Genomic DNA, 63,795 nt, shown 5'->3' with positions numbered 1-63,795 from the left:
TGCTTTTCTGAGTCATTGTACGCCGCAAAAATTAAAATACTGTTATAAATTTTATCCTTAAACCCTAAATGTTTTTCATCACTGCCATCCCGCACTACTCACTCACGATACTACAGATAAATACGTTTATTTTAAACAGTTCTGTAGTACGGCTCACAAAGTTTCTTGGACTTAAAATCAAGACGTACAGCAGTTGAATGATGATTGATGTGGAAAGCGCTCTGCACTCAGGGTTACCAGACACTGATATTAAAAAAGGAGGACATTCATCTCGCAAAAGGAGGACATTTCACTAAAAAGGAGGACAATATATTTTCTTAAAAAGCCATGAATTAATTACAATGGATTACGATAATTTACAATGTTTTGGCATTTAATTCAGTTTCAGTATAAATAATCAAACAAACTACGCGTATACAGCATATTAAAAACACGTGCTTCTGCATGTGCTGCTACCTGTCAAGCTGTCATTGAACTACTTATATAGTGGGGTGACTCTGCGGACAGCGCATTAGTGCGCACCGCGCGCTTTGCCCAGAGTGTAACTTCAGGAATTATCTCACTTTATAAAAAAGCCGGACATTTTGGAGCATTAAGGAAAATCCGGCCGGACGCAAAAAAATACATAAAAAGGAGGACATGTCCTCCTTTTGCCGGACGTCTGGTAACCCTATCTGCACTAAGGTCGTTACCTTTAGGTAGAAACGAGGCGGGGAGAATGCAAGGGTCTGAAGGTCAGGTAGACAAGGGTGGACAAAAACGGAGCGTAAGCTACTGCAACGAGCGGAAACATTTACCGGTATTATATCCCACAATATTATTTCCGCTATCAGCACTGTGAAACGTGAATATTTAGAAGAAAACAAGAACAGTTGCCGTATTTATTGTGCCTGTACACTTATCGAAAAGTCTTAATTTATTTAAAGAATAAAGTAAAGCACAGACAAGAAAATCCCACAACACCACTAAGCATTGCAATGAAGACAATGCCTCTTGTTCATCTGATGCAATGGCCGGGCAAAACCATCACTTTGCCCGGCCATGAAATGTTATGGCCGGGCAGTCGCCTGGGTCGTCCCCCGGGTTCCTACGCGCCTGGCCAGAACAGTTTCAGCCCGTGCCGTTGCATTTAATCAAGAGCATCATCTGATAATATTCAATTCTTACTTCCAAGGACTGAAAGATGCCATCTTAGTTTCAACCTGTTAATTACATCATCAAAATTTTTTATATAATTTTGCATTAAAATTTTTGAATTATGTATGACTTTTCTTTTATATCTAATTTCTTTTATATATAATATATAATAGGTGCTTATTCATGGAAGAGCAGCTGTTATATTTTATTATTTTAATTTTGTAATGCTTTTAATACTGTTCTTGTACCTGTTTATGTGTTTGTATTTATGTTTATTTGTAATTTTTCTTTGGCCATATTCTATACCATTGTATGGTCTATTGAATGAAATAAAAAATAAAATCAGCTCTGTTTGACCTTAGCATGTACGTAATTAGATTCCTTGTTATTAACAGAGAAGAACTGCGACAACTAGTTTTTCGTTTAAAATGATAATTGGTGTTTAGAACTGATAATTTTTCTGTTAGAATGTATACAACTGTAATAAAACTTCAAAATACAATATTGTAAGGTTTTAGAAAATCAACTAATAATAAAAGATTAAAAATATTGAAACTTAATATAGTTATTGATTGTAAACTAAATAAGAATACATATGTAGAGCTTGTTCTGTACTGCAATGTTAGCGTGAGGCAGACTATATCCTGCGGCGGTATCGCTTCCGAACCATCCAGCGCGGAAGTCGCTCACGTGGTTGTTTTAAAACTAGCTTTATCTGTTAATTTTCCTGTATTTAATATTTATAACTTTATAAATTGGCCAATTATGACAATGCACATATATTAAATTTAGATGTCCAACAAACACAGAAAGGTGGCGCAGCGGTATGTCACAGGCCCTGCAGTCCAATGGACCTGGGTTCGCAGCTCGGTGCAAGGCATCCTGAGTGGAATTTTCTATTGTTTCTTGTACTAACCCAGGCAAATGCGAGGACGGTGCCTTATTACAGACCATGACCAATCCTTGCCCCATAATTCTTAGTTTGTTTTGTCTCTAATGACTTAGCTGTTGACGAGACTGTTTGAAAAAAAAAATACATGTAATATCCTATTAACATTTATTTTCTTGGACAAGAGGGTTTTTTATGTTGGTTGGTGGAAATAATCGATTTATTTTTGTTTTTGGGGAGGGGGGAATGTTTCCCACAAAACTTTCACTTTTTTTTTCACAGGCGTGAACGGCTCTGCTATGAGTTCATCATTCATGCTGTGCACTTTGCATGGCATGGCCCCCACATACGATTACGGTCCCTGGACCCAGGATAGGAGACGGGCCCCCTCACCCTCCCCCACGTGCTACATTATAATTGCAAGGATATTTCTTACCTAAACTCTTTTTAGAACGTTATTTAACCTGAAAATACAGGGTAGGTTACTATTTTATAAGTCCAAACTAAGTTTTATTTATAAAATTATCTTACTTAAAAATAACCACACTGAATAAGTAAATTTATTTCACACACTGAGATGAAAATATAAATAGTTACAGAAAAATAAATTTAGTATCTATGTAAATCATAGACACTGGCTACAAAATATGACTACTTAGTTTAATAACAGCTTTTCGAGCTTTCTTCGGCCTAAAATCATCAGTTACATCGTAAAAGTCAAGATTCATGGCCAATTCATTCTCAATTACTAAATTGCTAACTTATAATAGTTAAACATTAAAAAGTAAACCCCCCCAGCCCCCTCCAGGCCCGGGCCCTGGACACAGGGGTCCACCCAGCCCCCCCCCCCCCCCCTTGTGCGGCCATGCTGTAGGGAGGGTTGTTTATTCAAGTGAGGCACGCGGCGAAAGGCTATGCACAACGCTCTAATATGGCGTATGTTCTTCTGTTTCTGTAAGAATTTTACTCAATATATTTAACTCTTTATATTTTAATGTACCCTATGATCTATGTTGCGTAAACTCGTCATACACGAGAACTCGACGTATACTGGATCGAACAAAAAACATGGCATATCAAAACTCTTCGGTGATCCACTGTGAGTTTTCAACTTAAGCATATATAAAGTCGCAAACGGGGAAAGAGATTAATAGAGTCCGAAAAATTTGAGAACGGTTTGAAAGTCCCTCCAATTGAATGCCTCCATGCCCTCGTTTTTCTTCAGCTTTTGAGCTAAACATAGAACTCAAAAATAGACTTTCTTGTCCCGTGCACGCCATGCCGATTGCATTGAGACTTCTTATCTGCGTGAGTACTAAGAAAATGTGAGTAATTTTATATTTCGGGTAGGTACGTACAAATTATGTCGCGATTTCGCAACCCATTTTGTTTAATATTTTTAACGGAGAGTTTTGTTGTGTCAGCGAAATGGATGAAAAGTTTTTTGTTAGAGGTTATATAACTTACAATGGAATATGTTTTAAAATTATCCCAAAGATTAAAGAAGATTGTAATTTCCTTTAACAAGAAATATTTTGAATAACATATAGATTTTTATTACAGAATTATATTATAAAATTCACATGTCGCATTCATGAGTTAGTTTAACGTATACCCGTTGGGCAGCAGTACTGCACGAGATAATAAAAACAAATAAAAAAAAAGGAATTCCGTGGCAACATTTGTGAAACTATATTCAACATAAAAATAATTATTTTAAGCAAATAGGTTTAATATTTTTGGTGAATAATTTTTAATTAAAGTTTTAAACAAAGTGTTTTAGTTTAATTGTTTCGAGGACTACAATGAAAGGTTATGGTGGTAACATTGAACTCTTTTTGTTTTGATTAGTATGATCGTTTCGTGGATTTGTTTATATTTATGTTTAATTAACCCATAAAAATAAGGTGTGTATTTAACGTTTTTATGGATAGTGGTTTACAGTGTTTAGTAATGCTATTTTTAAATTATGTCCTTTATACGTTATACATAAGGTGTGCACACAGAAAAATTGTTGAAGAAGTTTTAAATACTGGAAAAAGCCAAAAAACACCGGCGATGTTGTATTTTTATTACTTAAGTGCATTCAGTTGCTCGTTTCACTGTATTTTTCATTCAAAGATAAACCTCTCTTTTTTTTTACATTAAGATGTTACCTCTTCTAAAGCAGCAAAGGGTCTGTGACATATTTTACCGAATTAATGTTTTCTCAAGACAAGCTGCCAGATTCAAAACAACCATACAATTTTCAACGTACTTAATCTATTAATGAATACCAAGTGAGCAGAATGGACGTTTATTTTATGCCTGAATCATAAGATTCTAGCTTAAACTTAGTTTATTGATAAATCACATAATCAAAGTGTTCACTTGCTCTTTGACTTTAACTTTATGTAACAAAACCTAACCTTTAATCATCTTAACGTGTTCTTTGTTCGGAAAAAAAAATTGGAGGGGTTAGCTTTGTGATTCCATAACAATACTGTTGACGTAACCAAGATGGGGTCGCTTACGTCTTCACCACCTTACATTCTTATGAGACAAGTGTGGAAATATGGGGGTTTTGGGCGAGACACTATAAACATGCTATTTTTCATGCATTTTATTTTTCTATATTGTAAAGTATACTGTAATTCCCCGGTCTTAGTTATTTTGCAATACCAATATTTCATTTTCAATAAATTAATATCTGCAGATGTTACAGGTTATTGCGGTATTGTGAAATATAACAGCGAGCCCTATTTATTAGTATACTTCATGATACTGAAAAATAAAAGTTGCATGTAGAGTGGTAAAATATGGGAAATAAAATACCGGTATCGCAAAATAGACTAACCCGGGTGGGACTGTTTTCTACTTAAATAAACAAATTTAATATAAATAAACACTACCTTGCGGTTCTCTCGTAACTACTACACGTATATCCACATATTACAAATAAATTTCTTAATATCTACTTATTACATCTTGTGTTCTTATTTATTCACTTTATAAAAATATTTATTTCCTCATTAATGCACTCCTTCTTGTACCATGTTTTCTCCAAAACTCAAGGATCTTTAGTTTTTTTTCTTTCACTGTGCTATTTTGTCTTTCGCCATTTGCCAATTTTAAGTAAGTACTATATTTTTCTTTGTTTTGGAAATCAAGTTGTTATCATTGGTATTGCAACTTCTGTGACGTCTTACATTTCCCCTAATTTATTTCCTACCATTAGGAATCCGGTATCGTAAAATGGACTGATTCAAAAAGGTTGTCACCATAAACGTAGATTTCATTAAAGACTAGGTGTTCATCATAAATTTGTGATTCATAGTACACAGGATTAGTGTTCTAAACAATACACAACTATCATTAAGGTCCATTCTACAATGACATAGAAGTGGAGATGGATCATGTAATGAAGACTGATCTCACAGAACGGAATGTCGACAATGGCACGCATGCAGACACGGACCAATACGGACAATGCCCCGCTCTTCCGTTTATGTTACTCCATGCTATCAATAAAGCTGATTATTACCCTTAGCAAAAAAACATTCAATAAATCACCTTTGCTACTTACAACCGCTCATGTCTTGTTTCAAATATTTGGAATATTCAACATGGAGGAAATCATATTCTGTGATCATGCTACTGGAAAATAATTATGTCTCAGGAAATGATATACTTTTAGATATAGCTTACCATTTTAATGACTGATTAAGATAAATGTCAGGAATTTAAAAAAAAAAAATATGCATTTTTAGATTTTAAATTGAATGTTTTGTATTGCCAATATAATTTCTTAAAAAAATTCTATCTTTTTTTGCAAACTGTTCTAGATTGGTAGAGATTTTAGAGCTCTATGCAATACACCTTCTAATATCCGAGCAGTTGTCTCAATGAAAATGCAAATAGCTATGAAAATCTTGTCTCTTCTGACTGCACTAATTGTACTAATCGAAAGACTGAAAACTATGTACCTATTGCAATGCTCTGTGAATGAGTCTTGTAAAGGGGGAGATTGATTTAAGTTTTTTTTTTGGACCTACCACCTTTGCTGGTTGCACTGTGTGCCATGTGAAACCTCAATAATGAACACAAAATATGAATATGCAAACACAGAAAATAAGCCAAAATCAGCCAATGTCAAAAAATTAAAAAAAACGTAGACAGCACAGTAACTTCAGTCGGAGGAATTATAAAAAAAACGAACACAGTAGGCTGTCGACGAGCCAGCTGCGACAAGAACAGTGAACACAAACAACAACTCGGCCAACGCACCGGCAAACAATGACGTGGGCGCACGATGGTGTATGTGTACTAACAGGCAACACAGTGGTCTATTGTCAGAATATGCGATACAACCCTTGAGTCATGAGATGTATTGAAATTATTGGTGACAAGAAAAATGTTTCATCGCTAACTCTGGCGGGAAGCTTTTTTAAAAATGTTTTCACGTTAAAATGTTCATTTCACAGGCTGACATATGAGCCTACAGAAGTAGCTGTAGGCGATGCAGCTTCTGACTCGGTTGAAATTGTAGGTTTTGTAACAGCTCGTTTGCAACACTCTAATAACTTTCGGCCTTCACTTATATTTTGCAGATTTCTTTCCCAACTTGGGGGGGAAATTATATCCCCCCCTATCTTCCCCCTGCATCGGCCACTGACCCCAGCATTTTCTTACCTCTAGTAGGCCCCTACTGAATTTGGAAAACCAATGTTATAATGGTTGGATCAGGATTATAGTTCAGCGTTCTCTGAAATGTGTGTCCAGTGTCCTGAAATTATAGGAACTGAAATTGACTTAATGTTGCGTTGGTTCATGGACAGCCAGTGCTGTGAGGTCACTAGCGTCTCCTTAGCGTCTCCAGAGCCCGAATTTACTTTTTAGTTTGGAGGGTATATTAATGCATACTTGAATACTTTAATTCATGTTTTAAACTTTTCTTTCTATTAAAAGTTGTATGATACAATTTAAAGTCATAATTGAGACCATGATATGTGAATTATTGTAACGCCCATCTCTGACTTGTTTAACGTCATGTTTAGCATCTGCATCCTTTCTTTGCAGGACAACCTCTCCAGAAGAGTATTCCTGGTGGACAGATGAGGTGTACTGTATGTAACATGTCTGTGCACCTAACTACTTGTTTCAGAGAATAAGTCAGATAACACGTCATGGAAGCTCAAGGCCAGACTGAGGATACGCCAAGTACGGATAATGCTCCCGCGTCAGATCCATTGGTGAGCGTCCTGTTTGCTTCGGTCATTGAGCTGGCGGTCAAGCCATCCTGGGGTGGATTATTGGCCACATTTCTCGGGCTTGCTTATGATGTGCTGTATTTTACAATGTGGATCCGTTGTTTTAAGTGAAGGTTTTCACACAGTTCAGCTAATTATTATTAAATTTGCAGCTCTGATTTTTACTGCAGGCATCTCAACAAATTGTGAAGCAAAATACTGCAGTCTTTCCTAGAAATATGCGAGAAATGAGTGTGGGCTTTTATATAATCACTGTTTGTTCAGTTTTATTGTCAGTCGGTGGGGCAACACGAGGATGTCGCACTGGTCTCCAAGTTCAGCTTCTCCTGTAAGAGTTGTTGGTGATGGATTTTCGTTTGGAGAATCAAGTGATCAAACATACGAAGTTGTTCTTATAAATGAGTGTCAAGTTCATCCAGTTGTGAATAGTGACACTAGATATTTTCATATATAAAAATAAGGAAAAATGATGCTAGGAGGAGGGTAAATGCTCTACTGTTATTGAGAAGTGTGAATTATAATTATGTACATGTCATATAAATTAAAATATGCAAGGTTCTGTGTGAATAAAGAAAGAGGAGAGATATCTTTGCCAGCCATGGTGGATGCTGGGTTTTCCTTATTATCTTAAAAAAATACATAAATTAAAAAAAAAAAATAACCAAGGGAAATTTCAAATTTTGGTTAGGGAACAGTCAGGATAATTTTGTTACAGATTTGTATAGACACCTTTAACTCATTTCTTTTGCCCATTTTTTTTCTTCCAAAAAATAGTCTTTCTTGCATTATTGCAAAGTTTTATGCTTCGTATGGTTTTAAAAACCAATTATTTTGTGACGTCTTGGAATGTGTACAAAATAATCACACATTTACATAAAAACTCATATATTAAATGAAGTTAATATGTTTAATGATGTGTAGTAATCCTAGAATATTCAAGTAGATTTTTTTTTTGTCTTGCCCACAAGGTCATTAGAGATGGGAAAATACTGACTGTACCTCGTCAGGGAAGTTGGAGAAAGAATTGGCAGTGGCCTCTTGTGGGAGCCACCTCAGCATTTGCTCGGAGTGATTTCGAGACGTGGGAAACCAAAATCACGATGGCTTGACCGGGATTCCAACCCGATCCCTCCCGAGTACACGAGTCCAAGGTTTAACTGCCGAGCCGCCTTCCCGGGCACGCGAGGCTCGGTCTGGCACGCCAGGTTGATTTATTCTAGTTTTTGGTCATTACTTCGTTAAGGGCTTTTTATAAAGTTTTAGTTTATTACATCCCTTGCATTTGTGTTTCTGCCAAAAAATATTTTCAACAGATATTCACTGAGTGTAATATCATGGGTGTAAAGGGTTGTGCAAGTGATTGTAATTACAAAGACAATTTACAACCATGATTTACACTAAGTGAAGATCTGTTGAAAATATCTGTAGCTTACAATAGATTCTCTTTCTGAATGCAGTATCTATCTGGATTATGTATTTATTAAAAACTGTTACTGTTCAAAATTGAATTGTAAGTTCATTCTTGATAATACTGGTATTATAATTCCCCAATTTAACAGCCGTAAACATCTACCATATGTACATGTATGTAAAATCCCATAAAAAGACATATAATTTTTCAACTCATTTCTAATTTCAATAAAATTGATAATCTTAATCTGTAAAAGTGTAGCTATATAATGTAATTATTTTTTACATAAGCCTATAATATGTGTTATTTTCTTATCAAATTTATTACAATGTCGGCAATTAGTATTTCATTATAATTTCTATGTTTTGTATTTCTTTTATATTTTGATGTTTATCTTTTAAACTTTATTTGTTTATTTGTATTGTTTATATGTTGTCCTTGTATATGTGTCGTGCCCTCGGCTGTTGGTGGGCATGTTACAACATAAATAAATAAATGAAAGCAAATGCGAGGGAAGTGTGTGGTGCACAAGTAACGCTGGTGGGGTGCGGCCGGCAGACCGCCGGGAAGGCGCCGGCCAGGAGGGGCTCGCGGGAGGAGAAGGGCCGCAAGAAGGACGACAAGGGCGTGGAGTACGTCCTGCGAGCGCTCAGCACGCTCGGCTCGCCCGAGGAGAAGCTGGCGGCCATGTGCAAGAAGTATGCCGAGGCCGTGGACGACAACCGCAAGTTGCAGGTGTGGCTCGGCCGCGTGCCTCCCCGTGTCATAGCGTGCTCTTGGACTCCTTCCCTCCCTTTTCCGGTCGGACCGAGTTCACGACTGTGCGTGCGACCTTTGCAAAGTCAGCTCGCAATTTATGTCTCACTGTTAAATTTAGCCAATGAAAATTTGAAATGTATACAACATCTGTTGATAGTGTTAGTAAATAACTATATTAACTACCAAACGATTATCCAGTGACAACATTATCAACAGTTTGTGAACGCAGTTTTTCAACATTTAAAAATTATCAGGGTTATGTATGATTGTTATTCAACAGTTCTAATATGGAATTTTTTGTTTTGTTTTTTGTATTTAACAATTGTAACATATTCTAAGAAACTGAAAGCAGGTTGTTCCCGGAGAGTGACGGGCGTGTGTTGCAGCTGACAGCGAAGCAGGCGGAGAAGCGCATGGGCGTGCTGCAGCGCGAGAAGGAGCAGCTGCAGACGGAGCACAGCAAGGCCGTGCTGACGCGCAGCCGCCTGGAGAGTCTGTGTCGCGAGCTGCAGCGCCAGAACAAGGCCGTGAAGGTGCGTTCCTCAGGCTTGTTTAGTGTACCACCGTCAACTATGGTATTTTATTATTTTTCAAAAATTTTCTATTTGTTGATTTTTTTTTTAGTGACATAAAATAGTGTCTAGTGACAGTATTATCAGAGTTGTCATTCTGAGAAAAAAAATTCAATGCTAAACACCTATTATTATTTCACAGGAAAAACTATTTGTAGCAGTCGGTTAAATTATGTGCCCTGCTCAAACAAATCCAAATTTTTTAATATTAAATAAATAATAATAAATTCACAAAAACGGGTTAGTTACATCTCCTGTAGAAGTAAAAAAATTTAATGTTGTCAGATGATGCTCTTGATGAAATACAAGAAAATGTATTTCCAAAATTCTCATTCCATATTTCTTAACAAAATTTCAGTTAGAGCTGTACCGATTCACAAAATTTAGCTGATATGCCGATACGCCGATATGCCGATACAACTGTTACTGATTCCGAACCAATACAGGAGAAAACACATTTTGGTTAAAATATTTTTATAAATTTACTAAATTACCCAAAACAACTCATTCTAAGAAAAGCATGTAATGCACTTGCACATGTATGTTAGTTTATAAACGAACGATAACCTCTCTTTTTTTAACTTGTATTTTTAAATTGTTTTCATTTGTTTGTTGATGACCCGTTAGTTGCTTATTGAATTTTGAATTTACTAATGGAATCTGGAATATTTAATTTTTTAATACGTAATTATAGAAAATAATACTATTTAATAATAGGTAACTATGAAATATATTGATTACAAAAGTGAATTTAAAATGTGCAAAATTGAGAGATTTTGTACATGTTTATAATTCAAAGACGGGAATTCCAGAATCATCCTAATGCGTGAGGCGGCGAAAATTTACGGGAACTACATACCACGTAGTCGCTTTGCACAGGAAACGGTAATAGTATTTACGTTATGTGAAGTCGTATATTATTTGGTTATTATTTTTTTTATTTAATTCTAAAAACTGTTACATAAGATAATTAAAAAATCTCTGTCACAATGGTATGAACATTTCTTTGCAGTTGGTATTTTCCGTTGTTTGGAGTGGTAGCCGTGCTCTAAATAAAGCAAGTTTTGTTCTTATCTAACTTTACCATGCTGGTGATACATTTATTTACGATGTATTAGATTCAAGAACGTTATTAAAACATAGTATGTTTAAGTTTGATATGTACGACTGGCACACGTAGCTAAGAAATGATGTTCAAAGTATGTAGTGAAAAGGGTATTGGTGGATTTTTAGGTTTCGTAAAGCATTTTCATTTTTCAATAATATTGGCTGAAAATTAACAAGTGTATCATGAATATGCAGAAATGCCTATTCAATTAAATATCAGCAAAATCGGCTTTTGCAGATTTGTATCGGCACAGCTCTAGTCTCAGTTATAATCTTCAGTATTGTGTGAAGCGGGGTTTCCGATAGTCAAGTGATATTGCTGCTATTTCCCAACTGATGTTGTAGAAATGTTGACATAACACAATATTTAAATCTTTATAACTTTAGCATTAGATAGATTAAAAAAAAATTCCTTTTTATGGTATGCCTATAATACGTTATACTTCAGGTAGCTCATGTGTATAGTATAAGCTAATTTTTTTATTATTTTTTATTAAATATTTGTATTTATATGTTAATTCAGTTTTTATTTAAATGTATTTTTGACAATTATTGGTATGTGTGCCTAGTTAGTAAAGATGTATGTGGTTAAGTGTAAGACAAGGCTGTACGCCTTAACTTAGCCACTTAAACTAAGGCAATAAAAAAAAATATGTAATCTATAATAAAAATTTAATTATCATCAAAAAGTGTTAAATGATTTGACAATTTAACTGACCACATGACCAGGTCTGTAATAATCTCATAATCACAGTTACCATCTGTACTCGGCCCTGCAGCATGTTTGAAAGAGGTGTAGAGCGGTGTGAGTGAGCGAGAGCGTGTCTGCCGCCAGGACGAGAGCCTGCTGAAGATCCGCGAGGAGGAGGAGAAGCGCAAGGAGGTGTCCGGCAAGTTCCAGAGCACGCTCGCCGAGATCACCGCGCTCATGCAGCAGAACAACGAGAAGAACTCCAAGCTGCGCGAGGACAACCTGGAGATGACCAAGAAGTTCAAGAGCCTGTACGAGCAGTACGAGATGAGGGAGCAGGTGCGTCGCGATCCTGGCTATAGTCGGTTCACGTGATGACGTCACAACAAAACATTGATGAAAAATTGCATACTTTTTAATTTTCAAATATTATTTATGGTTTTTTGCAAAAATTTAATTTAAATAATTTAGTTTAAATATTATCACGAACAATTAGTTAAAAAGCCCACCTTAACCTGTTTGATATTATCGAAGATTTTATCGCACGATGGTAGGCCGGTTCTTGCACGCTCGGCTCAGGCGGAACGTGACAATTTTTCATTAGTGCAGCAGGCGCTCATCGATTTATAAGACGTCATCACGTCAAAAATATCTGTGCGTATAATGATACCGAAATTAACTGCTTGGTTTTTGCTAAAAATGGATAAATACATTTCAGTTCTTATTCTATTATAATGCATGATGTGCGTATATATTCCAAATTAAACCTCAATTGCAATAAATTTCGTGAATCTCTTAGACCAACCTTTTAATTTGTGCCTGAACATTTTGGGCCTGGGGCTATAGTGACCTTGTGACAATGCAGCAAAGTAAGGGGAGGTATGCGATCTCTCTCAACCACCACAACATAGTGAAACTAATAAGCTTAGAGGTCCCGCCAACTGCAGATCAATCTAGTGAAGGAATTAATTTCTGTGTGTGTTGGTTGTGTGCGTGCGGGGAGCAGCAAGTGGAGAAGATGTCGAGGCAGATGCAGCTGGAGTCCCAGCTGGCAGATGCGAAGCTGGCCAAGGCACAGCTGGAGATAGCTGCGGAGAAGGAGACCTTGCTACGGGAGAAGCAGCAACTCATGATGGTGAGTGTGGTCTTCCCAAGATATTTAGTAGGTTTCCGAATGAAGTATCACATCTCAAATCAGTTTTGAAATGACGGGTGACTAGGTAAATACAAAGTTTTAAAGCAAAGGTATATTTTGAAAGAAAACTTTTTGAATAAACTAGCATATTGTTGCTGCTTATTTTGCAATAATTGGGAGCAACGTTAAGCAGTATGTATTTTTTGCGTTAGTAATTGTCATTGAAATTGGCAGTGTAAAACTTCTGCTTAAGTTAGTACAGTGAAACCACATTAACAAAAATCATGAAGTACAAAGCTCTCATTGAACAAGAACCAAGGCCTGTACGAGGTGTGTCGTGTGGGCAGGAGCTGCAGAAGTACCAGGCGGAGTGCCAGGAGCTCCGGGCCACGGAGGCCAGTCTCCGCTCGCAGGTCGGCCTCTACACCGGCAAGTTCGACGAGTTCCAGGACGCCCTCACGCGCAGCAGCGAGGTGTTCGGGGGCTTCAAGGACGAGATGGACAAGGTGCCCGTTGTGTTCCCAGTGGCCTTGTTCGCGACACTTGCCTGTAGGGACTAATGCAAGTAGTGAACATGTGGTATTTACTTACCATTTTTTTTTATTACGATAAGGAAGACGGGTTTTTAATTTCTGGTACGTTGCAATGTATAATGTAGATCAAGCTAATACCTTCACTCACCCCGTCTTTCACAAATCCGGAGTTGGCGAGTTTTAAATCTTCTCGTCAATTCGTTCATCTTTTTTTTTTTTAACGTCTTGCGACTCTCGATTTTCCACTGGGTCCACGCTGTTGTTCAGCTTATGACGTGCTGTTTCATGTTTCACGGGGAGAAAAGTTTGCGTTAGAAGGAAAAAAAAATCTGTGATCCGTCAGACAACTTTTTGTTTTATGACGCCTTCCAAGTCAAAATAACGTTGGTTTACATTTTTGCAATTCATAATAATGTAAGATTGTGCTGTTTTTATTTCCCAGTCCCGATCAAATATGAAAACGTGGCATTGTACCCCGCCTTGCGCGGTGGCTCAGGGTGTGTCTGTGGTGAGATGTGCAGATGTTGTATTATCCAAGATTGTGTTGTTTTCTTTACGTCCCGGTCCTGATGAAACATGAAACTGTGGCCTTGTGCACGGTGGTGAGAGCGACGGGCACCTGCGGGGAGTGTGCAGATGTCGCGGAAGGTGGACAAGATGCAGAAGGAGGCGCTGATGTGGAAGGGCCGCTGCGAGAAGAGTCAGCTGGCGCTGCTGGAGATGGCCGCGGACAAGCAGCGGCAGGACGCGGAGCTGGCGCAGACGGCGCGCAAGCTGCTGCAGCTGCAGAAGCTGTGTCGCACGCTGCAGGCGGAGCGCACGGCGCTGCACTCCCAGCTCAGGGCCTTCGGTAGGAGCCAGTCGCAGTCTGTGTTCCAGGGGAAAACATTCAAGGGAAGATGTCGAGGAAATTATGCTCTAATAACTAGAGACAAGATTATGTGGTGAATTGCGATAAAACCAAAATTAACACAGAGAAGCACGTCAATTAACCATATAACACCACAATTTCAAGTTAATACACCACAAACCACCGAAATGTAATTAAAATCACGAAACTAAGGAGCATTTTCACTCGAAACTTACTTCTGATAACAAATAACAAGTATGTAATCTTTTTGAAATAATAAATTCCATGAAAGTTATTTATTTATCATAAAGATTTTACCACATTTTATGTATAAAAAAAATTGTAAAAATGTACTCTTTTTTTATTTTGCAACTTTTATTAGTTACTCATTGTTAGATTACGACATTAATAAATTTTTCAAACACAAACATACTCAACAGATCTATTTTATTTGTTATGAAAAGTTAGTCTTGCTTATTACAAATTATTATACTGTAAAAGTGCATCATGTATCAGTCAAAATAACATTGTTTTGGAGAAAATAGTATCATTCAACATTTAAGTGTCACATTTGTTTTAATAAACAGATTTAATAAAATATAAAACTAATAACACCAAATTCTCTTGTTTTAAAATCAATATTGGCCTGCAAATAAAACCATAAAATATTGTCTCTATAAAATTTTAAAGTGAGAAGTCCTTTAAAGTGAAATACTTTATACGTATGTTTACAGTGAGGTCCCACTATGTCAGTCAGAAATGGTCTAAACTTGATTCTTAGCTAACCCACACATTTATGTTCTTTCATTGGAAGCAAAGACACTTATTATTGGTTATTTAGCTGTCGCTGGCATACTCACTGACCTCTCATCTTGTTGCAGACTATTACCTGATTGATTTTGCCCGTTTATACTTCATTTTAGGTATGTTGCAAAGAAAAATTTTCAAGTTGAAAACAGAACTTAAGTAAAAACATATTTGAAAATAAAACCAAAGGGAGAATTATAAATTTGCTATAGACATAGACTATATGGAGACTATACTGTAATAATACAGTAAATAAAGTTTATTGACCCTTTTTTGTAAAGCATGGACTGTCGGAGGTGGGACTTTTTTTTATCCTGGGCGCATGCTGAAGTAGAGGTGGGAAAATCTTGTGTATCTTGCCTTGCATTTTAAAGTGTTGAGAACTTTTGTTTGTGTTCATTTAGTTGTCTGTATAATATAATAACTTATCTCTTTATCTTCCATGTGATTGAAAACACTGCTACATGTTCTTTTTGTGTTCATGCATAGATTACCTAATTCAAAGATTTGTATAAATGTACATACCAGATTGCGTTCACATCTTTAGTTTCAATTTGTAAAGTGTAATTAGTTAGAAGTATGTGTTGTTCCGTCACATTTATAATGTGGATGGTATTGCCGTGCATGCTGTAGCCTGTGGATGGTTGTGCTTGCAGAGCTGAAGGGGCAGCCAGCGGGCGAAGCCGGGAGCCTCACGTCGGAGCTGCAGAGTGTGTGCGACCGGCTGACGGAGTCCTTGGGCGGCCTGCAGCTGGCGCCGGGGAGCACCTTGGACCAGGCGGAGTGCCCGTCCAAGGCCCGGGCGAAGGCTCGCCAGGCGGCGGGGGAGGCCGACCCAGCGCCGCCGAGGGCCGGCTCTTGCGGCTGTGCGGCCGACAAGTCCAAGTCCTCCAGCAAGAGGGCGGCGCAAGAGAGGGTGGACTGCGTCGGCAACCCGACGGTGGGAGCGTCGGGCAAGGAAACGCACGACGAAACTGCAGAACCGGAAGTTCATACAGATGTACCCGAAACGACGGGAAGCGCGTCGGCGCCGTCGTTTGGGGTCCGTGGCACGGCTGCTTCGCCGGACGAGAATATCGTCGCGAGTTCTCCGACGGTGCCCCGCCTGGATCGTTCGTCGTCCGCGCTCGCCCCGGGGGAAGGAGAGGAACTGGCCGAGGGGGCTCTCCCAGCTGTCGGCCTGCAGCCCCTGCCTTGCGGACAAGAGACCGGCGGCCCGCCTGACTCGGCTGCGCTGAATCTGCCCCGGCTGCCCGTCGCGCCGGACGTGAGCTGCCGGGCCGCCGACGTCTCGGACGAGATCTTGTTCAAGCCCATAGCCAACGGCCACGCCATTCTCTTGCCCGAAGAGAACCTGCCGCTCGAGGTCAGCCCAGAAAATGAGGTCAAGAAAAAAAAGGTGAGAGAAGGTCAAAATGTGGATTATCAAAAAAATTCTTCAGTTTAGTATCAAATTCTCTTAAGTTTGCTCTATTATGAACAATATACGAATTTTATTATTTCTGCGTTCAGTTATTTTTTTAGTGTATAATTAGTTTGTAGATATTTGTCTTTTTTCTTCATTTTTTTAAAAAAAATTATTAATGTAGAAAAAAAATTAATTTTTTTTCTAATCAGTTACTATGGTTTTATGCATGTGTATTTGTAAAAAAATTTTGTGTGTAATAAATAAAATCTTTTTTGCTAAAATTTTGATAGTTCGTTAAGAATAAATTTTCTTTTACAGAAATTTTGCTTAAAGTCAGATGGTTAGTCAAAACTACGTAAAATAACAGAGTTGCCAATAGCAACCTGTCAACATTCACGGATCTTTGGCATACTTAGAATAAAACAGTTAAAAGTCTTGTGTTTACTTTCAGTGAAGTGTCATTTTTTTTTGTGTCTTATTTCTTGGTATACTCTCTGGTTTCATTTTCTATACTTGTTAACTCTGCTTGATAATTTTTCCTTTTTCTTTTTTTATATCTAAACTGTGTATTTAATATCTTTCCATTATGCACTTTTTTTAGTCTTTCAAAGATGACTACCATCATACTTAGTAAATTATGTTATTTTGCTTATGGTACTTTTATCCATCATCCAACATCCTTGGTTTTGTGTTATATGTTGTAGGTGCATAGCATTTGTATTTATCTTTTACACTGCTGTGTAATTTCCTCTTCCACACGGTATCCTTGTTACATTTGTTTCATTATTTTCTTGTTCTCCTCTTCCTACAATTTCCTTATTCCAATAATGGCAATAACTTCTAAATGCTGGAAATTTCGCATATAGTCACAAAATATGTTGTGCTGTTTACAGGATGCTGGTAAGAAAGGTAAAAAGTAAATGCCCACCATAGTTTGAGCTCTCGGCGCATGGATGTATAGTGTCGCTAAGCAGTGGACACATCTAGCAGTGATCTGATGAACAAGTGCAGTGTTTATCTAGATAGTTTTTAACTGGTGTTGCAACTGTTTTTGCTGCATTGCCTATGATAACTATATTTCCAAAAAAAAAAATCCATTGAAGTTTAACTTGGTTTTAGGGCCGTGCTTCAAAGAAGTTTATTTTGTGTTAAATTTAAAAGTGAATCTGATTATATGTTTAGTTTTCTTGTAATATTTTAAAAATTTTAATTTTATTACTAAGTAATTGTGTTACATTATAATAAGACTTACAGGGCTTTATTGTTTTATCAAATCCTTACTGAGATTAGAATTAAGAAATTCTGTTTTTGTTTTAGTATAGTAAAAGAAACTCATCAACGAAATGTTTATTTTAAAAGATTTACTAGTGAAATCTGTAGCCATGTTTTAGTAATATTTACTGGGGCAAAATAAATTGTAAAGCACCTCCTTAAGGCTTAAAATTGTGTGAAGGAGGAAATTTCTTCAATTTGCATGTTGATTAATTTTTTTTTGCATACAACATGCCTATGTAGATCTATAGTTGGTATGAATTAGAGAAAAATTTCGCCAATGTCTCCATGTAAACTGGTTTAACCAGCAATTTTTTTTCTTTTGGTGTAGGTTCATCACGAGTACCACTTTTCGAGTACTCTTGTTCTTGTCCATTTTTTAATGCAACAAAAAATCAATTTTTTTTCCTAACTAAAATTTTTTTTGCATATATTTATAGTCTTTGAATTTTAAATTTTGTCACTTCCAATCTTTTTCTAATTTTCGAACTCAATTTTTTTAAACTTTTTTTGGCATGGGATTCAATGGTCCTTAAAAACATTTGATGTTAACACCTGGCAAAAATATTGAGTTCTTCAGATTGAATAACATATATTCCAAAGCAGCATGGAATTACGGAAGCTAATTCAAAAAAGGTGAGTCCAGTGACACCCAGTACACATTATTTATTAGGTAAGACTTTTTTTCTGCCAACAACAAAGCTCTGTGAAGAAATTTTCTGCTGTTATTGGTGTCTTTCGCTGACAGCTCACAAATGTACCAAAATATGTCAAATGTGGACATGTTCGGTGTCTGTAAAATCTACCGTCCAACTTTTGACAGTGTTTGGTGTTTGCTATTGAAAAATAAACATTTTGCAACATTTTATTTTTGTAGTTTTTATTCATTGTAATTTTACCTACAAACATTGCTTTGTATTTTTGTCCCTTGTTTGATTATGTATTGACCCATTCAATGAGTTTGTTCCATCATTTAAAGTGATGCCAAGCAAAATTTAACATTTTTCAAGGTATCTACTATCTATATATAAAACCTTAAGAAAAATGCTGTGAAGTTAGTGATTCCATCATACACTCGTACTCAACTATTTTAATATTGAACTAATAGTATTATCGCACTGCAAACCTTGACCAGCTCATAATATTTGGCCTGTAGGGGACATTTATGTTTCATGAACATTTGCAGAAATTAATTGGACAATAACACATGTAGGTTCCAGAGGAAATGTTACTGTCAACGATTGGTTATCAGAATAACGTCTCTCGGACACTGATTTAAACTTTTTTTTTATTATTATTTCACGAAAACCCTCAAGTCATCATGGCAGCCATTTCCAGACACGATAACAAGATCAGGTAGTATTTACAAGATGCACATAACCTCTTCTATGAGTACAAAACAAACAATTTGAGACTTCTTTGCAGGTACCGAAGATGAATATTAAAAAAGTTTGTTCGCAGTCAAATCCCGTGGTTGCACATAAACTCACGGTACAAGCCGAACAACTCGGTCCTTTGGAACAAAGAAGTACACTCGATCCTTGTGGGCTAATACTGATGACTGTGGTCAAACATTCTAGTTTAAAGTTCAAAACAATTAAAAGGGTTGGTTATACAAGGAAGCGCCCAGAACTCTGCCGCAAAATTCTCTGTAACTTTCATTAATATATTATTGTGAACCACTGTCCGACACTTGACCTGCCGGTACCTCGTTCAGGTGCTGACTAAATAGGTTACATGCTTCTGCGTCCACCAGAAGGAAGTGACCAGTGCATGCATGACCTCTCCAGCCAGTTACAGCCCAACCCTCACAAAAACATAGCAGTATACAAATTTACCGAACCCTTCCAACGAGGCTTTTCGGGCAAAAATCACAAATATTTAGACATCATTTATAACCAATAAAAAAAATACCTGGAAAAAATAACCAGCCAATACTGGCGCATGGCAACAGCACAGAGTCCTTTCTCTTGGGTACTAAACTCTCTCTCTCTCTCTCTCTCATAAAGTTTCAGTTGGCACACCAATCTGCTCCCTTATGTTTATGAAAGTGACTATATACGTGTTTATGTTACTACATATGGGTATACCTTCTTAATGACACATTTCCGTTCATCAACTTCCGTTCAATTTTCACTAAATTACTCCGGTCAAATGCTGTAAACTGAGAGTTACTATGTTTACATATCAAAAATTGGTCTAAAACAACATTAAGTATTACTGTGATGTAACATGTCTCAAACCTTTAAGTTATCAATATTAGTTCTTATTGACGGTCTACCTATCCTTCCACCACTGTTGTTTTGTCAATAGTTTAAACATCTTCATGTGGTTGTTCAGTGATCATGGACAAACACACGTGAGAGCTTTTAAGTGACAGATTGGAAATGGGTACTACTCGCACAAGTTTCGTGAACTGTCAGATTCCAGACAAGTTACATGAAACCGGTCATGGGCGTAGATATCCCGGGGGAGGGGGGGGGGTCTGGTTCCCCCTGGAATTAATAAGCTCCTCACTGAGGAGTCCCTCTTGTGCTTTCACAATTGTGACTGTGAAACGGGGTTGATAACATAAATGTCAAAAAATATGTCTCGCGGAATACTTTCTTTACATTTCAAAGTTTTCTGCTTGTTGTATGCACATAGGCCAAACTATGGGCAGTATGCAACATACAAGCTGTGACTGTGACGTGTGCCAGTATAACCCACACACAAAATTCTCGGGTTGCGCTTTCCCCTCCCTCCCTGAGAATTTTAAAATTCAGCCGGGGGGGGGGGAAGTAGAGGGGGGAGGGGGTGCCTTGAGAATCCTACATATTTGTGCCCATGATACAGGGTTTACGGAAACCAAATAAACAGCGCCAAAGAAATTATTCCCATACGAAATGGCTGTTTGTTCTGCGACGACGGGGAAGTGGGTGTCAATGGCGGAGCGCGGAGGGATTAGAAACTCGCACTTGACCATAACCCCCCTGCAGGCGAGGACGAGACTTTCTCCGGCAGCCCCGCCGCTCAGCTGGCGTCCCAAGGTCGCCGCCCTCCCCCCCTCTAGCAGGCACCGTTAGCCCGCCCGGCGCTCCTCGGACTCCTGAGTGGGTCAGCCGCGCAGTCCGGCCCCCGTGCGCGCAGTGTGCTGTCGCTCCAGAGGACCCACACTCCCACAGCTGCGATGAGGCGCCACCTGTGGCTGCTCTGCCTGGCGGCCGCGCTCGGTGAGTTCGATGCCCCGCAGGAACCTAACCTCGGCGGCCCTGGAACCGCACCAGCGGCCAGGCCAGTCACGCTTGATACATCCGTGTCACTCACTTCCCGAGTACAAGTAATATATTATATAGCCATCGCGTCACGAGGGTTGACGTTCCTGAAGCGAACGTCCGGATTTTGTTTTCGAAAGATGGCCAAACTGTGGCGTTGGTAACGCTGTCATTCGTGGATTTTTTTTTTTAAAAGGGTTTGTTTACTAAATGTATTCGTGAAAAGTCGGAAATATGTGTACGCATGGTGATTTTTCTAATTAAGTGTTTAAAGTTCATTCTAAATTTGCGCTATTTCTTGGTTCCAGGCTAGACTGCACACACTTTTACGCCAACCAGTGAATGCATTTTGTTCATAGGCTGCTACTGCATTTTACATTCTGTCCGTATTGCATAGTTATGGTTGGATCATACGAATTTCGGTATTTTATTATTGGTTTACTGTGTCAAAACTACCCGTGGCGTCCATAACCCAATGCAAATGCCATTCAAACGTATACACGTATACATTATAACCTGTCTCCAAATATCTATTCACGACATTTTTCATCAATAGTTCTGTTGAGGACACAAAGTGTTTGGCAAGAACACATACATATTGCCCTCAAAAACATTTTCCTTCAAAACTTATTGTGTGGAAATCAGCCAATTAAAAAATGAATATAGTTTTAAATCCAGAGAATTTGAAGTTAACTTTATGTTGCACAGACGTACATTTTGAAATTCTTGTTATCGTTAACTAGGACCACTGTGTGTTATCTTTTTAAGTTTTACTTTGGTTTGAAAAAAGTATTACCTTATCAGCAGTAAATCTATTACACGATGTACTGAAACATATATTAGTTGTATTGTAGATAAGCACAAATGTTAGAAACAGCATTTATTAACGTTTTATTAATGTTTAGATTCTCGATCCTTGTAGATGAATGTTCTGACGTCCCTGTCTTCAGTCTGGACGGAACGCGCTTCCCGGGTTGACACCAGGCAGACTGCACGTACTGCAACTCCGCGATAAGGGGGAGGGGATAAAGAACCTATTTTACAGAATACATACACTTCGAAAGTTTTTATAGTATTTTAAAAGTGACTTCTAATCCAACCACCTTTTCATTTTAATTACAACCAACTAGACGTGCGAAAAAAAAACTTTTGTGACTATTTAAATACTTTTAAAAGTATTTTATTATGTATTATTCGTGTAACTGAACTAAAATAACTAACCTCTCAATTAAGTTGCATAATCTAGACGAGCGGAAACATAAAGGAATTTTTTGACGTGATAACGTGTTATAAATCGATGAACGCCGGCTGCACGCACGAAAAATTGAAACGTTCCGCCTGAGCCGAGCGTGCAAGAACCGCCCAACCATGCGTGCGAGAAAATCTTCTATAAAATCAAACAGGTTAAGGCCGGCTTTTTAACTAATTGTTCGTGATTATATTGAAACAAATTATTCAAATTAAATTTGCAAAAAAAAAAAACTGTAAATAATATTTGATAGTTAAAAAGTATGCAATTTTTCATCAATGTTTTCTTGTGACGTTATCACGTAAAATTATCGTCCGTAAACCGACATTAGAGACAATCACCCCCTTTTTTTACGAGAAATGTTTTGACGCAACAGACCTAACCTTCCACGACAGGAGAATAAACCCGAAGCTGCGCGAACGTGGACTATTGGGCGCTTGACTGGGGGTCAGTGGATGCCGGGCGCTCTGACCTCGTGACCTCGGGAACCCGGACGTGTGGACTCCAGCTGGGTGACGGCCAGAGACTCGTAGAGGCGCGCCCGTCACTTAGGCCTCGTGCGGGCTCAACCGTCACCCAACTGCGGGCCGCATTCGAGAACAGCCCAGTATAGCAACAGATCGGCAACCATTTTCATGAACGGTGCCCTGCGTCAGGCTAGACACCGGTTTCAACACATTATAGCGGACGGGAAGCCTAAGATGTACATCAAGTTCTGTCCCTGCCCGAACATGCCCGAATATTCACCTTCGGCCAACCTCGGGTTTATATATATATATATATATATATATATATATATCTGTTTATTCTAATGTAGCTATACTAACCTAACTAACCGTCCATAGTGTTTTAAAGTGTTTTAATGTAGCTAACCTAACCGACCACTTTTAATATTTGAATTTATTTTTCCTGCGCAAAAAAAAAAAAAAACAAATCCCGAAGTTGGCCGAAGGTGAATATTCGGGCGTGTTCGGGCAGGGACAGAACTTGATGGACATCTTAGACTTCTGTATGGCGGACGTTTTGCAATCATCGATACTATTGTTAAGTTAAAAATACCAGAGATAGCAGCACCAACGCACAAAAATATAAACGAATTTGTAATAGAACACATATTTCATCTGGCAGAGAGGGAGACAGTTGTTTTGTACCTTGTTACCTTGTTTCTTGCTGGAAAAAAATATTAATTGGATCATCTTATAATATCTTTGCAATGAAACATACTTTTTTTTTCAAGCAAAGTCGAGCAAGTTGAAGGGAACAGGTTACTTATGGTCGCATGCAGAACTCAACATGAACATTGGAGGTCAGGACACAGTTTTGCTGCATTCCATACAGCTACTACATACAACCCCAACACAGAAAGGACTATTTTAGATTTTAATTAGAATGTAGCCGAGGTCTTTCCAGTTTAGATTTAATTTTGGGAATCTATCCAGCCCAAAGTTTTTTTTGTATGAAAGGATGTATTTCCTTTTAAAAAAAAATTGGCTGTCTGTAAAGTCGGTTTACGGACGATAGTTTAACGTCACAACGTCATAACAAAACATTGATGAAATGATTGCATACTTTTATGAATAAAATTGAATCATTTTTATTGAATTATCACTATTTTGTATGGATACAAAGAAGGAGTGAAATGAAATCTACATATTCATTGATAAATTTACTTTTATTTGCACTCATTAATTCAAATATGTTTATTACTTTAACGAAGAGATTATTTTAACTATAACTTTTATACATGTTTGCTATTTAACTATAACTTTTATACATGTTTGCTATTTAACTTATTTCAATCTGTGTTATTCTATTAAGGATAGGACGATGATAGGAAAAGTAGGAAACGAATGGGAGTGTTTCAAGGATGATGTGAAGGAAAATGGCTTACCCAACACCAAGATGCAGTCAAAAATAATATATTTGCGCCACGGACTCTGCAGCAATGCTAGGAGGAACGGGTTAGCAAAGAGCAATGAAAATGTTACATTGAAATGCATGAAAACAGAATTACGCCACGGACTCGGTCGCAATGCTAGGAGGTTCAGGTTAGCAAAGAGCAATATAAAATGAGCGTAATGGGACAAAGCGAAACGGGACAATATGCGTAACGGGACACTTTTTCGTGCGTGCAGCCGGCGTTCATCGATTTATTAGACGTTGTCACGTCAATAATCTATTTACAACGCCAGTGTTGTTTCCTTCCCCACGAAAAAACTCGAGTCCCAAGAGTCGTGCTGTGTTGTGTAAACTTACCCAGGAAACACTCTACAAGTAAAGTGCTCTGTGAAAGTCCCGTTATGCGCAATTTGCCTCGTCTCTAGCATCATTGTTGTGCAACCAATGGACCTTTTTTGCGCCAAATCACAAGGGACGTGCGTGAGAGGCAAGTTTCACTTTCACTCACCGAGTTTTCCCCAAGACAAACAGGATGGAATGACATAATCCATTTGTTTGAACATAAATACCCAGAAGCAGCTATTTTCAAAATTATATTTGTTTTACGTAATATGAGTTCAGCACGATTGACTAGCATGGATATTTATGAGAGATAGAGAACTATAGAGAGATAAATAAATAAACAAATATATATATCGATGGATATTGATAGATAAAGATGTATATATATATAGATGGGTATATAGATATAGATATAGATATAGATGTATTATTATAGATGTACTAGCTGACCCGGCAAACGTTGTTTTGCCATATAAATTATTTCTAGGGAATTTATAGCTGCAGTACCCGGCGTTGCCCGGGCTGAATACATGATGAAGGGTACCTTTTTCGAAATCAGATGTAGTTAGTAATTGTCTTCTTAATTTGAATGTCAAGTGTGCAAAATAATTTATATCACTTTCAGATCCCGACAGACGTTGCTCTGCCAGTTTATAGTTATTTACCTGGTCTGTATGTAATCTAGACTCTATAAAGTAATATAGAAAAAAGCTTAAAAATAAGAGATTACAAATATAGAAAAAATTCAATTATCTAGCTAATGCTCGACATGCATTGCAATGCCTCATTCAGCTATGTTTTGTAATATGTTTGAAGTAGTTACACATATACAAATCATCTATCCATCTCTCTAAACATATATTTATCTCTATCTACATCTTTATATATCTATGCATCTCTCTATCGCTATTTATCTCATTATATCTACATATTTACATATATACCTCACACTATCTCTATCTCTTCTATATATAAATCTCTATATAGCTATATACATCTATATATCTCTTTATCTAACCCATTTCATTCTCTATACCTCGCTCTATCTCAACTTATCTCTCTGTCTCTCTCTATCTCACTCTATATATATCACTCTATCTCTGACTCTCTTTTATATTTAAATAAATTATGTCATTAGTGTGCACTTATACAACAAAAACAGACGAATACCGCTATATAATATGAAATAAACACATTTTTGAAACGATTTGTGCTCCAACTATTGCAAAATAGTTATACCGTCTCAGAAACCTTCACGGGCATGCGCATTACAACTCACCAAAATTGCATCGCAATTGGATGAATGGTATAGTAACGCATACGGCACAAACAAACGAAAATTAAAGACATGACAAACGCATCAAACGATGGTGTGTTTAAAATTCAAGGCAACTAACTCTATCTATTGACGAAGTTAAGAACAAAACGGTTATGAGCGCCTTTATTTTGCTAGCCGCTGCGAGCTCCACTAAGCGGGCTGGTCTCACCAAGGAGAAAAATATGAATTTGCCAGACCTTACTATGTGTATGATCGTGTGGCAGACATAAAGAAATGACACTCCCTCACTATTTGTATGTCTATGACCTATGATTTTTTTCTGTTATAAAATGAAATTATCACTTTTTCACTCCCTTAGGGATGGAATTTCATATTAATATGTGGTCTATGTGTTAATCCAGGTAATGAGCTCGCTGTAGGCGGGGAAGGTTGATCAAGTGTTAATTGATCAGCTATCGACCGGGGTTGAAAAATATAAAATTCTATTAAAAATTAGGGGTTGGGGGTAGAAGGGTGAAAATTTAGGGTTGTGTGTATTTTTTAATGCCACATTATAAAAAAAAATAAAATAAAAAATTTTCTCCAAAAATTAAAAAAAAAATTTAGGGGTGGACTACCCCTAACATTTAGGGGGATGAAAAATAGATGTTGGCCGATTCTCATAGATACCGGATAAGCACAAAAAATTTCATCAAAATCGGTCAAGCCGTTTCGGAGGAGTATGGCAACGAAAACTGTGACACGAGAATTTTATATATTAGATAGAGATGGATAGAGGTATGGATAAAGAGTGATGGAATATATAGAGATGGAAATAAAATCTATAGGGATGGATATTAAGAAAGAGATGGATGGATCGAGATATGGAGTCTAGATGGATATGTGGAGATATGGAGAAAGATGGATATACGGAGATATAGAGATAAATTGAAAGATGCTATCTTGGATTTAATATTTTTTGGTCGTAACTATTTTCTGTATTTTGATACCAAAAATTTGTCGTCGTTTAAGCATATTATATAATTTAATGCAATACGTGAAATTAATAGTCACCAGTTGCTACGAAAAACTCAACCTATAAAGTCAAGTGCGTTTAGTAGCCTATTTAATACTTTTTGTTTGTTTGGAATTACTATCTGACCGTGACGGCCCCAATACGAACCAACATGGGGTTCTTCCCAAGAAATGTAAAAAAAAAGTTTTAAAGCACAAATCAAAAATGACTAAATATAATTAGCATAGTTTAAAAAAATAGTGTTTGCTCAGCCAGTATTTGTTTATAAGCATGTTCTCTCAGTAACACGAGGTAGCGTGTCCACTCTCGCCCCCGCGCTGCTGGAGTGAGCTGGTCTGTGGCGAGAGGCTCAGAGCGTGCATGAGCCTCGCGCTACGGTGCCTGTCCGCGCGAACCATCTCGGTCCCAACCAACGAATTGCCACTGTATTGTATGACAACTCCGGAGGGCTAAGGGAGCATCCAACTTGCTGGTGAGCTGAGTGGGGTAGGGGGCTGGTGGTGGTGCATAAGCTGGGATGGGTAGCCTCAGCCTCTGTGTATAGCTAACGGCTCTAACGCCCTCCTGGTTGCGTATGCGGCGTATCCGCATCCATGCCCATGGGGGCCCCAGTCTGGACATCCTTATAGGATATGAAGGCTGGGTTATCAAAAAATGGTTGGAGGAGAGATCCTCACAACCTGTATTGTATTATAATTAACAAAATTATAGCTCAAAGAACTAAAAAAAAGAAGACGATTATAACCTATCAGTTACGCACTAAAACGTTCATAAAAAATGTTTTAAAATACACGCTTTTGTTGGTAACGGACTTCGTTTGAACAAACCAAATGAGCCCAAACTCGAGGGATCTACCAGTGTTCACCTCCTGGCTCCATCATCAGATCTGTTCGACGGTACCAAACTATTGTACTGTCATCCGGATAACATTTATACTTGCAAAGTTTCAAAGCGATACGACAATTAGAAATATGTTACAATCGACTTCCAAGATTTGTTTACACGGTTCTTCAGTTAGTTACAAGTTAAACTTATAAAAGCGTGTTAAAAACTGTGATAGCTATACAAACATTTAGACCACTATGGCATCCTTCGGTACTCATCTCACTTACCCAGTCACCTCTGTCTGTTCATCGGTCACGTGAACTGCAGCCAATCGGATGTCCAGAAAAATTAAAACCGTTCCTCCGTGAAAAGCTGGGCAAGCTCTAACTTCCGGCGGACGCGGATTGGTTCATCACGCCCGTGGTTGTGGCCGCGATAGTCAGTTGTTGCCAGAGCGCAGGCCTGTGTTTCTGTGCAGCAACATTGCGGTCCTTGAAACTCACGTTCGAACGATTTAATTAGAGCTCTGAATTTTTTTTCTGAGGAAATAACGACATAAATAGCAAACCTCTTTGTAAATCCGAGAGAAAAACATGTAATGTCGGGGGAAATATTCCGTGGGACGTGTGAGGTCTGGTAGCTGGATGCGCAGCGCTGACGGGGGAGTATTTGAAACCTGTAATTTGTAAATAATATTCCAAGGCTAATATCTGACCACTTTCATTTTATGCAACTACGACCTTTCTTTGTGCGATAGCCCCTCCCGAAAAGTCATCCTGAAGCCGCCATTGCCGTGTGTACGCCCCTGTGCTCCCATGTCCGGGTCGACCTGCACCCGGCGACCCAGAATGCCAGCCGCAGACCGCAGAGTCATCTAGCGGCAGTTGCCGGCACTACCGCCGCAGCGCGCGGCTAGCGGTCCGTCCTGTCCTAGTCCAGGAACACACGCCGCCATGTGGCGATCCCGCGTACTTCATGTTCAGTGTCAGTGTCGGCCGCCCCCCTCCCCCGCCAGCGCGAAGTTACGAAAGATTATTTTGCATAATATCAGTGGAGACAGTATGTTACTGTGTGAGAAACTACTACTGTAGGCCCGTATGTCAGTGTTCTAGTTTCAATAGTAATGTAATTTTCTTAATACACGTATTCATATTTTAAATATATTTTTGAGCTCACGGTATACGGCTATTGGTCGGAGTAATTTCGTGAATGGAACGGAAGTCGAGGAACGGAAATGCGTAACAACGACAGTTTTGAAAACACAATATTTAATACACTCGGAATTATTTTAAGAATTCTACATTAAATATCGTGTCCGAGTTTCGTCTTATAAGTTTATTTGCAACATGATCATCACGAGAACACATGAACTTGCTCGTGACCGAGGTTAGGTATTCACACATCACTGGCGAGTGCTGGTCGACTCGCTCGCATTTTATCGATAATTTTTTTTTTCGGCTGCTGATGTGATGCCACAACCTCCTTTCCTCCTTGTGACGTATTTGTGACGACCCGCGCGAAGTTTTCCCTCGTCTGCTTTCCCGCGCTTCGCGACGTAGCGCGCTCCGGATCCTTCACTTTCTCTTCTGGTCGCTGGACGCGCGTCAGGGCGTTACTGCAGTAGTCTGGTCCGGGCGCTGACGTCATGCGCGCATACCTTCAGGGATTAGGGCGGCCCGACCTCGCCACACCCTGCCCCCGCGCCCTCCTTCCTCGGCGCTGTCATCCATCCCTGAGTGGTTTTCAGAGGCCGCCGCGTGAAGTGGCGCGAATAAGCGCAGATGTTCTGGACGCTTCGAGCGCCGGGTCGGCCCGGGATGACGCGACACGTCACAGCCACTCCAGACGGTTCCAGAAACACGGCCGCGGGTATAAAAGCGGTGACACCGGCCTTCACGGGAGTTCCTGAAGTGTGAGTTGTGCGAGTGTGACCGAGTGGTGTGAGGCTGTGTGGACAGGTGCGAGGTGAGGGGCAAACCACTGAGTCTGGCTCTGTGAGGAGTGAGAACTGCGGACTGGACAGATACTTAGTGACTTGTGAACATACATTAAATGTGCTGATTTAATTAGTAATGTAAATATTAGTAGCAAATAAAACTGTATAAAATCATTTGAGCTATTCTTACGAACCCGTTTTCCCCACTTGTAACAATATTATTTCTCAGCTTATCGAAACTAAAAATTAAAATCCCCCAATTATTTGGGATATAAATGTTTGATCAGCACAGGAACATAACACATAAATGACTACAGTATAAATAAGTACAGTTTTGATTTTTTAAAGTCTTTGACCACTCGCCCCCACTTTTATACTTAATCAAGGCATTTTTATGATTTATACACCGTAATTCATTACATTTTTAATTTTTGAAACAAAAGATAAAGCATTTTTTACACACTGTATTGTTTGTTCCTATTACAAAATAAATAACCTTAAACCAAATATGCTAAATATTCTCAACAAAAAAAGACCACAAAAAATTAAGTTTTCCAGCATATACTTTCGAAAAGTTAACTTTATTTAAAGGTTATTAGGTCCCTTCTAAATACCGCACGGTTCCTGTACTTCTCAAGAAAGTAAGCGAGTCAGATACAGGCATATAGCATTCAGCTGGCACTGCTATCTTCCTGCCTTGCGCTCACCTGCACGACAGCAGCGAGGAGCCGCCTGGTTGGTCGCCCGGCCGTGACGTCACCGGCCCGTGGCACACATCGCCCCCCCCCCCCCCCTGTCCTTGTCGCGCGCTCGCGAGGAACTGCACGAGCCACTCACTCGCTCGCGCTTCTTCGCGATCCGAATAAAAACAACAGCGAGCGGTTTCAGATTGTGCTGACCTATCATAAAACCACATTTAATTCTAGTAAGGATCACCTATAGAAATGCGAAAACCTAACCCTCCTCAGAAAAAAAAGTTGCGAAGATGTTAATGCTAGTTAAACATCGATTTTCCATATTATTTATGTGACACGCCTAACCCATCTTTCCTTTCAATTCTACAACAGCAAAAAAAAAGAAGAAGAAAAAAGAAATAAGAAGAAAAAAAGTTTATTATTTCGGGTCTGACTCAGAGTTTGTGAATAGCAGGTTTTACGAAATCCCTCAGACCAGTTACTTTTTCGGACAACTCCAGAAGGACAGTCTCTGGAAGGACGTTCTCATAGCAACACGCTTCTCGCAGCATGCAGCTTGTTCTCTTTCGTCTTTACTATGATCCAAGCTAAAGTTTGCTCGTGATGTACTACATGCCGCCAACTGAACTTCAGCGTCTCACACGCAGTGTTTATAGAGCAAGCTCGCGTGTGCCCGGGGAATGAAGAGTGTCCCCCCCCCCCCCCCCCCTGTTCAGTGAGCTGGCACCGGCACTGGAGTCGAGCCAAGGTCCTCGTCACTGTGACGTCACAGCGATGACGAGCTCCATGACAGCTGCTGCACCGGGCGAGACGCCGACTGCCGCCAGTAACGGCGAAGGCTGTGTGGAAAAGGGAATCCTTCTTTTCACAGCCGAGAGAGCCAAACTCCCGATCGCGTATCTTCGTTTTTTTTGTTCATTGTAAATAAATATGGCGGTGTTGATAAAAGGTTACTAATGGTCAATTTGGTTAGGATAGCTACATTAAAGATTCGGAAAAAAACATGAACTTCGGGGAATTTCGGGTTTTGGCTCTCTCGTCTGCGAGAAGAAGGCTTCCCGTGTGGAAACAGGCGACCTACAACCGCCCAGGGCGGATCCAGGGGGGAGGGCAGATGTGCGAGCAAGACGCCTGGTGCGCCCTCTCCGCGATAGAACCGGCCGATCAGTAAAGCTACCACAGAAAAATAAAAAAAATTAACGGGTATACGTGCTTTTTAGACTTATTTATTTATAAATCTTACATTTAAAAAAATTATTAGCTAATTAGTAAATTTCACAACAGATAACAGTTTCAAGGGTTCACAATATTGAGCTTAAGTAACTTAGTACCTAATACACATAACTTAGTCTAGACATTAGATCCACACTAAATTATTATTAAAAATACATCCGCCTTTGATAGGTATTTTAAATTAAAAAAAAAAAAGGCCCAAAACCTTTCTTCACAAGTCATTTGATTCAGTGCACTTTCTACTCTTCCTTGCATCTGTCCTTGACGTGTCATTGACGTGTCATTGACGTGTCCTTGCATTTGTCCTTGCACATGCAGCGGTAGATTTTCTAAACGGCACTTACTTTAAAAAAAAACACCCTTCGTACCAGCTAAAAAGCAGACCGAATGAAAGCTTGGACGATGCCAATCAGACATAAGGCCGTTCCCCCAGGACCTCCCCAGCAAATGAATGACCGTGTTCACCTTCATCAAAGGACACGTGGCACCATTTATATTTTAAGAATGTTTTCATCCTATATTCCGAGCAAGAACACTAAAAGAAAACTTCGGATTCCTATCGTAAAAGGAGCTCAACTTTGGAGATTGTTCATTATGTAATTTCACATGCAGTAAAATTCTAGTCCATCTTTTGACTTAGAATAAATGTTTTCCAGAAGCAAACAAGAGTCAATAAAAATTTAAAGTTAAAGAACAACAAAAAAAAGAATGAGAAAATACAGCCTGAACATTATAAAAAAATATTTATGTGTACAGTAAGCACACAATTTTTATAAATATAATACATTATCCTTACGATGACGAACAGCAACAAATACCTTTAAACAAATAAGACTCGAGGTGAGTTGTGGGTTTTCTTTAATGTTTTGTCATGACTAGTATTTCTCGTCCTGAACTGTTCTTGCGGGCGTCTCCTAGCGGCTCTCTGCTCGCAGCGCGCAACGCACGGGCGTTCGCCGTGTTGCCTGCTTGCAGGCGCAAGCTCTTAGCACGGCAACCTTCCATGCATCAACTGTACAGCACAGTTACAGGTGGTTCAAGGTGAAGGGAGACGTTTGAATACGACCTTTGAAAAGTTATTTTGCCTGTACCTGCAGACAATTCAACTTTACAACTCTTACTTAGCCTGGTTAGAAACAAATAAGCTCAAGCAATGAAACATTCTTCGACAAGTAAATACTTAGTCGGAACACTGGGCATCCAGTTGTTAATCGCCCGTGAAGATATCTGCGACAAAGCATGCCGAAACGCCGAACATCTCCACGGGCGTGGGCCGAAACTAGAAGCCGAGAAGTTGTGGGATTCGAACCTGCGATCTTTGTCTCTCCAGCCTGTCCTTTACTAAATTTTCCTTATTTTTTTATTGTTAAATAATACTACAATGCATACATGATACTTTATATTACGTAAACATTAATAAATAATGAATGACATTGGTATCCCAGTTGTCGGCTGTCGTGACAGCACACAGCAGACGACCTCTGCCCTCCCAGGAGTCAGTTCTGCCACGCGCACTTGCGGCGGACACCAGAACAACCGAGCCATTTCAATCTACAGCGCGCTTAATGACGTCACCTCCCAAAACAGAGAGCTGACAAAAACATCGAACCAACTCAACAACTTGTTTAAGGAGTGGCTGTAAGAACTAGCAAGTAAAAAAAAAATGCACATGAGTTGTAAATTGCTCCACTTTAAAAAAAATTACCAAACCTGGTTTTTTGTAAAAAAACAATACTTAAAAACTCTAAAGAATCTTTGCCAAAACAAATATCTTGCATTAAAGGTCCCAAATGGTTACATGTGTGTTATATTACATTATTTAATTTTTTTAAAATTAACTAAATATGCTTTCCAGTCCGAATCTTTGTGGGTGGGGATTTTGCATTAGACGCACTTACACTTAAAAAAAAAGCCTGTAATAGGCATATTGATATTACTTAGCGAAATCGCCGAGAAGAATGATATGGCCAGTTAGCTCGGGACCGTGTCTGCACAGTCGGCAGAAAGTAGAGCTACTGGTTGTCGCTGCCCCATGAGCTAGCGGGACGTGCTGTCCTCCCACGGGGTCACGTGACCACCCCCGCCCCCGCCCCCGCCCCCCTACACAAGGCCGGCGACCTTCACTTGAACCAGTCGCACAGTCGTAACAACTGGGTAGCCATTCCTGCAAAGATGACATCCAACATGTACACTGCAAAACTTATCTCGTTGCGCTGAACCTGCAACCTGTAACCGCCCTGTTGCTTCACTCCAGCAACACCGCGGTCAACAATCCGTCCTCACACTCTCGCCCCAAGCAGGGTCACACTTCGCGCGGGTGGCACGATCCCACTGCAAGCGACAGTACAACACATAGTTACCTTTTCATTCCGCAAGTGTGAGATGCTTCAAAACCAAACAATGTAAGAGCAGGATTCAAATTCTTTAATTCTCTCATGTCTGTTACTGAGTAGCATGATTCAAACTAACTCCCAAGAACATTCAACTATAACTCTATATTTACATAATTAATTCACTTGATTGGCAAAACAAAATATTAAATGAAAGGTCCTTGAGTCTCTATGGTTCCTGTGCGCGCACTTTTACGGTATTATGCATGAACTCGTTTGCTGTCTGTCTCGAGCAATCACGGCCTAAGTGGGTAATGTTGCACCTCTCGTAAAAAGCATCCAAAAAAGAAGTACGTCCACTTAAAAAACTAGTAAGACACGGGCCCGCCCTTCGCCTATTCTGGCAACAAGGTAGTCGGTGGAATTGAGACCCACTGAGAGAGTAGTGCGCCTGGTGAGAGGCGAGGCACTTTCTCCGGGAGCCGCGGGCGCTAAGTGGCCCAGGAGGCTGCCTGGACCAGCTCTCTTCTCGCTGACCCGGTCACCTCCACATCTGCGCCACACGGCGGGGAACTGCCGAGGTCCGCTCACTGGGGGAAGACGAGTAGTTCTGCCACCGCAGTTTGTTTACTAACCGTATTTTCAGAGAGTGAAAAGAACTTAAAAGAATGGCTTGAATGAAACATTAATTAAAACATAAAATTATGCGCGAATTTTCGTAAGAAATGCTTAGTTTTATCTTTAAAAAATCTATTTCACATATGCAAAATAACCACAGACGTTTTTGTAAATGGTTTCAATATATTTCTTCTATTACTTATTACAAACTATTTCTTGGCAAATGGTTTCGAAATGAATATTTTGTAAAAATCTTTTGTTAAAAAGGTAACGGCTCCCTAATGATGGTTGCTGTAACGTCGCCGAAACATCGGTGATATCATCGCCTTCGACATGGCTACAATCATGAAGCCAAGCAACTCCTAATTGTGCAAGTCTCGACTTGCCGACGTAGGTTTTCAGTCGGGTCGTCGCTATTTAATACGAAATTCTTCTTTTTGATCCCGGCTGCAATCCGGCACCGAACCGAATGATGACATCTTAGTTTCAACAGATTTTAAAAATAAAATTATTCTATGATTGATTTTCAAAAATTGTCTTCGTCAAAACATGATTTGTAATTTAATGGAATGCTTGAAGATAAAGGCCTAATGAGTGGCTGCTACTGTGTTGTAATATTCGTTAATCTTTTAACGAATGTCAATTTCCATATTAAACGATAAAAAAAATTGAAACCAATATGGTGTCATTCGGTTCATAATTTCTTGATTTACTTAGGAATTCACCGGCCATGTTTTAAGTTAACCGTTGCGGTTTCGCATTTAAACGCACACCCTAGGAGTCGAGCTAAAGAAGCACCATGTATCCTGCTGCCTGGTGTGTTGGTAACATTGCGATCAGCTCAAAAGCACGGGAAGCCTTCTTTTCACAGACGAGAGAGCCAAACGCCCGATCGTGCATCTTCGGTTATTTTGTTCATTGTAAATAAATATGGCGGTGTTGATCAAAGGATACTAATGGTCAATTAGGTTAGGTTAGCTACATTATAAATAATTTAAAACATTGTGGACGGTTGATTTGGTTAGGATAGCTACATTAAAGATACGGGAAAAAAGCATGAACTTCGGGGAACTTCGGGTTTTGGCTCTCTCGTCTGTGAAAAGAAGGCTTCCCAGAAGCACGGGTGTGACGCGGCGTGGAGCACCGCTCATGACGTGTCGCGTGTCGGCGAGTGCAGAGGTCTCTAGCGGCGGCGGGCGAAGCAGGCGTGACCGCCTATATGCTCAGTCACGGGCCGTGGCGGCCTCGCTCCACGAACCGCACGAAGAAGAACATCGCGGCTTCGCAACTGCTGCAAGCCACGGCGAGATATATTACAACCCAATATGATGGGGCATGAACGTCTTAAAGTTTCATTTGTACGGCCATTAGCTCCACGTGGTCTTATTGTCTCAATGACACTTTCTCCTCAAGTAGCTGTAGCCTACCTACTGTTAAACAAGAAGAGAAATAATAGTTTGAGAAGTTTTAGAAAAACATCTGTCATTAACCTCCAAAATGAACACCTGAAATGAACTGGCATTAACTTTTGGTTAACTGATCTTCAGCAACAAATCACGATTAGGATACGTTTAAAGTTGGATACACCCAAGAACAATCAATATAGGTCGTAATAATTTTGGGTTCTGTTCAGCGCACAGTAATCAGTTCGTTACCAGGAAACCATATATAATCATGGTGTATATTATTGCATGGATATGAAAAAGAAGACTTGATTGGGGTGAATTATATACTTTGAAATCTGAACATCCCCGGGAATGACGAAGAGCAATAATCGAGAAGTTTTCCCCCAAGAAAGTAGCCTGACTAGGACGTTGGGCACACCGCCATAGCTTGAAGACTTGCTAAATTCAACAGGAATCTGTGCTGTAGGCTGCAGCAAAACATGTTTCAACGAGGTCGGCAATAAAGTCAAGGAAGAGAGCCGATGGTACGTGCTGGCTGAGGCGTGATGAAAGTGCCTCTGCTGGTGTCGGTGGTAATGAATTGGGAGGTGGAAAGAAGACACATGATACAAATGGATGTACATGCAAGGGAAAAGAACGAGATACTGTGGCTTGGAGAGTGGTTCAGAGAGAGAGAGAGAGATAAAGAGGTCGGTCGATCAGTAAGAGAATGACACACACCTTGTGGAGGCTCTGAGAGAGGGAAGGCCAGAGCTGAAGACGGCACACCCAGGAACCATGTGCAGGGACGTGTGTGGAAGCTGACCGCGACCCGGAAGCGCGCCCTAAGTGCAAGTGTGTTGTTGCAGATGGCGCGGGTCGGTGGGCCGATGCCACGTGCGTGCTCGAGTCTGACTTCGGGTTCAACCTCAAGTGCCGCTTCAAAAAGTCCGGGCTGTTTCGCGTGCGGAACCTCGGCGGAGTCAAGGGCTACTTCGGGCTGGGTGAGTGCGCATGCGCAGAACTGACTCCTTACCGGAGCACGAGGACCCACTCCACGCCACGCACCTAACCGACTCATCGTCGCCAGCAAGACACTGGATTCCCGTGACGTCCCCCACTCTAGCCTTCCTCGCGCGACGTGAAGCACGTGGCTTGCGCAAACTCACCCGGGGAACTTCGTGAGTTTCGGAGAACAGATTATTGCAATAGTCCGCCTGCGTTGGTCGCTGAAACACTGCATGGGGGCTTGTTTCTCTGGTTGTATGAGTCCCAGAAATGTGACGGACTTGGTTACGTGCCGTGTGATACTTCAAGGATGAAGATATCTCTGAATCAACCCCGGGTTAGCTTAATGGTTAAGGGGTAGTGGGTTGCAGTGATGTTGGGTTGGGTTGCCCAAGCCTCTCACGATAGCTCCTCTCTAGACACCTCCAAGCCGCGACGAAATGGCGTATCCGTTTCCCTATGGCTCTTGGGAGCTCGTGTTGGTGGACTCAGTCCTCATGAAGTACACGCTGTCAAGTTCAGCACCTTAAGCCACTGCAGCTCTGCTGAAGAACTGGGTGTGGACATGTATTAATACGTGCAGGTGACTGCGATGAATAAGCGTTATCATAGTGACACCAGGTATCATGCAAAAGGATCCGTTTCCTCAGCCAGGGTCTGGCCGTCGAGAGAAACTATGGGTCCGGGGGCCAATAATTTTGTCAAGCTCCCTCCCCATTACTTAATGTACAATTTTTAAAATCTCACAATAAAAATTATCAAAAGACTTTAAGAGTTTACATTGCGATAACTGTAAACGCGATCTGGGAAAATTTGCATAACTAGTTATGTTTCCAATGATTTTTATTAGCAATAGAGTTGTAATTTATGACCTTTTATCAGGGTAAACTTAAGCGCAAACAAATTTCGGAACTCAACTAGGCTCTCCTTGTTACTCGGGCCCAAGGATTTTATTCCACCCTTGACCCCTTCCCAAACATTGATGACCCTGGTCAGTTGTACTCATGTCACCGTGTACATACTTCAGGGTAATTCGTCATGCCTCCGCCACACCTGAAGCCAATGAGTGCAGTTCTGATCCTCGACCGAAAACATTAGAATTGTGTGAATACATAGAAGTAACGTATAAATTAAGTTTTATGTACTATAAATGGTAAATTATGAATGTTCTAACATGGAATTTTTTTCCAGGCCTTTGATGTAGTTACATATAAGCGCGCATCATGTAGAAGTAACGGAACAGATAAGAAAGCAGAGCAAAGCACTAGGGATCTAGCTGATGTTCGTGATGTAGGTGCTGCTACCTAGCTCGCTTTCACAAAAGCTCAGTGGGTTAGTTACTATGGTCGCCGCTCACAGCAACCTAGTGCTGCGCTCTCGCGAGTGAAAGTGGAAACGCGTGGGCAAGTGTATGACGCGGTGCGAAATATTTACATTTTGTTATAGCAGTGAAAATATGATTATTTTTTTTGTGGAAATAAATATGTTTTCTTGTCATCAGCTAACGTCGCTCTTAACAACTTTTAACAGTATTTGACTTCCATATGTCCAATATGACCATGGCCATGTGTTGTACACGTGGTGGTGGACGAGGGGCCAAGGTCACCGCGTGACCTGAGCAGGTGTGTGTGTGTGTGTGTGTGTGCAGGCTTCACTGTCGGCGACGAGCTGGGACTGCCGGAGTCGCTGTCCAACTCCGAGTCCGCCAAGCGGCGCTCCCTGGCCGCGGGGCGTATCTCCAGTGGCCACAGTCCTGTCCAGGTGCGTCTCTGCGTCCAGCTGTCCAGCTGTCCGGCTGTCCAGCTGTCCAGCAGCTACTCTCTCTGCCCCTCCCTGTCGCGGCCCCCACGTGCTACATTACAATTGCATGGCTATTTCTCACCTACACTCTTTTCAGAATGTCATTTTACCTGAAAATACAGGGTATAATATTATGGTTACTATTTTACAAGTCCAAACTAAGTTTTGTTTATAAAATTATTTTACTTTTAAATAACCACAGCGAGCTAGTATATTTATTTCACACGCTCAGATAAAGATGAAAATATTTACAGAAAAATAAAATTAGGCTGGGCCCGGGCCCTGGACCTAGGGGTCACACAGCCCCCCCCCCCCCCCCTTGTGGGGGCCATGATCTATGTATATCTCTATATCTCTCTATCTCTCCTCTATATACATTTATATATGTCTATATCTTTATACATGTCACTCTATAGCAATGGAAATATTGGAAAAATATTTTTTTACTTATCTATATTTCTATCTATATCTTTACCTGTCGCAGGTGTGACATAGGTATATAAAAACCGGTGCGTATTCAATTGCAACGTTGTGTTAAAATTGCAAATCAATCGGTTGAAGAACTTTCGGAGATTCAAGATGTTGAACGAACTAACTTTTATATTTTTATTTATGTAGATACGGTCTTTCAATGGCTGTTGCGGGGCGGGATATTGATTTGAGTGGGACAGATTGGAACCAAGAGCTGCCAAATTCGTTTCAAGAGTTTTTATGCTGTAACCATTTTTTTTACAGTTAACCTATTAAAAATATTATAAATTACTATCTATTTACACTATTATTAAAATTGTAGTCATTCCTAAAAATTAATTAAATACTAACGTCAAAGAGTTCACAGGAATATTTATTTGTAGCAGTCAGTTTCACTAACAGTAAATATTAACTTGAAGCATTCCACATAATTATAAAATTTCATTAACGAAGCCAAATATTAAAAACTAAATGATAGAAAGAGCTTTTATATATATATATATATGTATATATATATATATAATAGGTTTGTATAATTATGTACACGCGTTAGAAGTTATACTTATTTGGCGTAATAAAAAACTAATTTAATTTTTGTTTGCAGATAATTAATAGAAAATATAATAAAAGGACTGGACTAATATTATAAATACAGTTGGTAAAGTATAAATACAATCAAATAAAAAAAATAATTTAAGTACTCAGTATTCAATATTAATATAAACACGTGAATACATAAATTACTATAGTAAAATAGTTGAGACATATTTTTAAAATTAATAATGGGAACCAATAAATATGCTGAATGCTGATTGTAATGACTTAATTGTGATTATTTATTAAATAACAATATATTATCTTAAATTATAATGCCAATAAATTATACATATGGGAATATAACCTCACTTATAAAAATACACTTGAAAATATTGTTGGAAAAGATTATAAAGACTATATATATATACATATATATATATATTATTCACAGTAAATAATTATTTTTAATTATATTAACTAGTATTCAATATCAATCACTGAAGTATATGATTTAATATGATCTACTTTTTTATTTGTATGTAGTCTTTTTTCCTCAGGTCAGTTTTTGTTGCATGCTGCGCGCTCATCGTAAAGATTTTTTTTTATAACGTGCCTGAAGAAATATAACTTAACCTCTATTATATAAATACATTTGAAAATACACTGGAAAAAGTTGATAATCACAAATTCTATCACCAACATTTACAATAAATTAATGTTTTTTTAACGACATGGACCAGTAAACAGTATCTATCACTAAAGTATAAGATTTAAAAGCGTAAGTAAATAATTTTTATATGTAGACTTTTTTTTTTTTTCATTCTGTGAAAATTCCGTAACTTGGAGCGCGCCCATCGTAATAATTAACTCTATTATTTCTCATAACGTGCTTAAAGAAGTATAACTTTAAAACCTCAGGGATGAACAATGACGATGAATCCGTATGTATGTTTATAAAAACCGACCTTCCATTGGCTAAGAAATAAACCTAAATTGGCGTGCATAGATAAAATACTTACATACAGCAGCGCAATATTATACTACTAGCGAAGGACAATGCAAAGACAAAATAAAAATATCTATTATAATGGCAAAGCATAAGATCTTTGTAAAGTTTCTATGAAATTTCTACCTTCACAATATATTTAATATTTCAACACGTTAAACCAATATGTGAATTAAAAGAAAAATATGTATTTTTTCATTTACGTTTGTTGTTCATTTCTTATGGTTTATTTTTCTATAACAACCAGTGTTACCCAGAGTATGACAAAAATATATCGGTAAACTAATTTTTAATGTTTTAAATGAGCATCCAGATCCGCAAGGCTGGTACCCCTGACATCGCCTGTACATGGAACAAAGTTACAATGCGAATTTTGCCAGTAATTTTAAAATTTTACCAAAAAACTTTCACAGCCGGAAATAAAAAGAAATATATCGTATTTCGAAATTTAAAAGACATGCCTGACTGCGATTTACTCCACTCAAGTTATCACGTGGGCGAAAATTTTTTGATCATTGACTGAACGCATACTGATATATAAAAGACTTAGCGCATATCACTATCGTGAGAAACATAAAAGATGAATCATAGTTTTATATTTAAGTTTTTTTTGTCAAATGAACTTAGGTTTACAGGGAAATATAAAATGGGCTTAAAAAACTATCGATAAAAGATATTAGAAAATATCGAATTTTATTTGAATATTATTTCTTAAAATAAATAAATTTATAATATTACGATTTTATTGTTTATTTTACAAATATATTTACTAGGTTATTGCTACCGGGTATCAATGTTTTCACATCGATATAGATTTTGAACTACAAACGTAGTCTGGGACTGAGTACATATGCATAACCTACTTTCATAGCGTTATAGAATATAGATATATAAGAAGATGAGTTCATCAGAAATATTTTGACGAAACAAATATTCAATCTTCAGCGAGAGGTGCCATAGCCTGTATAAACAACATATTGGATATGGATTGCTCCCATTAGCACTTAGATAATAAAGTGAAATCAAGCACTAAACTTTTAATAAAAAAAAGTCATCAATAGATAGAGGAATGTTATATAGATGTTATGCTGACAAATAATTAATAAAACCTATATTGATGTTTAATGCTTTCTTAAAAAAAAAATGGACGTAGTAAATTAGTCATATGATAACATTAAAAACATTCATTCACAATAAAACATTAACTTTTCATTTCACGAAAGAAAAAAGAAAAATAACATGCAAAATAATCTGTACCACAATCAAGATGGTATGATGTCACGAACGCAGGCAGGACCGCGACGCGCCAGGTTCGGAGCCGGCTGGCGGCACCGCACGGCCACTGACGTAAGACGTAAGGCATGCCACAAGTGCCTGGCCGGATTACAAGGGTCCTCCCTTCCACTCCCCCCTCACCGTATTGTCACTGACACCTTTGAGCGGCCTGGTGATTCTGCGGGTTTCCTGAGGCCGCCGCGCGGAGCGGCGCGAATAAACACCGCCTTTCTGGACTTTTCGGGCGTCGGTCAGCCCAAGGTGTCGCAACACTTCCACCAGTAGGTTCCAGAAAGTCTGCCAAGAGTATAAAAGCAGCGACGCCGGCCTGAAGACCGGAGCAGAGGAGAGAGTGATACTGGCGACCCCTGCGAGTGAAGGCCTGGCGAGCGATAGTTGGGACTGCACTGCGGCGCGGTGTGGGAGAGTGTGCGAAGGAAGCGGACACAAGAGCGAGCCACTGTCGAACTGTACCTGTACCTATACCTTACGAACCCAGTTTTATCCCCGCAATATACTCGTAACAATAATATAATCCAGAGGAGGGCGTGTGAAAATTTTCCCTAGCAGTAATTGAAAATGCTCTTAATAAAACATTTACCACAGTTACAATTTAATTATAAAACGTACAGGTTAGGTGATGAAGATATACCTACAGTGAGAATGCCAAAGCAACCGTGCTACACAATAAAAATAAAATAGAGTTACTAAACATTGACTTAATCTGAAGCAGGAAATAATGAAAACACAACTATGACAAGTCAGCGCAGCTGCACCAGCAGCACCACATAGGTGGCCAGAGACCCCAGCAGCGAGCAGAAGGTGCGGCGCTCCAAGCAGAAGAACCCCCAGGCTGTGAAGACCACGGGTCTGCTGCACACCTGCAGCTGGAACATCTGCAGCTCCATCCTGGCGGCCGGACTGAGAGATCTCTTCAGGCTCAGCTTCTGCAGCAGTAGCACTGTCTGCTCCGTCTTGTCTGCCACATGTTGTGGTACGAACATAGAAAATGTTATCACTGAGAAGTGATTGATGAACCAAATTATTCGGCTCACTGCTTCTGGCCAATGTATGTGTGTTCTGATAGACGTGTTCTCTCGCATCAGGGAAATTATTGCATTTGTGTGATACAAAATAATGATTAAACTGTATATCAGAATTAATAATATCTGAAAACCAAATGCATGATTCACCAAATGCATGGTATTGGTTAGGTAGAAAAACGTTTTTCTGGATTGATTCAGCAAGCCGGCATTTACGTCACAAATTGAACTTTGTCCCTTAACTGGAGTGAAAATGCGAGGGATGCTGCTATCAACATTGAAGATAGTCGGATATCGACATTGCGCTCTTGAGCGTGGTGAGTGATCATGTACGAACACTCCGGACACACAAAGAGCTTCGATTTCTTTATTCAAGTGATCACAGATCTTTCCAAGAAGAACAAGAATGTTTAAATATAGTAAAACACCAATTACTATGAAGAAATTTAATAAGAAATGTCTAATTCTCAATAACTTGTGAGTTTTCGCAAATATGAAATACGTAGTGCATGTACAACTCAAGTAAAACGCCACGCAAGACATCTGGACCCACAGAAACGAGCGCACATGTTGATAGTTCACCCAGGACGAGGCAAGAAGCTCTGTGTCCATGTGAATAATTCTTCGGACAATCCCTCCAAGTCCAGATCTTGTGCCAGTAACCATAAAGATTGCAAGCAAGACAGTACCCACAAAAAGCGTCACAAATAGTATGAAGTTGTCCAGAATCGATTTTTCATTTTGGTCGGGGTAAATTTCTAAGAAAAAATAAAAATTGAAAAGTATCGTAGCTGCAATATAAGCAACAGACTGTACAGTGCCCCCAACTTGGGTTCTGTAAAGGTTTAGGTCATCTTCTTGGCGATATTTGATTGGCGCTACCCCAAATATCTTAAGAATAACAAACAAAGGCTTCACAGCTGATCTAATGTTGTTTGGCTTTCCGAGAATATTCATTGTATCTTCGCCCTTAAATAAGTTATAGAATATGCATAGATTTGTAACTGCTACTCAGAGAAGTTTGTAATTTAGTATTTATTTCTAACGTAGGTTTAATTTACACTAATTATAAAAATTGAATTCTTATTAGTACAAGATTATTAAATTTTTTCTAAACTTTGTGTCCGCGAACTACCAAATCATGTACACACGTTGGCAACCTTAGCTCAAATAAACGTATTCGAACTAGCGTCTTGCCCTGGGCAATTTTCGTAAGTGCTCTTACCATATTACCATCGATCTATAGAGTAAATATTAGAAAGGAATCATTATCTTTGCAATACATCTAGATAGTGTAACCTTTGAATTCGTTGCTTTCGAAAGGAAGCCTCTTCAATCCATTGATAAATATTTTACTCTTTCGCTTGTACAATTTTGTATTATGTGCTAGCATACCTTGTATAATTTCAGCGAATATTTTTGGTCATCTATTTATTCATTCAAATTTATTTAGTAATACATTAACTTACTATTAAACTTGCTTCCATATAATGCATGTCATTAATGTATAATCTATACAGTATTTCAAAATAATTGTTTGGATGTGAACTGTAAGGATAATGAATCAGTTGAAGAGCGGTAACCTTTAACACACGCATTATACGAGCTACACTGGTAAATATTTAATAAACTTAAAAATTTTACAAATTTATTATATAATTATTTTATAAAGTTTTTTTAAGGTTGCGGATGAAAATATAAAAAAAGAAATATCAAATCTTTTCTAATTGAACTGCTAAAATATTCGTCAAACACCCACGTAAACCTTTTGCAACTCGTCGCCGAATCAGCGCAGCTGCACCAGCAGCACCACATAGGTGGCCAGAGACCCCAGCAGCGAGCAGAAGGTGCGGCGCTCCAAGCAGAAGAACCCCCAGGCTGTGAAGACCACGGGTCTGCTGCACACCTGCAGCTGGAACATCTGCAGCTCCATCCTGGCGGCCGCACTGAGAGATCTCTTCAGGCTCAGCTTCTGCAGCAGTAGCACGGTCTTCTCCGTCTTGTCTGCCACATGTTGCAGCAGTAACGTTGTGAATGTGACCATTTTGACGTTATAACGTCTTATAAATCGATGAACGCCGGCTGCACGCACGAAAAATTGTCACGTTCCACCTGAGCCGAGCGTGCAAGAACCGGCCAACCACCGTGCGAGAAAATCTTCTATAATATCAAACATGTTAAGGCTTTTTTTTTTAAATAATTGTTCGTCATTATATTTAAACAAATTATTTAAATTAAATTTGCAAAAAACTGTAAATAATATTTGAAAATTAATAAGTATGCAATTTTTCATCAAAGTTTTCTTATGACGTTATCACGTAAAATTATCGTCCGTAAACCGACTTCACAGACAACCATCTTTTTAAAGTAATAAATGCTTTACACATAACTAAACAATAAAACATTAAATTTTATTGGTTATTTTTTATTGTGTTGGTTTCTGTTAAACTACCAATAGTTTTGTTAGCGTGAAACCTTATAGTGTTTAAGCTACAAATGATTGAAACAAATAGTGTAAAGCAAAATGTATGGTCGTTAGAGATGTCTTTTTTTCCTTGTAGGTAGTATAAAATATTGCTCAAATGGTTTTGAGCATTTCTAAAGCAAAGTCAGATGCATTTGCTAGGTTCTGCACACCAAACATTTACCTTGAAAATTGATGCGGCTGACTGCGTACATGTAAAAATTGTCTTCTACTATCCGAGTAGTGCAGTTATCAAATGTGCAACATTATCGCACGATGCTGAAGTTTAATTTTAGTTAGACTTGTCAGGAATATTAAACATTTTTATTTAACTGTTAAAAAAAGTTTCCATGTCTCACCAGAGTTATTAAAATTGAAATCGGCCATGTTATTAGTATCCAATTTAAAATATAGTACCCAAATTTCTAAAATGTAGTAACTGATTGAAAGTGTTAACGTGATTGGCCGAGGAAGTGGCCAGTCTGCACGAGTCTGCTGAGAGGCGCAGTAGCCCAGGATGGTGACTGTTCATGATATGGCAGTCCTAGGAATCCCCGACATTACTTAATACGTACCATTCTTCTCTTTTTAAGTTATTGGGGTATTTTTTATTTTCATGGCTTCTCTGATTAATCCGTATCTGTGTTTGGAACTTCCAACCAAGAACTTCATAAGTATCACGAACGCGGCCTCGCTCAGAAGCCAAGAAGTAGTTCCGGGTCTGTAGGCGGATGTGCACATCGCTGTGAAGCCGTGGGGGCAGGCCGCCGGCGTGCCACTGGGTCAGCCAGCCAGGGACTTCGCCCCTCCCCTGCGAGCCTGTCCCATTAGTCACGAGACCCCGGGCCAGTTTGCGTCACCAGGGCTTCGCCGCGTCCACTCCACTCGCTAGCAACCGGAGGTAGCCAGAAGACAGTGTTATATACCTTAACCTACTTGTCACTTTGGTGGTATGAAAGGCGATAGCCAAGATATAATATATTAATTGATTTTTAAATTGTGGTTCAAAAACCATGTTCTTAGTATTATAATGCAATACTTGCCGACGTTTTAAGGTCTTATCGTTGATATTGTCACGAATTCTAGTACGTATATATCTTTTCAAGTATAATTATTTGGTACTATATATGCTACATATTTTTCGTGCATCCTTTACAAGTGTGTCAAGAAGTCCCGTTAAATCACTTCAATTGAGTAATACATTGCCACTTATATAATGAATTTTAAAACTAACTATTAAAAAAATGTATTTTTTAACAGCGAACCGGTTATAATAGTCGACATTGTTTTTCTTGAACATTGCTTCAAGGCCACACCTTGAAAGTTAAATACGGGTGTTTTCACTGGAAGGAAATACATTGAAATAACCTTTCATGGTATCATTTTTTTAAAAATATTTAATCAGTAATGATGAAATCAGCAAATATGAAAATGTAATTACAATAAGCGAAAATTTGTGAGAGAATTTTGGAATTCAATTTTCTTGTTGTGTTTTCATTAAAGCATCATCTGAAAAATTCCATTGTTACTTCTAAGGAAATGTAACTGATTTACGCCATATTGATCTAAATATTAATTAAAATTTATTTTAATATTATAAATTTTGCTCTGTTTGACCATATGACTTAATAATCTATTGCCTTGTTATTATTAATGACAGACTGTTACAATAGTTTCTCCTGTGAAATAAATAATGTTGTTTAGGATACAGCTGTAATAATACTGTTAAAAGTCACTATTATAATCTAAGAAAAATCAACAAATGGTAAAATGAAAATATATTAAAAAAATTATAGTTATCGATAGCATCCAAATTAAGAGTTGTAATGTTAACAAGCCGGGTATTATCAACCTGGCAACAGGGGACGCTAGTTGCACTGTGCGGCAATATAATGAGGCAGACTATAGATAACGTCACAAAGCCTGGGAAGCAGCTACCCCGCAGTACACGCGGGAGAAGCAGGTAGAAAACTGTCCCGGCTGACGTGTCAGCTCGGCAAGGAACGCCTGACTGTCCGCATCCCGCAGCACGCACGAGAATTGCTGGTGGCGTGACTTCCAGGCGGACAGACGCATGGGTTACGCGACCCCGACGGTGTATGTCATAACTACGGTGTTTCCTCTTCACCGCTGTGCCAGTATCACCGAGTGCTGGATGTAATTTGTTCCCATAAAAATTAAATATAAAAATATAGGTACATATAAACTTTTGAGTTGTCAATTGTTTTGTGGTCTAAAGACCATGAATAGAAAAAAACAAATTATACAATTTCAAGAAGTCTCAGCATGGTAATAACCCAAAAAGTGGTCTTCTAAATATTTAAAAAAAAATTAAATGTTCAAACGTGACTTTAGCCAGAAAAATAAGTTTACAAACTACCAACGTTATCGAACACATAGAAAATTATATATTTTTTCTTCTTAAACTAACCTTATAAATCAGTTAACCTACAGGTATAGTTAAGCATTATCCCGACGAGTCCCGCCATGTATCTATAGTTTAGAGATGTGTTGATTTTACGTCAAATATTTTCCTAAACATTTTAAGATGAAGTAAACCATTCGACTTTATGAAAATAAAAAAAATAAACCAAGCAGGACTTTTGAAAGTGTCAATTTTTAAGTACTTATGTTTACTAGTGAATGTATCATAACTCAACTGTCACCGGAAAGAATGTTCGGTGCTACTCTGAGGATCTAGGAGCGCCTGAAGTCCAGACCACCTGCAACACAGGGCTATAAGTCACGGTCTCGGTTAACCGCTGCCCCATGCAACACGTCATCAGCGACTATTCATTCCCGTCGCACCGCAGACAGGTTCCCAGCGCCGCAACTAGTTATCACACGCCTCTCCGGCCTTCTTGGGAGTGTCGCAACCACTGCTGCTGGCTTGGGTCGTGTGCTCCAAGATAACCTCTAGAGCACGTGGGTCGATCTAGCGAGGAAGCAGTCTGCACTCTAGAAGGAAGTGCGCGCTAAGGCAGTGTCTGTCTGTCTCTCGCTCTGAGCTCTTGGGGCCGCATTCCCTCACGTCAGTGGCCAGCGCCGTGATTGGCTCTCGGCTGCCTGAACCCTCCGAGAGAACAACTCAGTTCCTCATGTTCCCATTGAGCAAGAAACCTTCCTGCGAGTGTTGGAATTATAGCCTCGGGAGTACTTTTATCCAAACATACATCATGCGAGAAAATGTGATTTCTAGACACAAGAATCTGTAACTATAATAAGTTAAAGAAAAACTATTCTGAGAGTACCAATGAAAATGTTTTATCTTTGACATGGTACCAACTTGCAAAATTTGTTAAGCTGACTTATTATCAGCAACGTTTATAACGTCGAAATGCATTGATTCCCATGTTATGCTGTTGAGTTATTCAGTTTAAAATCACCTAATGTGGACGTGAGTCAAAGCCCAGAAAAAAAAAACTCATCTGGCGAAAAATTGGAAATAAATATACTGGCATACTTACCGTAGCAAGACACCTTGTAAAAATGTGTGCGAGACTTTTAGTACTCGCCAGGGATGTGTGAACTTCGAATCTCGGTAACGAGCATAGTCACGTGTTTTCATGTTGTTCATTTTGCAAATAAACTTATAATTCATAAACTCGGAAACGAAATTTAAAATAAAATACTCTAAATTAATGCCAAAAGTTATAAATATACTGATCAATAAAATATTCACTTTACAAATATATACACCCTTTCTTTCTGTGCTTGCCACAAGAATTCGCTGCCTGAACCGTAAATGTTTTGCACCACCATCACGCATAAATAGCAGCACGAACATAACTGCAAATTTTTAAATATTAGAAACGGCTCCGTTAAAAGTGTAAAAGGCTTGAAAGGATTTTGGAAGTTACTGCCCAACTTACTCATAATTATGAAACCGTTAATAATATAAAGTTTCCGCAAACGTTAGAAGTTATACTTCTATGACATTACTAAAATATTAACCTGAAAAATTTTAAAACTTATATTATTACACTAAGTATATTTTGAATTTTTTTTGCTTAAATAACTGAGATCAGTCTATAAAAACTTCCTAGAAACAAGTCGTAACCTTATTAGGCTGAATCTTTATTATTATATATTCATGTTGCTAAAAAATATTTTTCAAGTGACATGATTTGAACCACGTCCCTTGAGATTACATGCAGGCTCTCTACCGCTCTGCCACTAAGCCTATTGAGAGTTTACAAGGAGAATATGTATTATTTTGGTAATGCGAGATTGCTTAACGCCTTTTAAAACTTGAAATTACTTTTTACTATCATAATTCTATTTTACCACATGTATATCAGGGTAGTTTCACTTACGTATACTTTCATTTGTCATACCAATATGTTTGGCATGTACCCCAACGTTTACGAAAATGACTATGTACGTGTTCACGTTGCTACACTGTCTGCCATCTTGGTTTCACTTTTCCGTTTATTGACTTCCGTTCAATTTACGCGAAATTACGCTTAATAAATGCCGTACACTAAGAGCTAAGATGTTTAAACATTAACATTAGTTCCTGTGTTTTAGAATTTAAAATAAAATTTTTGTATTTTAAATTGATTTCTCCATAATATGGTCCATATTCCTTGATAAATATTATTTATAAATTCCAGAAACAAAGAATGCACAGTTTTTCCTTGATTGACGCATGCCTACATAGTAATCGGACAGCTATTAAAGGAGATCTGTGTGGTGTGTTCAGAAGACCAACGTGACGCAACTGACGCGCCTGCCGAGCCCCACGCGCATCGCGAGCCTGACCGCCTACCGGCCGCCGCTACCCGTCTTCAAGCCCATCCCGCCGGCCATGGCCGCCGAGCGCTACCAGCACCTGCTGGCCGCCCCCGCGCTGTCCCGCCCCCAGCGGCTGGCCGCGGGCGTCGCGGCGCCTGGGGTGCCGCCCTTCCAGGAGCTGCCCGCCTCCATCACCCGCGTGCAGGCCGCCGCCCCCGCCGCCCCAGCGCCGCCCCCGGCGCCACAGCTGGTCGCCGTGCAGGTGGCGCGCGCGCCCGCCGCCTTCCGCCAGTCGCTGCAGGCCGCCTCCGGCCACTTCCAGGTGACCAGCACACAGCCCAGTGCCTCTCCCGCCTGGTTCAAGCATAGCCTCGCTTCCAACCAGTCAGTAGACAGCTAGGGCTTACATGAAGATGGCGAGGTTGTCGTACATGTGCTAGGACGAGGAAACAGTTACTCAGCCTAAATACAACATTACTGTCTATTTTTTTACTGAGCCTACAGTCACCTGCCTTTTATTATTCACGTTAAAGATTCAGCCTCATACAAAATGCTCTTTTTAAGTTTTCTTGTAAATTTTAATTTACATTTGAGGGATTATCCTGTAAACATATCAGGACGGCATTCTTACATGTTGAGTTTCATGCACGTTGGTCATTTGAGAATATTATTTCGGACACATGCCATTGCTAGTTTATGCAGTATCATAGAGAAAACATGAACAACGCTTAAAAAAAATGCATACCCAACAAACAAACCAAAATGAAGCCAATAACTGGCCGATGTCACTTGTTTATTTCATGAACAGCGCGGTGTGTGAGGGGAGACTGGTGTTGTTGCAGCAGTGTGTGAGGGGAGACTGGTGTTGTTGCAGCAGTGTGTGAGGGGAGACTGGTGTTGTTGCAGCAGTGTGTGAGGGGAGACTGGTGTTGTTGCAGCAGTGTGTGAGGGGAGACTGGTGTTGTTGAAGGCGCGCCAGGACAAACTGCCAGCAGACAGCGCCCTGGCCACCAGGAGACTGCCGCCCCAGCAGGTGTCGGGCGCCGACATGCAGCACACCATCAGACTGCTGGCGCGCGCCGCCAACATGTCGGAGCAGGCCGTGGCCGCCGCCATCTTGGAGCGCCAGCAGCAGCTGCTGCAGCAGCAGCGCCGCGCGGCGGAGCTGGCCGCAACCACCACCACATCTACCACCACCACGGCCAGGCCGCACGGCTCCAACCTCGTGCGCCAGTACCCCGCGGCGGCTGCCAGCAAGGTCCCTGCAACACGTTTCTCAGCGGATAACTAGGATTAGCTCATGGACATATTTAGTTTGTTTTTGTGTTTAACAAGTTTTACTGGAATAACTTTGGCAACTTAAAATATAACATTTCATGAATGCTCAATATAAATATTATACATGGCAATTTTATAATTGGTTAATCACTTAAAACATTAGAAACATTTAACAATTTTTTTCTTAAATTCTGTATTTTATCAAAATAAAAGCGTAATACATATTCGCCGAGATCAATATTCGCGATTCGATTCGACTTCGCGAGTATTTGAAACATCCGACTTGATATTCGCTTCGCATAAAAATAAAACAAGCTAGTATTCGCACAGGTCTAGATAGTTTGTCGTGACCTGATTCGCTGGCCGCTGAGTCGAGGCCGCGCGCTGATTGGTCCGTGCCCGCAGGTGATGAACGCGCCCAAGGAGTACTACCCGGTGGGCTACGACAAGAACTTCGACGACAACTTCGTGTCGAGGGTGGAGCTGCCCGACACCAGCTTCGGCTGCGGCGACCAGAAGCACTTCCCGGGGCTGTACGCCGACGAGGATCTGGGCTGCATGGTGAGTGCCCCCTCCCCTCTTGTGCTGACCACCTGGCCGCGTTCAGTGCTTTCTCATGGACAAACACAGGTAGCTATGCCGCCGCCACCCCTCGTCTGCAGCCCGACTGCATGCTCCCCCAGGGTCATGCTATAAGCTGGTTGGTAGGCTGCACTATGCCTATAGCCACGTGGCTCGTGCCGTACAGAGCCTCTAGCCCCGGAGTTGCGCCTGAACCAAGTCACATGCTTGTCATGACCCCGGTGTTGCTAGTGATGTTCTCGGAATGTGATTATAACTTCGCCCTAGCCACCAGCTTGTTCAGGAACTGTGGATACCTACGAGACTTAACTTACTAGCTCGTCGTCTGGTCCCAGTTCCTACTCGCATTTGCTTATTTCAACATCTCTGGTAACTGACTCTCTTTCGATGCATTCCTATCAGCATTCAGCCTACTCCTCTAGCATCGCGTGAAGATCAGCCTTGAAGTTTCAGAAGTATCCTCAGAACCTGCGTGGAAATTATTTGACAAATGTTTCAGCAGTTTGAATGAACCAAATGTTTATTTTCAGGCACAGATTGTAACGTGAAATAATTGTGTGGCTGTCCGTGTTTTTTTTAAGATGGTGGGTGTCCTGTAAGCAAGATGTTTTATTAAATATTAATTTAAATTGTAATTAAGAATTTTTAAAAGTTTTATTAATATAATACATTTGTACTCTTGCCAGGAAACGAAGCTAGGATTGAAATGGATTAAGTAACCAAACATTTAAAGTAAACAATTTTTAATATTTGTTTGGAATTTTTTGGTTAAAAATGAAAGAATTTCGAGTTTATGGTCTATGGTCAAGGTCATAATCTCAGTGGCTTAGGGAAGCTTGTCGATAGGGATTTATATCCGCTGTGAGGACATTTCGTTCATGTAGAGATATTTCTTTTAGGAGTTAAAAATTTTCGAATTTTTGGAGAATAAAACTGGAAATTTTCCCTCAAAACCCGAATTTTTCCCTTGAAAAAGGGACATTTTTACAAAATGTAGCCATTAATAAGGAATTTTGACGTCAGAGGTCAATCGACTTCTCGCACCTCAACCTGGAACCTTTCCCCGGATGCCCTATTGTATACTACTAACAACCTATTGTATACTACTAACAACCTTTTTTTATTATTGTAACTGCCCATTTATAATGGCATTCAACTATTTAACGCTTTTTGGGGAAACTCTAGGTAAAGTATTATGTAATAAGGGGTCCGAGAAGTGTTATGTGTCTTTACACGGCAGACCTAACGTAACTAATGAATAGCTTTTTACAGCATTATTTGATACTGCGCTGATCCAAAATTGAAAATTAGTACGAAAAAAAGAATGGGAGAAGCTAATGGAGCCTTCCATCTTTTCATACCATTTAGGACTTTCCTAAAACGCCTTCATTAATTTATTTTTGGCCAATAATCAAGCGCAATATGAGGTATTACTTCAAAGGTTACAGCTTAAAATAAGTTACCCTGAACGCGCAACACCCTTATAAGGGTGGAGTTCTCCCAGCAAACTATAACAAGTTCACAAAGAAATAGCTGTACGTGTGCGAGAGGAAAACATAAACCGTAGCAAGGAACAAAATAAATTAGATTTCTTGACAGGTATGAGCGCTGATGGATTCATAATCGATATACTTTACAGCACTCACGTCTAATTTGTTAATAGACCGATCGATGGTTGTAAGGTCGAAGCTTTTAGGAGAATTGCCCAATGTGAGGCGCTGCTCTTGTTTCTTTAATTTAGTGTCGTGTAAGTGCTGCTGGGATCCAGACGCGTCTGCACATTTCGTGAGACAACTAACTGCACAGTAATAACGGTTAAGAATTACAACAATAGGTTACACAAATAAATATAATTGTTTTTTAATCAACTTCGTGTGCGAACAGCTATTAGTAGAATTAGAATATTGTTTTAAGTTTTACACAAGAACATATATATTATTTTTTTTAAAAATGGCCATCTTTGCGTACCCTAACAACTTATTCTCAGCTGTAAAGCCATTAATTGCGATACTAAAAATATTTGGCCTGGCGCCAATCAAGTGTAGGCAAGACGATTACCTTCATTTTTATAGAACACGCCTCGGCGGAACTGTGCAGTCCGTTGTTTACATTATTTTGGGAATAATATCGGTCTCATATTCTTTCAAAAGCTATTTTCATGACAAAGATGTTAGTTCAGAATTAGACATATGTTATCTGTGGATTGCCATCATAATGAAACACGGCTGGTATTTTACTACAGTGTTTTTCTACGCAAGTTCTCGAGTTGGCAAGATTGTCAGAAGAATAAGTCACTTGGATGAAGAACTACTCCCAAATACCTGGGTTAGTTATCTTTACATCAGTATATTTCTGCGAATTCAACTGTCCTGTGATGCGTTGTTTCAAATCTGTACTTACTGTACAGTCTATATTCTAAGTACTGATGCACATTCAATTCTTGGAACCTGCTTGATTACTACATTCTCACGACTGGGGTTATTATTTTATGTAAACACAATATTGCTTCTCGGGAAGATTGTGGATTACCTAAACAAAGAAATAGAATATATTTGTGGGCAAGGTATGCTCAGAAAAGATCATACAATTGGAATTGCACTACACAACCAGTCTTCGACATGTTCTGATGATGGTATCTTCCCTTATCCACTCAGTCGAGGCAGACAAGTCAGTGAGTGTCGACCTTCACTGCGCAGAAACCAAACATGTACTCGGGATATAACTGCTGGCATGCTATACAACTTAAGAAAGATCTACATGTATATGCACGAAACCTTAATCATGGTGGACAAAATGTTTGGATTTCAAATATTAGTTGCTCTTACAACCAGTCTTATGTTGATTACGTATCAAGCCAACAAAGTTATTTCATTGATAAAAGTAACCAAACCGATAAATATTCCCATAAATTGGACAGTTATAATGCCTAGTGTAATGTGGCTCATCAATCACTTCTCAGTGATAACATTTACGATGTTCGTACCACAACATGTGGCAGACAAGACGGAGAAGACAGTGCTACTGCTGCAGAAGCTGAGCCTGAAGAGATATCTCAGTGCGGCCGCCAGGATGGAGCTGCAGATGTTCCAGCTGCAGGTGTGCAGCAGACCCGTGGTCTTCACAGCCTGGGGGTTCTTGTGCTTGGAGCGCCGCACCTTCTGCTCGCTGCTGGGGTCTCTGGCCACCTATGTGGTGCTGCTGGTGCAGCTGCGCTGATTCGGCGACGACATCTTGGTTCTATTGCTGTGCACTTATAGTAGAGAAGAAGGGTTGGAAAAGAAAAGAAGGAAAACAGGATTGGAATTTTTTTTCTTTTAGTGAAGCTATGCAAGTATTTACTTTGGTGCAATGAATGGTCGTATTTTGCTATGTTATTTGTAAATATCTATTTAATTATTAACTTTGTAATTTATCTGGTTTTGACTCTCCAGTGCTGATAAATTCAACAAAATCTTGAATATAAAATGTATGAATTTATACATGTAATACTATTTATTAAGTGCACATGCAATGCTTGCTTGGAAATTTTGGCACCATACATACTAATATATGTTGTGACCGTGTGTGGTCACGAGACGGTAATTTATGACCCTGCACCACAAAACATTTGACATGAAGAAGCTTACCTTTCATGTTGACGTGTAGGAATAAACTGACCTCTTGTGACGTCACGACTCATAGATAGGCTACGGCTGAGTGCGGCAGAAGACAGTGCACTTTCAAACAAAATACCATAGACAAAGTGGAGACTTCACTCCTACACAACATCGAATTCAGTGTTACCAACTCTGGATTTAGCAAGAAGAAGAATAAATCCCGGAAATTGGTATGAAGATCCTTCTAGGACATTCGAAAATCATCTCTATTAATCCCGAGATTTGGAGGGGCAATAGGAGGGAAGGGGGGGGGTGAGAAATGGGTATATAAGCCCGGTATTTCGACCAGTTAAGCATGGAGCAGCAGGACCATCACCCAAATCATCATGAGGCATTAGAGAGAGAGAGAGAGAGAGAGAGAGATTGACAGAAGGCAAGGTGTTTTGGAGAGCTAAGTATGAGTGTTGTAATTATTTGTTATGATATGGCCAGTAGAGTTTAAAGTTTTGATAATGATGAAAATAACTTTGAGTAGTAACCATTGGACTTGTGTTTTGTGCGAATATGATGCACCTGTTTAAACTTAGTGTTGCTTTAGGTGTTCATAATGTGGATTGGCACTTGGTAAAATTTGCTGCCCTCCTGTTCATTTTGCTTGTTGTTGGCGGCCATATTGCTTTCAATAATTTATTTTAGCTCTCCAAAGACATTTTCCTTAAGAGTTGTAATAGTTTGTTTATGTTTGGTCTAAAGACATGAAGCATAATAAATGTTGGCTTTTCCAGCCTAGAGTTTAAAAAAAACCAAAGAAGGCATTAAAGTCAGATATATTTATTGTGTGTAAATTATAAAATATTTGTGATATATTTATGAGATCTAACTATTTTTGTACTATTTATGAGATATGAAGATTAACAATAAACTTGGAAAATTTATTTGTCTTCTGTCAATGTTTTTGCCACCTTACATTTTTCAGCATAGGTTTTGATTTGAATTTAACATGCAGGTTAGGCCCCATCTGGGCAAGTGTTACCTTGTGGAAGGAAACAAGAGTATGTGCTTGCAGTGGGAGTTGGGACTCTGATGGGGCCCGTCCTCAATGTATTAAGATATTAAGACAATATTTAAGTTTTAATTAATATACATGTTTAACATATTTGTGTATACATATGCTATGTCTGTGTATGTAGCTGTTGTGTGAGTGTTTGTGTTGGTGGGTGCGTGACCTATTTATCTTGTGTTACTCTCAATCGATTACAATAAAATTCCATATTTAGCAGTTTTTTTAAGTACTAAATATTATTTAATTTTATTTGTTTGAATTTATTTTGAAATCAATTTGCCTCAACACAATAACATAAAAAAATTTCTTGCATCAAAACATGCTTACACTAAGTGTCTAAAATCTATTTCCTTATGAATAAAGTTTATTATTTATACAGTTTTTTTTACCCATTTGTGATTTGTAATAGCATATGATTCTTTAAATCAACTCTTTACGCTACTGTTTAAAAGAATATTTAATACTTGTTTGCGAGGACATTTAAATAATTACTGAGAAATTTTTTTTAATATATTAATAAAGAAGACGAAATTGTATGAAAATTTTATCTTTATAAATGAAACACACATTTTTTTCTTGTAGCCGCTCTGTCCGTATGCATGGATTTATTTATGCATAATATAATATTTTATCGCTATTTTTGAGTGGTGATTAATATTTTTGGCGTATATAAAGTTATATTATACCTACGTTTCAGAGGAATTAATCTTGAACTACAGCCATAAACCGTCTTGCCAAGCGGCTGACATTTCAAGTATTCGGAAACCTGCAAATGATCTTTACTTAAATTAATTTCGTGTAACCAATAATTTCATTTTCAGTCAAACTTAAATTTTTTTCCTCTAAATATAAGTTATAAATATATTGTGCACGTGAGCGATGTTCTGGCTTCTAGATATTGTAACACTATTTAAACACTAACAATTTGATTACATTAAATTTTTAGGTTATTAGCTAAATATACAAAACTATTTATTAAATTCTTTAAAAAAATCCTACGATCTTTACAAAATTTTAAAATTAATATGAGTATGTGAACAATTTTCCATAATTGTAACAAAATGTTATTATGATATTTTTATTCAAAATATTGATACAAAATTAATTATTTAAAACTATATTCTCCATTTAAACATTTTCATCATTATTACTTATTAAAAATCTACATTTTTAATTATAAACTTGCATTATCCACAAAACCCTTATAATATAAATAGTATATGATATTTTTTATAAGAGACACTTTATTCTATTTTGTTTTTGAATTACATTATTTTTTATTAGAAAAATTGAAATTTAATTTAATAACTCCAACATAAAGTTTTTAGTTAGTTCATTTAGTTTTACAGTGATATAAAATATGTTTTAAATATTTGAAATTGTTGTTTTAAATTTTTTATTCATTATTAAAATTATTATCTACAATTTTAATTTGAACTCGTACTAAACCACTTTTCAATTTGTGAATTTAGTTGAATATTTTTTAAGTATAAAAATTAAATGTGTAATGGAATCATATTAATTTAGGATTAGTACAAGTATTGTTAACCATCATTTTTATAATTACATCCATTCAGTTATAAACTGAACCATTCATCATTTTAGATTGATTTTTCATGTATTAAAAGTGTTTTAACACTTAAAAATGTTTTTATGTGTTTTTTGTCTAAAAATAAAATGATAATGTTACACATGTAATTTACAAGTCATTAGTTTTTAAGTACTGAAGCCTACTAATATTATAAACGTGAAAGTTTCCCTTTTGGAATGGTCTCGCACAACCTATGAAGTGTGACATCACGAGTTTTCACTTGACACCCGAAGCTCCCAGAACAATGTCGTCCTAGTTACACCACTTCACGTGGCGAGCTATAGGAGCCCGCAGAATCCTCGAGAGGGACGACATGTTCGATGCCAAAGCATCGTGGAAGAGGGAAGAGGGGCGCAGCTAATCAGACAAGTAATGTGCCGTGCTAATGGACCGCGCAACACCTGGAGACTGAACATGCCAGCTGACAGCTAGCAGGCACACTGACCTGCCCGCGGCCCCAACTCCAGTATGCTCGTAACATTGTGTTAAAACTTAAAACTGCTCCATTTGTACCAGTTGTTTTCTACATTGTATTCAAGTTCCATATATGATCAATAATATTGTAAATAGTATTGCAGTCAACGATTTTTGTATAATGTTTTATTAAAAATAAATTTAAAAAAACATAAAACTGTGGAAGCAAAGTAACTGAAGGTATTGTCCCCTCAAAGCTGTGCTAGTTGGCTGTGCCTGACCTGACGGCGCTGCGGTGTGTTGTTGCAGGTGTTCCACGTGTGCGCCTTCACAGACGACGGCCTCATCATGAAGAGCTTCCTGTGCCCCGAGTCCACGCTCTTCGACCAGACCATCCTCAAGTGCAACTGGTGGTTCTACGTGGACTGCAAGTCCTCGGCCAAGCTGTACGACAGCAACATTCCCGTGTCCAAGAGCTATCAGCTCATGAAGGCGCTAGCCTTCTTCTCCAACTACAACAAGAGCTAGCCGCTCTAGTCTCCCGTCACATTGCTACTAGAGCAGACCATCCTCAAGTGCAACTGGTGGTTCTACGTGGACTGCAAGTCCTCGGCCAAGCTGTACGACAGCAACATTCCCGTGTCCAAGAGCTATCAGCTCATGAAGGCGCTAGCCTTCTTCTCCAACTACAACAAGAGCTAGCCGCTCTAGTCTCCCGTCACATTGCTACTAGGGCAGACCATCCTCAAGTGCAACTGGTGGTTCTACGTCGACTGCAAGTCCTCGGCCAAGCTGTACGACAGCAACATTCCCGTGTCCAAGAGCTACCAGCTCATGAAGGCGCTAGCCTTCTTCTCCAACTACAACAAGAGCTAGCCGCTCTAGTCTCCCGTCACATTGCTACTAGGGCAGACCATCCTCAAGTGCAACTGGTGGTTCTACGTCGACTGCAAGTCCTCGGCCAAGCTGTACGACAGCAACATTCCCGTGTCCAAGAGCTACCAGCTCATGAAGGCGCTAGCCTTCTTCTCCAGCTACAACAAGAGCTAGCCGCTCTAGTCGCCACTGGAGCAGACCAAGGGGCGGGTCTCAGCAATCGTTGCCACGTTAGAAACTGAAGTCCAAAAGTCATCCCTATTTCCCATCTGGGAAGCAAAACATTTTGATACCTTCATGATTCAGACCGACTTTTGCCTTTTGCGCATTGCGCCAACATTGCCACGATATTTAATAACAGAACCATCGGAATCAGCGGATTTAAGTAATATCACGTGCTTATAGTCCGGTCAAATTAGACCAAAAAATAGGAGTGAAGTTACAAAAATTCGCACCTAGCTGAAAATTGGTAGGATTGTTCAAAACACCATTATAAATGAAATATAAAAAGTCCTCATCGATCCGATACCTGGAAAAAAATTTACTCGGGGTCAAAGGTCGCAAAAACGGTTTCTTTGCGATTTTCAGAAAAACGGTAAGTTTTATCATAAAATTAGCTCAGACAAAAATTGTAGATCAGATAATTATCTATAAAAAATGTCTTAATACGTTTTGTCTTAAGAGCCACCGTTTTTGAGATATAACGATTCAAAAAGTTGAAAAATCCTACGAATTTTCAGCTGGGTGCGAATTTTTGTACCCTCGGATGTCTCAATTGACCGGACTATTAAGTTCAAAAATGTTTCTCCAACAGACATGCACTTCTGTTGAAAAAAATATTGATTTTTAAGTTTTATTTTCACACAGCACAATATTTGGTATTTTATAGAATAAAAATCAAACATTAAGTTCATTGAAACTGCGACATTTGAAGTGACACGAGATTCTATTAGGTCAGTAAATGCGCCATCTTGTTTATGGCAGGTCTGCTGGTGAATGAGTGGTTCAAAATAGGGCCCACAAATGTCTTACTGCGCGGATCTCACACGCTGTCTTCATCGTTGTTCTGTGGACGAACCTTTGTGCATTGCGTGGTAGAGCGCTGTCCTCTGGCGAACTCCAGTTGTTTGGAAGTACTGCCAGAGTTTTTTTTATCAAATCCCTGAACTAGCTTTGCTGTTATAAAACATACCCTAAAAAATTATTTTAGCCGCTTCTTCAAGTACACCAATGTTTCACCAAGCCATCGGTTGTCATTTCACCCGCAGAATAAATCCCGAGACACCACCCAAACAATAGAATATACTCATGTGTTGCGACCAATCAGACTCAGGGCAGCCGGCTCAGCCACTCAGTATTCACTTACGTTATCTTATCGGTGAGTGGGTTGTAATTCTCTCCAAACATTATTCTGGCAAACAGCCTATGTTTTTTAACTTACCATTGCCTCATCTAGCTTGTTTGAATAGATGTTGAAACAATGACATGATTGAACGGCGAGTACTTGATGCTCATTGGCACGGTCAACTGAAGGAAATAAAGCCTAATTCACGGACAAAACTATGCAAGTTAACTAACCACCGAGCACTAAGTGTTTTCAGCCTTATTTTAGCGTCTATAATGTTTAACTCAGGCACCGAAATGGCTTGTATACGGATGTCTCAAAATTGTTAATTTTATTACTAATCTTCAAATTAGAATTTTTTTTATCAGAATAACGATCTAAGTTAGCTAAATAAGTTATTTGTCTGTAGGATTAAGTGAAAACCAATTAGGAAAGAAACACAAGAGTGTAAGGATGTTAAACTACTATTTATGTTCGTATTTATTGCCTTATTGCCGATGCTATCTTTCGTAGGATGTAGATAGATAAATGTATACTATTTTTAGAAAGTTGTGTAATGATTGGACTTAAAGGTAAATTGTCTGCCCATATGATCTCGCAGATGACCTTTTATCGTCATCAAGTTGCTCAAATAGTATGTATGTTCTACTGTAGAAGCTGTTTGTGCATGTTAATAATTTATTTCATTTCAGACTGATTTCGTTTATTGTGTACATCAGACCATCATTAGAGGTGATTATATATGTATTCATGTTTATTTTTTCTCAATAAAGCACATAACTTTTATCTCACGTAAGATATTATTGCGGTCCAGAAAACCACGTATCTCCAATATGAATGATGTTACCCCATCACAATGTGTGTAGACTTAGCTAGCCTCAGTAAGCAGATACCCGGTGCATGAATCACAATGGAGACTGCAATAAAAAAACCCGTAAATATGCGCTGCAGCTTTTAAGTGATTTCTGAGAACCATAAATTTGAAAAACCTTTTATACTGTCTTGGAAGCATGAACTTAGAACACAGCTAATGAAAGCAATGTAAACTGCAGCCATATCTATGTATATGATGTGGAGCTCTCTTGCTCCGAAAAAAAAGTCCTCCTGAGTAGAGAGTTCTCCAGAGTGAAACATTATTAAAGAAAGGGGGAAAAAACTGGCATTCAGTGAATACTTGAACAATATGAAAACAAACTGCTGTCATAGATCTTGACATGGTTTTTGAACCACGACCTTACTCATCGAGATTACTCCCTCCACCCTACCACACCTCGAATACTTTGAAAGGTTATGAATTATTATTCATCAATTTGGTTCTAGCACGTACGTAAAATAAAATTTTAAAAATTTCGCTCGGCATAGCTTACAGACGCAGGTAGATTTCGAAGTAGGTACTTACATATTATGGAAATGTTCTGGAACCATTTCCAAACTTAACGTACGTAACATCACATATGTTCTCCAATATTCCAAAATCTTCGGGAAAAAATATTTTCCCACGCAGCGAAGATAATTCGAATGTTTATAACACAATGCTTACATAATTAAATAGCACAGATCAATTTCTTATAATAAGTCTTCTAAAATAGTAGTGAATTTTTTTGAATTTTTTTTCTCTTGACTAGTACGTGGGTGTATAAGAATTTTCTTCGGACCATGACTTAGAATACAATTAACATGGTTAAAAATAAATTTCAACAAAGTTTTTAGGTAGGAAGTTTGATTTTTTTATTTAGATTTACAAATACCCCTTCCCCTTCCTCATAAAAGGCCCTGTTTTTACTGAAAAAGTTTGTCTCATTAAAAATTGTTACAGCCAAATATTACAGTTAATTATAGGACTTGTACAATAAATTATAACGTATTTGATAGTATACCTACGAAAAAAAAGTTTTTGTTGTCTTTCAACTGTTGTTATTTCTATCTTTGCGGTAATAGTTGGTTACATAAAAAATTACTTTCGAAAAAAAAAAACTTTTTAGACCAAATTAAATGAGTTAAAATAAATAAGAATAGATTCAATAGTTTACATGGCACAGACGTTTTATTAATTTTATTATTCCAAACCCTGTTTTTTTTAAAACCTTTGCAGTAATGATCCTCTTATCAAAATTTTATATATTTATATATTTTTTTAGAAGATTTACAATCATTTGTTATGATTCTATTATTAAACTAATAACGGCGTTATTAATTTTTATTTTGTCATTTAACCTCTGTTTTTTTCCACCCATTTTAACAATGGTTGTTTGTTGTAAGCAAACGTTTTTGATAGTATTTTTAAAGTTTACAAACAACTTGAACAGATTTAATAGCGTGCCTACTAAGTATATATATACATTGTAGGTCGTATAAAATTTATTTTGGACGAAAATTGTAAAATAATATTTTTAAGTTTTACAAAATATAGGAACATATTATTTGAAAGTGTAAATTGTACGGATATAATTTATTTTTATCCCTATGCTGTAATAGTTCACAATATCAAAAATTCATTCAGACAAATGTTTTGAACGGATTCGATAGTGTGCCTACTGAGGGAGTTATTTATTTATTTTCCTTCACCCCTTTTATTTCCCATCCTTTGCTAAAATGATTGTTCATATAAAAATTTATTTTGAAAGATAGTTGTAGATACTATCTCTTAGGTTTAACAATAAATACGAATGTATTTAATAGTGTACATATTACAGAAAATATATATATTTTTTAAATTTAACCCCTTATACCAAGATGGTGCGAAGCATACATAATTCCAGGACTCTTACGGGTGCATCAACCAATACGCTCATTAAGAAGATGGTGCGTAAATCTAAGGACTTGGGTGTT

At 38.8% G+C, this 63,795-nt stretch overlaps 2 protein-coding genes across 5 annotated transcripts; both read left to right on the top strand.

Moving 5' to 3' along the window:
• Nucleotides 1–3,283: 3,283 nt before the first annotated feature.
• Nucleotides 3,284–18,688, top strand: LOC134532458 (alpha-taxilin-like). 4 transcript variants are annotated; one of them, XM_063368868.1, is made up of 10 exons: nucleotides 3,284–3,351; nucleotides 7,170–7,257; nucleotides 9,245–9,421; nucleotides 9,832–9,978; nucleotides 11,960–12,154; nucleotides 12,822–12,950; nucleotides 13,298–13,456; nucleotides 14,120–14,333; nucleotides 15,797–16,539; nucleotides 17,442–18,688. In XM_063368868.1, the coding sequence occupies exons 2-10, from the start codon at nucleotides 7,192–7,194 to the stop codon at nucleotides 17,466–17,468; spliced, it is 1,857 nt and encodes a 618-aa protein (XP_063224938.1). In that variant the 5' UTR covers nucleotides 3,284–3,351; nucleotides 7,170–7,191; the 3' UTR covers nucleotides 17,469–18,688. The 4 variants fall into 4 exon arrangements, with proteins under 4 accessions (XP_063224938.1, XP_063224940.1, XP_063224937.1 ...); XM_063368867.1 differs by lacking the exon at nucleotides 3,284–3,351 and adding an exon at nucleotides 3,826–3,933; XM_063368870.1 differs by lacking the exon at nucleotides 17,442–18,688 and having other exon boundaries at nucleotides 9,219–9,421; nucleotides 15,797–16,495.
• Nucleotides 18,689–20,705: 2,017 nt separating this feature from the next.
• Nucleotides 20,706–61,750, top strand: LOC134533359 (uncharacterized). Its single transcript, XM_063370879.1, has 10 exons — nucleotides 20,706–20,734; nucleotides 20,950–21,032; nucleotides 28,531–28,667; nucleotides 29,642–29,648; nucleotides 36,750–36,884; nucleotides 38,537–38,649; nucleotides 50,190–50,543; nucleotides 51,192–51,479; nucleotides 51,905–52,060; nucleotides 59,055–61,750. The coding sequence occupies exons 1-10, from the start codon at nucleotides 20,706–20,708 to the stop codon at nucleotides 59,271–59,273; spliced, it is 1,521 nt and encodes a 506-aa protein (XP_063226949.1). The 3' UTR covers nucleotides 59,274–61,750.
• Nucleotides 61,751–63,795: the final 2,045 nt, after the last annotated feature.

The sequence above is a fragment of the Bacillus rossius genome, chromosome 6 (assembly GCF_032445375.1).
Source record: "Bacillus rossius redtenbacheri isolate Brsri chromosome 6, Brsri_v3, whole genome shotgun sequence".
Lineage (NCBI taxonomy): Eukaryota > Metazoa > Arthropoda > Insecta > Phasmatodea > Bacillidae > Bacillus > Bacillus rossius.
This window is presented reverse-complemented; position numbering and strand designations above follow the sequence as displayed.

What these genes read in the sequence shown, in the direction of transcription:
- LOC134533359 (XM_063370879.1), top strand. Translation starts at nt 20,706, where the DNA reads ATGGCTGTTTGTTCTGCGACGACGGGGAA. An exon ending in TGTTCTGCGACGACGGGGAA is followed by an intron (nt 20,735 to 20,949) that starts GTGGGTGTCAAT and finishes CCGTGCGCGCAG; the next exon opens with TGTGCTGTCGCTCCAGAGGA. An exon ending in CCGCCTCCGGCCACTTCCAG is followed by an intron (nt 50,544 to 51,191) that starts GTGACCAGCACA and finishes GTGTTGTTGAAG; the next exon opens with GCGCGCCAGGACAAACTGCC.
- LOC134532458 (XM_063368868.1), top strand. Translation starts at nt 7,192, where the DNA reads ATGGAAGCTCAAGGCCAGACTGAGGATACGCCAAGTACGGATAATGCT. An exon ending in TCAAGGACGAGATGGACAAG is followed by an intron (nt 13,457 to 14,119) that starts GTGCCCGTTGTG and finishes GGGAGTGTGCAG; the next exon opens with ATGTCGCGGAAGGTGGACAA. An exon ending in CTCCCAGCTCAGGGCCTTCG is followed by an intron (nt 14,334 to 15,796) that starts GTAGGAGCCAGT and finishes TTGTGCTTGCAG; the next exon opens with AGCTGAAGGGGCAGCCAGCG.